Source organism: Pleurodeles waltl, chromosome 12 (genome assembly GCF_031143425.1).
Source record: "Pleurodeles waltl isolate 20211129_DDA chromosome 12, aPleWal1.hap1.20221129, whole genome shotgun sequence".
NCBI lineage: Eukaryota > Metazoa > Chordata > Amphibia > Caudata > Salamandridae > Pleurodeles > Pleurodeles waltl.
Window position 1 is genome coordinate 431,095,623 of NC_090451.1, and position 72,089 is coordinate 431,167,711.

The 72,089-nt window shown below is 44.7% G+C and overlaps 1 protein-coding gene across 1 annotated transcript; it reads left to right on the forward strand.

The window, feature by feature from the left end:
- Positions 1–24,160: 24,160 nt before the first annotated feature.
- Positions 24,161–33,982, forward strand: LOC138267738 (protein phosphatase 1 regulatory subunit 3E-like). The gene has a single exon (XM_069216918.1). The coding sequence runs from the start codon at positions 25,690–25,692 to the stop codon at positions 26,650–26,652; it is 963 nt and encodes a 320-aa protein (XP_069073019.1). The 5' UTR covers positions 24,161–25,689; the 3' UTR covers positions 26,653–33,982.
- The last annotated feature ends 38,107 nt before the right edge of the window (positions 33,983–72,089 follow it).

A 72,089-nucleotide genomic window follows, 5' to 3' on the forward strand; every position in this document is an offset into this window, starting at 1 on the left:
ACTGGAGGATTCCTAGCTATGAAAAAAAGCCTAAGTCTGAAGGTAAAATCTTGACCAGGCAAAGACACAAATACACATATAGTGCCCACTGACAAGAGGATTTCCCCAGTGCAAAATGTGGACTTACCTGCTTTCAGCATTTCCTGCCAATATCAACGGTATCACCTGCACCTCGTTCAATGCCGATCAAAATTGTGGTGCCCTCCTAAGATACAGCCTTCTGCCTTGCCCCAATGAAGGATTTTGACTTCCAGAAAGGAGACTAAGGGGCTCAATACGACATTGGCGGCCCCAGCATGGGACCATCATGCCCCGGGGAGGACGCTACCATCATGCCAGCAGCGCCCCCCAGTCGTATTTCAATGTTCCTGCCAGGCTGACCAGCCACCGGTCAGTGCTGCAGTATTAGCTTTGGCTCCTTTAAGGAAGCCGGAGCCAATACCGTAGCACACCAGCACCCTCAGAATGTGCCCATGTCTGCAGAGCCAGGGGTATGGCTGTCCCACCGCCAACGCAACTGTGGCGGTCTGAAGACTGCCACACTCGCAATGAGGCCCCAATTCTAAGGTAAAACCTCAGACCAGGTTGAACCTCATTGTGATCTATCGGGATCAGCCTGAAATTGTGTCTAGGTCATAGTCTACTGGGACCAAATGACCCAGATGGGTGCTTAGTGCTTTTTGGCCCTATCTTCATTGAAAACTTAAAAATTCTTATCTCTGGTTCTTTTTATTAGATTGTAGCCGTTTTGGTGTCATTTGTTTCTTAAATTATTTTCTAGGTTCATAAATTAAAGTGATTTCTATTTTCTTTGTTTTTGACTTTTTAACTGCTTTGGTACTTCTAAGTGCTTTACAAAGTTTCTTATTTTAGGCCTGTCTGTGTTGTGCTATAGTTACAAAGGGTTAAGCTCACATTTAAATTAGTGAAACCTAGAGGTGGGAGAGCCACTGAAACCTTGAGCCAAATGTCTGGCTCTGGCTGAGCTCTGGTTCCTCCTGATCTCTTGACCCCAAAACGAACCAACCTTTGATCTATCTGCTACTAAGGCTGTCACCTCATACACCAAGAATTAAAGACAAAGCTTTAATGTGAAACAGGACAAGAGAGAAACAGATACCCATCTAGTTGCCAACAGCAAAGAATTTAAAAAACAAATCCTGGCCCCCTTGTAAAAATTGCGTGACTCTAAACAAATAATTTATTTCACCAACACTCCATTTTCTTCATTATCACATTGTAGAGATCCTTCAAATGCTTGTGTTCAGGATGTGCACTGTACACAAACCTCTTGTTTTCTGTTTAATAGACTATAATTTTGCTCCACTTGCAGTAAAGATCTACACCTTATATATAGGGTACACATGACAGCTGACTTGACTTTTAATTCACTAAAGGCATTATCAGGAGAGCAGTGGGTGAGGGGCAGGAATGCTTTTAAGTTAATTTTTAAAACATAGCACTTTTAATAAATATTTCTAACTGCAATGATAGAATCTGCAGTACTGAAACACACCTGTATGTTAAAGAATACACTTTTTATGAATTTTGAAGGTACTTCGTCATATTTTAACATGATTTTTGTTGCATGACTTACATGTCAAATGTTTTTAAGGCTCGGCTCATGTCCGGGCTCTTAGAGCCAAGCCACACCCTTGGCTCTGCTCTCGCTGTTAATTTGTTGGCTCGTCCACCTCTACTGAAACCAATAACTGAACCTAACGAGACCGTAACCTTATTACTGGTTGATTAACATTCACCTCCAATAACAATTCACTTCCTCTCAGTCGGCAAAACCAGAACAAACACAATTTGAGCTCTAACGGGCCCTATATATAACCCCTTGTGCTTGCATTATCCTTACCATGGGTCTAAGGGCCAGATGTAGCATAGGGTTTTACCCATTCTGTGTCTATGGGAAAATGTGTTCGTACATATGGCCCTAAATGAGCACTTCGATCTGAGCTAACTGAACATATTTAGTCATTTGAATTTTAAACGTGAAAGGGTAGTCAAGAATATGAAGTATTTCTTTTAATCGTTTCATTGGAAATGTTTGATTGAGGTTTCTATGCGAAAGCTTAAAAGTCGTAGAAAGCCGGCGCATTATACTAAAAATACACGTTTTCCTTGGTCTCCTATCCTGCTGTGGAAAGAACTAGAGTGTATGCGGTCCGAGCAAACTTGACGCACCTTTTGACATAATGGAGGTCATTTCTCGGCCACGACATCCTCCCTTCTAATTGGTTAATTATGGGCTTTATATAATAAGTTTTGTCCAGTGCGAGTTCTGTTGAAGCCAAAATGGGTGCTTGCATCAATGACAAGGCAGCGTCAGAGGGGTTACAGTCTTTCGGGGACTTTGATCATATTTAGAAAACGTTTTCCATCTCGGTGGCGCGCAGCGCATCGCTCTCAGCAGGAAGCTGAGTACGTGTTGACAGCACCTGTACGAGTCCATGACCTCGGGGACTGCCTGTTATGACTCACGCAAGCCACAGTGCATCAGTCAGCACTGAAGGGCAGTGAAAAAGTAGGAAGCAGTTGCTTTACCGAGTGAAAACAAAGCCTAACAGTATTTTTTATGGCTAATATGTATATTTGTTTTCCTTAAACCACAAACAATAAGCATCACTAACCCATGCTGAAACACCTGTCAATGCCAGACAGCCTAGCTGATGTAACGTAAGCCATTGACTAACCTGTAAAGATGAAGGAACCACCCTAAGGTAAAAAACTAAAGACTGTCGAAACAAGACACAGGGGAGGTAACTGAGTAACAGCCATAGTAAAATGACCAAAAACATACAGTACTGACAAATACATCAGGGGGTACATATTGATGCCACCTAGAGGTAAATGGAGTCAGATAATGCATACTTCTGTCTTGTTCCTATGACACTTGTGGCTGTATACACCACTGTAAATGATTCGATCACTTACGGGTAATTAAATTACTCCACGTCCTTCCCTCTTTGATTCCTGACAATGCGAGACCCTTAGCGCCTCCCTCGACACCTTTTCCCAGCATAAAAAGCCCCTCACCTCTCCATACTTCCTATTTCACCAACAGGCCTCATAAACACAAGTGGCCTGGTCCCACAGGATCGGGAGGGAGGGAGGTAGGAATCAAAGGGAGAGAAGGACTTGGAGTTAGGCATTAACCGGTAACATTAGGTCCTCTTCCTTCTTACTTTGATTCCTTACAATGTAAAATGCACACAGGCACAATAAACCCAGGACAACTATGTATATGCAGAACACCGCACTTTATTATCATCAGGAAGACCAAAGTCAAGTCACACCAGACAAAACCTTAGACTCAAAAAGATCCTCCACTGTAGGACCCTGAGCGACTCTAGTGCTGAATAAAGTTAGATGGCATTATCCCGGTGGCCGCCCTACAAATATCAGCTAAGGAAACCCCCCTGCCCTCAGCCAGAGACATCCACAAATCTCAAGACGATCTTCCCCAAACTCCCAAAGGTGAAGGAACGCCAAACAGAGAATAAGCCGAAGGAATCAAATTATGAATCCACATTCCGCAGCTCAGTGTTTGCGTGGACAGTTTGCGACCCTTCTCGGCGGGCCCAAAAGTAACATACAAAGAAGGATCCTGATGAATCTCCTCTACTTTCTCTAGACAATCCAAAACAGCTCTCCAGATGTCCAGATAATGAAGACTAACCTCATCCGTAGGCATAGGCTCTGGACAAAAAACAGGCAAAATAACTTTCTGTTGTAGTTGAAAGAAAGAACTGATTTTGGGAACAAACCCAGGCTCTTGCTCCAAAACCACCCTCCTCTTAAAGATCCTTAAGAAAGGGGCCTTACAGAAAAGAACACCCAGTTCTCCCAATCTCCCAGGTGAAGTAATTACAAAAAACACTTTTAAAGTAAGAATTCTGAGATGAGATCAGTGGAATGAAGGTGCTCAAAAGGGGGGTAACGCAAAGCCTGTAACACCAAAGGTAGATTCCAAGAAGGTCAAACTGGAGAAATCTTTGGTTGAATATTGGAAAAATCCCTTAAACAACTTTTGGACCAGAACCTGTGGATTTTCTAAAGTACCCCAAGGACCCCGGAAAGCCTTGATTGCTGCCCACTCTAGCCATAAAGTACAAGGACTGAGCCCCAAAGAGAGCCCATCCTACAAAAACCGAGGGGCCTGAGGAAGAGAAGCAGGAATAGGTAGCATATGCTGCTTCCCACACTATTTCCCAAACGAAACCAAGTGCCAAGCATAAGAAGCCCTAGTGGATGGCCTTCTGGTGGCCTGAGTAGAAGAGGAAACAGAGTCAGGACCACCTTAAGATCTTAACCCTGCCCGTTCACTTTCCAAGCCTTCAATTTGAAACAAAAAAGACTTCTCCATTAGAACCAGGAAGCTCGGAGGAGAGAGATTCACACTACTCCTTGTTCCTCCTCATCCTCAGAGAAGAGGGATTAACACTCCTTGCACATCCTCACTAGAAGAGGAAACCAGGAGGAGCAAGCTCCATGCTGTAGCAACCAGTAACGCCTGAACCCTCTCCCTCTTCACTCTGATCAGAAACCTCTGGATCAAAGGGCAAGGAGGGAAAGAAAAGAGAAGACCCGGTGGCAAGGGACAATTCGGATCATCTATCTCCCAAGCTTCAGACTTTCTCATCTTGGAGCAATACTTGGGAAGCAGAGTGTTGCAAGAGGGCGCAAAAAGATCCACCCCTCCTGACAGACCAGACTGAAAAAATAGGGAGAGAGAAAGAAGTCTTGGGAGGAGGGAATCACCTTTTTCAACAAGTTTTCAGAACACCTTGAATGTAAATCGCTGTCACAGACACGAGATGAGCTTTGCCCCAAGAGAAGACGCGATTGGAAAAGAGGGACAGAGAAAATGCCTTCATTCCTCTCCCACAGTTGATGTAGGTTTTTGCAGTGGTATTGATTAGAACAGGACATTGCTCACCCCAAGGCGAGAAGGCCAGACCAACCAAATGGATCGCCTCATGACCCCTCTACTTGGCTGAGCGGATGCACTGAGAGACTGTCCACTGATCCTGGACATCTAGGCTCCCTAACCCTTTTTGCTTGAATTTGTAGTAATCACAGATGGAGGAAGACACAAAGGTATCCACTTTAAGTGATGCAGTGGATCCAACCAATAGGCTAGATCCCAGTTCATTTCCTCTGTCACTGAGAGATGGAAGGCCATATCCTGAGAGAGACATTCCCAGAATTGAAGCAGAAAGCCAACAATCTTGTTCAGGTAGTAGCGAACCCCCAAACCAAAAGTACTGTTGTTGCCTTATCCTCCTGAACCCTCATCAAATCCAACACTGTGGGAAAACGATCTTTCAAGAGATCTAGAATATGTGACTGATTGGGACCGGGTGTTGATCAGGAACACATGGGATGTCAGCATATGAACTACTTGTTTCACATGCTCTTTTGCTTGAAGAGCAGATCCGGTGGACACCAGTCAATCATCCAAATAGGGCTGGACGCAAATCCCCTTCTGGTGAAGCTGAGCCAACAAGTGGGCCAGAACCTTGGGGTGATTTTAACCCAAACGGAAGGACTCAGAACTGAAAGTGGGATCTGCCCCCTCCACCTCGAAATACAGAAACCTATGATGTGCTTGATGAATAGGCACATGCAAATAAACATCCTGCAAATTCATCATGGCCAGGAAGACCTGAGCAGAAATCAGAGGAAATGATGACCTGCAGCATTACCATGCAAAAATGAACAGTCATCATCCATTGATTCAGATTTTTTAAAGTTGACTACAGGACGAAGACCCCTTGAGACTTTCTGCACCAAAAAGAAGTTGGAATATATCCCCAACTCTGTTTATTCAGGGAAATGGGAAGAATTTCCTTTTTGAGCGGCAAAGTTGAAACTCCATTCCACAAGGCCCGCCTTTAGACAGGGTCTTTGGTAAAGGAGTAGGGATGACCCCTGAGTCTGGAGGCAGAGAGTCAACATCTATAAAGTCATGTGCAAGTAATGTAACAGAATCAGCAGAAGATTGCAGGAGACTGTGATTTTTCAAAGGGCCATGCACTCCTCTCTGCACTCCGCATCTCCTAAGTTGCCTTCTCATTTATAAGACTCTGAAATGTATTCGGTGTATTGCAAATCAACGAGCAGTTTATGTGGGAGATTCCGCCATGGGCCAAGTGACCCAAGCAAGAACTTGGCCTCCATCGGGCTAAATTCTGGTAGGTTATTGAGCCCTCATGATAACTCACTATTGAATGTTGGAGCTGTAGGTATTTGTGTAATTAGGTGTGCAACAATTTAAATTGAAGTTGCAAACAGTTTTAATGTGTGATTCATTTCAGACAGCACCCAAAGTAGTGGTCGCTATATAGTCCCAAATTCTTTTGGCTGGGTGGTATGACGCAGCCACTGGCCATTCCGTAAGGGGTCTTTTGTGTCAGTTTTTTGTCCCACTGTATAAATCTGTTTGCGGATCGCCAGGCTAAGATTACTGCCTTTGTAATTTAAGGGTATGGTTCAGAATGGGCTGGCCATATAAAAGGCTAATTACATTGTCTATCCCAGTAAAGCAAACTCCAACTGATATGCTGGATCGCTCTAGCCCCATTCAGCCAATCATTAATAACGGGGAGTGAGGATGCCCAGTAAAAGGTCCTACTATGAGTTGCTCTTAACCTGCCATCATAAACCAATTGACAGCACTTGTCTAGGGTAGTACGGGGGGGCTGGCCCTTCCACAAGGCAGAACTGTTTAAGGCCACAATACCTGTGAACCAAGTGTTGGAAAAGAAAATTGAGAAGTTCGCAGCATGTAAAGGAAGCCCAGCAGCACCATCATTTTGAAGAGGAGCACCCTTCCCATAATATTTAGTGGAAGCTTGGCCCATTTGTGGAGGTCTGGCTTGGTTTTATTCAGGAAAGGGGTGAGGTTAAGACTCGTAGTGAGTGCTGTCACTACATATATATGGACATTCAAGCAGTTAAAACTTAGTCGGCAGATCGGAATATTTGTTTCTCTGGTGATTATGTCGCTATCTCTCTTCAGTGGGACTCGGAGACTTGCTCCAATCTGAGAATTCCTCATAGACCTTTAGGATCTCCAAAATACAAGATCCCGATGCCTGCGGATTTGAGAAGAATAGGAGTATATTGTCAGCATGAAAGGCAATATTGTCCTCCAGTGACCCTCCCCAGTTCCATCCATGCACCTGAGAGTCATAACGGATTGATCCGGCCAAGGGGCTCAATGCTGAGGGCGAAAAGAAGAGAAGACACTGGCCAGCGCTGCCTGGTTCCACACCAGATCAGAAATGTATAAGAGAGAAACCCATTTATGAAGACTTGAGCTGAGGGCTCTTGATATAGGAGCTTGATACAAGTCCGGTATAGTAGACCAAAATCGATGCTCAGGAGGACCCAGTCTAAGTGGATCTAGTTGACTGTATTAAAGGCATTTTTGAAGCTCACACGTAGGAGGGCAGCAGGGATGGATAAGAGTTGGGCACAAGCTAGTGCAGTGTTGACTCATCTGATACAGTGATGGGTGCTACGGTTGGTCATAAAGCCACATTGGTCCGAATGTACTAGGTTGTCTAGAACTCTCTGTAATATGTTGGCCAGAACCTTGTTCAAAATTTTAACCTCAGTATTAATCAAGGAGATGGGGCAATAGGAAGCACAACTATCCAGTGGGTGGCCTGCCTTGTGGGGCACTACTTTAGTGGCTAGATCTAATTCAGAAGGGAAGAAATATTTCTGTGCCGCTTCCATGTACAGATTGAGCAGATGTACAGCAACAGTGTCCCTAACTTTACAGCAGTAATCAAGAGGGAAGACATCTTGGCTGGGAATCATGCCCGTGTTCATGTCTTTTATCATGTTGGCTGTTACATCCACTGTGAAGGGGAGCAATGTCTAGGTCCTCTCCTTGATGGTTGAAAAGTGTGAAATGGTTACCTCGGTGAGGAGAGGCATGGCCCATTTGTGGTCCAGTCAGGGGTGATAAATATATATTATGATAGTAGTCCGCATATGTATCTGGGTTCCACAAAGACCAATATATATGATGTCCTTACTGATCAATGATGCTTGGAATTAGTTTGATCCCATTTCCCTTATGGCCCACCAGTAGAGGAGTTTTCCACTTTCTATCCCATGTTCTTAAAAGTGCCTTGTGGATTTCCTCTAGCAGTGGCAGGCGTCATCTAAAGCAATTTGCCGCAACAAGGCTCTATCAAGTTGCCATTTGAGTGCTTCTGAAGTATCAGAGTCATTTTTCCTCCAACTCTAGGATTTGAGGTTCGAGTATGGTTACCTGGTGATGCTGATTGGTCTCGACTTGAGATAGGCTTTGGTTGCACCCCTAATACTGGCCTTTCTAGCTGCCCATAACGTGCCTGCTGTTGTTACTGATCTCTCATCTAACTAAAAATTAGATAGAAATTCCATGGATATGTGTTCTGTGAACTGGTCATCCACAAAGAACCAAGGCCCATATTTATACTTTTTTAGCGCCGCATTTGCGCCGCTTTTTGATGCAAAAACTGCGCAAACTTACAAAATACAATTGTATTTTGCAAGTTTGCGCCGCTTTTGCGTCAAAAAATGGCGCAAATGGGGCGCTAAAAAAGTATAAATATGGGCCCAAGTGTTGAGCTGCCAGATTGGCCTCTTGTGGTATGTGGGAATTTCCACATGGAGGGTAACTGATGAAAGATTTGATATTCCTCTGGGAAGGATACTCGCTGCCATCGTATGTAGCATATCGGTGGCTGGAAGGAGCAAAAGGTCCATACACAAGAGGGATTTAAAGGATACTGAGGTATGTGTTGCATATATACCCTTGCACAAGGGTGCTGGACCGTCCATACATCACAAAGCCGTAGGGAGTTCGTCCGCGACATGAGCAACTTACATTTCTGACATGGTGTTTGGTGGTGATGCCCTATGAGTCTACTTCAGGGTTAGGTGTAGTGTCAAAGTCCCCTCCCCGGACTCTGAAACCAGCTGACAATCTTGCAACAATACATATTAACTCATCCAGGGTTTGAGTAAGTTATTGGGGCAGTATGTGAATTCTAAGGATGTTGTATTGTTTCCTTTCTAGGAAGCACTTGAGAGCCACATAATGCCCTGCGGTTTATGAAGGATCCGATTGCCACCAATGAGAGGTGCCCATGGACTCTCTAGAGAAACCTACACGAAGACCCATTCGTAATTGAATCTATGTAGGAAGGGGCAGTTAGTACCTAGTAAGTGGATTTCTTGTAACAGTAATATGGCTATTGTGAGCCTTTTGGCAAAATGCAGGTCTGCAGTACATTTGATGCGATCCAAGAAGCAGCTGACGTCACAAGATTGTACTTGAAAGTCAGCTAGAAGGAACATGGATTGTTAAGTTTTGAGGGCACTCACCGGGAATGACCGTAAACCAGTGGAGTGTTGAAGAGGAGTACGCTGTGGAGCTGTTAATGCAACAAACTGGAACAAACACAAACCTTAAACTGATTGACTTTCCTCAGGAACCCCAGCCCACACTTTCACCCCAGAAGAATCTGTGGCACCTAACTCCAGAAACAATGTAAATAATACATAACACATTTCAAAGCATTTTAAGAGGCCCTCCTTCTAAGCAGGATCATATGCCAACCCTCATCAGAAATCTCCATTATGGGGTTTGCAGAGAGATAAGTCATTCCTTCATCACAATTGTTGTTTAGAGTCCCTAACAAGGAAGCAGCCGCAGGAGTCGTGTCACATCTCGGTGCTCTTCATCCAGGAGAGCCCCCTCCAAACTGGCCACCCAGGAGCCTTTCTGGTCAACTTGAAGCATCGGATGATGCTGTCAGTACTCCTCACTCTCTTAGGGGCTGTGTCACAGGATTCCAGAACTTTTGTGCTGTGTAACCCCCTACGAGACTTAGGCCTCCTTTGTGGTTTAGGCTGCAGGAGTTGGCTAAGTCCTGGACGTTGGAAGTCTCTGAGGCTTGGGGCTCGTGGCAGGGAAGTTCTCATTTTCAGTGGCTCATTCCCAGGCCTCCTCAGGAGTCTCAAAAAAGTATGAGCGGTAGATAAAGAGCACCCTCAGCTTCACTGGGAAAATTAGCATGTATTGAGGGACATCTCTCTGAACTTTAATTTAACTGCATCAAAAGAATTGTTTTGTTTCTGGATCATCTTATTGTAGTCAGGGAAAGTCATGATGAGATTTGATTGGAAGTGTAGAGTCCATAGCTTATGTGCTTCATGCAAAATACTACCTCAAACTCTAGCTTTAAATCCTGGCAATCATGTGATGCTGAGGCACCCCTGATGGGAGGAGAGGGGATCAATGGACTAGGGCTCTATCTAAAGTCTAAGATCTAATCCATGCATCCAAGAAAGTTTCTGGGGCCAGCAGTCTGAGATGTGTAGGAATCTGGCTCTCTACATGGTGTACTAAAAAGAAGCACACCGTGCAAGGGGTCCACTGGATCTCCAATTGGTTTGAAGAGGCAAAAGTAGATAGGACTAATGCTCTATTTTGTGGTAGTGTGGGTGAGCAGTTAGGCTTATCAGAGGGCAGTGCTAAGCATTTATTGTACTCACAGAGGCGATATATGAATATATATGAGAAACACACTCAATAAATCACACTTCTTTTCATCTATGCTTTGAACCCAAGAACTTTGTTATAAGGTAAGTATGTTTCAAAACATAAATTATTTTCGCTTGCACAAATCAACAATGCAATTTCAGAGTTCTCAATGTTCACCTAGGGAAAGAAAACATATTCAGCAAACAAGCACTTTAGGCAAACTCACTTGGCCATTCTTGGACACTTAAGGTGAATACTGGGCAAGGGTCAGGACCATACAAGCAGGTCGCTCTGGGTAGTACTGGGATGGCCGGGTGCAGAGGTGTAGTACTGCATCGGATGCCCAATGTATTTCAATGGGAATTGGTCCCTGTGGTTTTAGACTGTAGGCTCTGGCTGGGGGGCAAGTTGGGGGCAACCAAAAGGTAGGTCTCAAAAGTGGGTGGGGTGCTCAGAGATGTAGGTGCACCTTTGGTCCTCTTCACCAGGGTGCAGGGGCGACAGATATAGGGGTGTCCTTTTGGTGTTGAGTTTCCTTGTCCAGGAGCACCACCGGTAGGGGGTCCTGTGGTCTGAGGTTGCAGGTGTCATCGTGGAGTCCAGGAGGAGTGACAGAACAGTGGACTCGAGCTCAAGAGAGCTAGGGGGCATTGCCAACACTGGAGGTCCACTTCAACTTAGGCTGGTGGTGACAGGTGCAGTGGTTGCTCGAGGCGTCGGGTTTCTCTCACCACAGAAGCTGCAGGAGAGTGGCCTGCATGCAGAGGCTGCTGGCGACTTCAGGTATTCCAAAGATGTGAAACCACAATGGACATGGACTCTGGGAAGCTGGAAAACCTTGTTGGCACCGGAAGTCCACTTAAGTTGGTGACGGCTGGTGCATTGGTGTCTTCAGGCTTTTGCAGTTCCATGATTCTGCTGAGTCCTTTCTTCCAAGTTGGTTGGGGAGCAGGTCTGCTGCTCACAGGAGTCTTGAGTCTTTTTTTAATGCAGGCAGTCCTTCTTCTGGTGCAGAATTAGTCAAGGAATGCAGACAGGTCAGCGGGGTTGGTACCAGGTCAGCTGCTTCTTCTTCTCCTCTTCTGCAGGTGCAACTCTTCTTTGTCCTTAGGTAGTCACAATCTGAGTTCTGGGGTTCAGCGGGGCCACCTAAATATTCAATTTAGCAGCGTTGCAGGGAGTGCCAGGTTGCAGTCAATTGGTTGCCCACCTTTAGGGTGACTTCACCCTTTCTATGACCATCTCCATTCGGAAGTGGGCATAACCATGATCCTGGTGGCCTAATTCCTTCCAAAACAAGATGGAAGAATTTAAAAAGTGATGTCCACTTAGCTCGTCCACCTTAGGGCTGGGACAGGCATGAAGTGGGCACACCTCCCAATCTAATTTTCCCATCTATCTTTCCACTAAAAAAAGTGGTGTCAGGACGGGGGGTGTTGGTCATCTCCGCCATCTAGAGAGACCTGGGTCACATTACAAAGGTGGCTAGGCCTTTAAAGCTTCCCTCCCCGGAATGTTCATCCTGCCTGGAGGAGTTGTCACCACCCCTCCCAAGTGCAGGCTTTTGTCTCTGGCCCCGAGAGCGCTGGCTCTCACCTTAGGGGGTCAGAAACATGGCTAAGGTGGCTGAACTGGTCAGGACAAGACAGTTAACACACTATTAGCTTTAGACATTACAACCACAGCACTCTCTTTGTTCGAACATCTAGAAAATTGTACAATTCATAAGTGTTTCAGACAAATCAGTCCTGTGTTGCAAAATCTTCTTTTACTGTGAAATTTCAATTCAATTCATATTCCAGTACAGTTCTTCATTATAGTTGTTTATACTTGACAGCCAACACGTGTTTCGTCACAAAGTGACTTTATCAAGGCTGTGGGATATAGAAATGAACATATGTACATGAACCTAGTGTACATAGTAAGCTGAAATGATAAAGAGAAGAAAGTCATTATGTCCATCATTATTGTCCTGGTGCTCTTAGTTCCCGGTAGCATGTAGAAGAAAAATATCAGAGTCTCTCTATATTTTACTACCCAGTGTTCCGAAAGGTCCAAAAGGTCCTATGGTTGCATCTACAATTTCGCTCCACTGTTTATCAAAAACGTAAATGAGGGAAGTATATTCCAAAAAAAGGTTTTCAGTAGAGTAATCTGTATTAATGATTCTTGAAAGATCATGTCTTCAGAGTTGTATTTCAGAAATTATTTGGCATGGGCCATGATATGCCCAGTGATCTGTTGGTGAAAAGAATAAATACAGGATAAGCTAACAGTGAAGAGACCCTGGTGAGTAAGTTGTAGTTTGTTAAGTAGTGGCCATAGTACATGAACCGTGAATTTTGTAGTTTGCAAGCCTTTTTTGGTGATTAAGTGCCCAATCCCCCTCTGAGTTACATATCCAAGTTACTGGAAACAGAAACACACAGAAACTTTGTGGAGTGGTCATAACCAAAGAAAAAGTCGCTGTTGGATTATGTGTAAAAAAGTACTTTACGTTTAGCAAAATGTTTGAGAGTCCTTTGAGGCGCGTGGGACCATCACAGATCATGGACCCAGGTACGTATCTATTGTGCAGTAATCTGTATCTAAAACAAGAAAAGGGAGAACTCATACTGTGATCCATCTATGATGACAACCATAGCCTGTACAATGCGGGTTCAATTAATTTGATAGTACATGTAAACAATAAGTGAGTCCGCATTGCCCACCTATCTCTCTCTCAGTGCATAAGAATTACCGTGGTGACTGCAGCGAAGTCCACTCGTCGCGTGTAGGTTGATGACCATACAACATCAAAAACTGAACTTTCACACCACTATATGTAAGATAACTCATGTTTGTTACCTGTGCGTGACATGTTACGCACAAAATTCTCTAAACTGCTAAGGTGGTTACTGGTGCGAAAGGTACGTACAGGAGGGTGGTTACAGTGTCTCCTGCTGCCCAGCATTTTGACCGTGTGCTGTTGGGAATCCTACGTGAAATGCCTCCTAGAGTAGATTTAAATGGAAACCGATAAATTATGAAAGTAGGACCATCAACCCACTTCAGTAATGGCGGCCATCTTAGAATAGAGAAATACTATTCAAAACTAAATGGGAGCAAATATTCAAATGGTTCAAACATGATATAAAAGACAGAAATGCATATATATATATGGATAATACCAGTACCATAAAGGATAAGTAACACGAAATGTGCACATATTGCAATGGTTTCGGAAGTCAATTTGATTGGAGATAAAAATAGGACAAACAGACCACATAGTAGTGGCAACCACCTTAAAATAGGAAATTGCTATTTAAAAGTAAGTCAGGAGCAAATATTGAAATGTTTTGAATCTGATATGGAAGAAGGAAAAACATATGAATATGCATAGCGACAGTAACCTGGTGGAAAAGTAATACGTGATATATATATTTTGCAACGTTGGTCAGTCACGTAAAAGATAGTGTACTCAGTCCCATGTGTAATGTGCAGCAGGTGATACATGCAGGTGAGAGATAGGGGGAGGAGGCTGGGAGGGGAGAAGGGATACACTATTTGGAAACATTTTGGCAAAGTCCAGAAGGGAGGTGTAAGAGAGAATGTTACAAACACCATATAGGGTCATTTCAACATATTTGGAAATATTTTGACATAATCAAGAGGAGAGGTGTAAACGAGTAAGTTACCTGTACAGTATAGGGTCATTTCAACATATGGTCATGAAAACAATCCACTTCCTTAGAATTCCCAAACAAATAAATATGAATGGACGGTTATTGCAGTTGTCAATACTTATAACAGTTCTCGTCCTTTTAGGAAAAGGACATGGTCAATTAGTCCACAAATACATGTAGTTCCCTGTCTCCACTCAGTCCATGTTCCACAGCCCTTAGTCTAGTGATCCATCTGGCTTCCTGTTTTCTAAGTTTTTTATTTCAATCCCCAGCCCTTAGATGGCCAGGAACATGTGTGATGCCATGGAATCTGATGTTGAGGACTTGTTTATTGCAATGCGTCATGTTATAGTGAACAGCTATGGGATAGTTAGAATTATTGCTACGAATAGGTCTTATTCTTGAATCCACTCCTCGAGTGGATGGATAGTACTGCCCACGTATATGTTTCCACACATGCAGATGATACAATAGACAGTAAATCTCGTATTACAGCCGATGACCTCTTTTAGGTGATGTACCGCCTTGGTGTTGTAAGAGAATGTTACCGTTTTGTTCAGTGCAAACTGTCAAGAGATGCATACCCCACATTTATAGAAGCCCTTGGGTTTTGTAAGTAACCATGCCTCCAGTTTCTCTTGTGTATTTGTAACAGTATAACTGGGACATAGTTTTTCCCTCAGGGTGATACCCCTGCTATGTACCAATAAGGGTCCCTTGTTGATGATCTTCCCTACGGGGGCATCCATTTGTAACAGGTGCCAGTGTCGTTTGAGGATATGGTATACCAAAGTGCTAGCTGTATTATACCTAGTTATCATAGACAGCTTGATCTCTTCAGAAACGCTGTGCTTTTTGCGGATCAGTAGTGCCCTGCGCTTCTTGGACATAATGCAGTTTCTAGCTCTAGAAAGTACATTGTTAGGGTATCCTCTATTACGAAAACGTTGTTAAAAAAAAAGTCCAACTCCTGGTTGAAAACCTCGTCATCACTATAGTTACAGTAAACAAAAACAGATCACAGCACACAATGCGCAATAGTAAAACACATCTGAATTGTCTGTAACTATTTAATGCCGGTATTATTGTGCCACAGTCCAAAGCCATCAGCACATGAATTGTAGCTACAATTCATGGGCTGACGGCTTTGGACTGTTACGCGAATTTGACACATGGACTTACCATGGTCCTTTTGATTGGCTATCCCTTACTTAATCTGGACGCCTTTTTCCAGTGTGGCACGATAATACGGCATTAAATAGTTACAGACAATTCAGATGTTTGGACTGTACTACTAATCCTGAGATCTTTTAGACTTACTTTGTTACCAATACGCCAGATTAGCCTTGAAAAAGTCACCAGTGTGACGAAACACGTGTTGGCTGTGTTTGGAATGATGCTCTTTGCTTATTGAATACAACTTCACCCACAATAAAGGAACTCACTTCACAAGACAGGTCCGAATACCGATGTGCCTGGTTTCTTCATCTACTTTTACTTAACCTAACACTACGAAATGTTATGACTTTTCTGTTTTACTATTGCGCATTGTGTGCTGTGATCTGTTTTTGTTTACTATTACTTGTGTAAAGTTTTACACAGTGTCTGTGTCCATGGGTAGTAGGGCACTTTGATCACCTGCACCATACTCTGTTCCCCAAATATTCTACATTACTGTACATTCCCCTTTGAATGTGGCTAATGTTCACCCTTACTACCCGTTACATCACTACAGTTACGTCTGGTTCTGGACATTTCCCCATACAGGATTGTGTTGATTTGCGTGCTAGGGTGTGTTCTTTTGCGTGTAGAATAAAATTACATGCCGTGGGTTTTCGGTACATTTTTGACAATATTTTATTTCCCACAACGTATAAAGTCACATCATGAAATTCAATATTGTGTATACCGTCATGATGTGTGAAAAAGAGATTATAGGAATTCTTGTTTAAGTGTTTGTCAGGACGTCCAGATCTGAATCACTACCAGTTCAAATGACCAGTATAACGTGTATATATCTAGTAGCTGGTAGGTTTTCACGGGGCACCTCTAAGGTGTCCTCTGGGTGCATGTATTGGTAAATCCAACAGTGGCATCAGTGTGGGTTCACCAATATGAGAGATTCGATACCAAACATACCTTTCTTCAGTGAATCCATCGTGTAGCTGGGGAACGCATAGTAAACAGTGTCCAGCATATGTGTTTAAAAGGGTTTCCCTGGTCACTTACTGTGTCTGCGAATCGAAAAATGCATAGCAGGGGCATATTTGGTCCTGCAGATATGTCCTCACATGTAATATAATGCCTTAGGGGTGACTTAAATATAGTATATGCAGTGTTAGGGAACAAGGCACACCGGCTGTGTGCCATGTCATGTTTTCACTTTTATCTGCACCAAGACATGCAGCCTGCAATGGCAACCCTTCATGTGCTTGGTGAGGGATCCTTTAGGGTAGCACAATGTGTGCAGCAGCCCTTAGGGACCCCCTTTAGTGCCCAAGGCCTAGGTACTAAGGGTACCATTTATTAGGGAGCTTCAGAGGGTGCTAAAGGTTTTGCCAATAGGGGAAACACTTGTGCAGTTTTAGGGGAAGAGATCTGGCACTGTGGACCTTGTTAGCATGAATCAAGTGAACTTTCAGTCAAAAATTACATCAGATACCAGACTAAAAGTGTGGGGGGGATTTACCATGCCAAAAAGATTTAACAGGGGGTGAAATAGTGGGTTGAGAAATCTAACGTTAACACTAATGGGCAGGGTTGCTCTATTCAAAATGATGACTCTTCCATTCCTCCTCCACATACTTCAAAACACACCACTTAAAATCCCATGGGAGTCCTTCCGAAAAAAATCGACCACGAGATAGAAGCACTGTTGAATGGCACTAATTTGCAAATAGCGCTACACAAACTATAAAAGGGGAGTATACGACAGGGGGCTTGCAGTTCCAGATGTACTTCAATATCACTGGGCAACACAACTGGTGGTAATTAATGATTAGGTGTTTCCTGACTACAGCGAACTGGCCTATTCGGTGGACAGAAAGACTATGGGACATAGTGGTCCTCCAGTGGCTCTTTATCGACAGGCACAGAAGTGGGAATTACTGACACAAAGCGGTGGTAAGAACGTGGAGAGAAGTCACCAACTTCACAGGATGGGGTTGGGGGGGAGCAAACTCACTAATCAAACCCCACTATGGGACAGTGACCTCCTACAGAGTTGAGCAACTTGAAGGGTTTCTCTAAGTGGACCCTGATCTTTATAGAGCACCTTGGCGATATATACGGAGGGGCAAGAGCAAATCACATTTTAGGACTTGCATCAGGAGTAAAACATAGCTGAGACAGTGACGTAGACACCTACATCTTGGGCATGGGACATAGTACAAGGAGAGCAGCTGCCAGAGACTGCGCCACTTGAAGATTGCTTACTCGCGGACCCCATGACAGATAAGGCTGTCTCCACCGTTTATACAAACTTGTTACTATCTCCCACAACCCCACAGAGACATTGGAAGAGGCCTGTGAGGGAGACCAGGGAACACCGTATGATGATGATTTGTTCCTAGCCCAACAAAGCCTGCGGGAGATAATGATTTGTACATGCTTCAGATTGGTACAACTTAGAATCCTCCAAAGATCATACTACTCTTAATGTGATACTCCAGAAGATGTGGAGGGGAGACTCTACACTATGCCTCCAAGGATGCAGGCAAAACAGCATCTTCTTTTACGTACTGTGGGAGTGCCCGATGGTACAGCTTTACTTGGGGTGGGGGTAGGGGGAATGGTATGGAAAATGACTCCGGTACTAGGAATAGAGGTCCCCCCTAGCATGAAGTAGCTCCTACTGACTATAACAGGGGAAGCCTCTTGAACACGGTATCTGAAGCTCTGGCTAATGATTACAGCAGCAGTGGCTAAGCGTAATACTGCACAGGCCAGGGGTACAGCAAGTCTGGCACTCTTTTGAAGGACTCTAAATCAGGGGAGCAGCACTGGGAAGGGTTGCGAAAACACTTTTTTCAGGGTGCTACATGTTGGGGACTAAAGCTGATAATATCCATGAAGACTACATTCCAAATGCACAAAACTGTTATAAATCTGATCTTATTTGCTCTGATCAACTTGCATACCCACAAAATGCTGTAAATCCAACTCTATATCTACTGTATTAAAAAAAAAATGTTTCTGGGGCTTAGGCTTTGATTCCCCCCAGGAACTCTACAAAACACAAACTCTCGAGACTGGACCAGTTTTCAGGATTTTCTGCTTGAGCCTCCAGAGTGTGAGTGATAAAGGCTACTTTGGTCATCTTCGCCTTGAGGTCTGCCACTTCATCTTCTAAGGAGACCTTCCCCTCTGCTTCAGTGATCCTCCCTGCCACATTTCAGAGATCTGGAAGAAGGGTGACTTCTGCCCCCGCCTCCCTGATCTTTATTTCGACTGCCTTGCTGGAGGTTTGTATAACCTGTAAAATCCTTGCCACCACCTTGCATTCCAGCTGGCTCTGAATTGGGGAAGCCACAGCAGGTGGCTTTGATGGCTCCAAAGAGAAAGTGGTGTATTTATTTTTCACTGGGATTGCATTTGGAAGGTTCTGTCTTTCCTCATCGCAGGGTGGTTTGTGGGTAGCGCCAGTCCAACATGGAATAGAATTCAGTTTGTGCCTCTCCGTCTTCCCAACAGTTCTGCGCAGTCTCTTGGGTCAATGTAAGGCAGTACGAGCAGCCAAGGGCACCCTCCACAGTTGCATAACCTGTCTATTCCTCCCTTTATTTCAAAGGGCTTATCTATGGCAGCTGCAGGCCAGTCATGCTGCTCTCCCCTGTCACACTCCACTTCATCCAGCTGGTCCCCTAGGGGAGACTCATGGCTGAGTCTTCACCCCCCTCTCCCCCAGAGGTCAGCACAGCTCAAGAGAGAGGGCATGAACTGGGACATCACCACAGATCCTCCTCAGCCATGCTGCCTCTGCTGGAGGTGGATGGTGCAGGCCCCCCATGGTCAGGGCCCAAGGGCAGCTAAGTTCCAGTGACTTCACAACCTTGGGAAGGAATGGGAAGCCAGCCACCCCTCAACCCTCTTACCTCATGAATCAAGGTGAGGCAGCACAAGGAGCCGAACATCCTCTCTTCAGTCAAATGTCTGGTCCGCTCCCCTCATTTCAGGGAGTCACTACAGCAGTCTGCAGGCCAGCCAGGCTGCTGCACCTCCTGTGTGCCAACTGCTGTTGGTGAGATTTCCAGTGACCCCCGCCCCCATCCACAGTCTCATGAGCAAGGTGATGGGTTAGACACCACAGCGCTGCCACCGGTCTCCCCAATGGGCCTGCTCACCTTGGCACCATTGGAAGACTCAATCCTGCAGCAACCCATCTGCTCTACCAACCACTGAGTTCAGGTATGCATGTGGGGGCTGCATCCTCTCCTTGAGCCCAGCGCTGCAGCGACCGGCACAGCAGTGCCAAAGCCACACCAGTGAGGCCCCACTTGTTTCAGCAGGTTGTTGCCATTTTAGGTAGATCGCCGGGAGCAGCGTGGACCGTCTCCACCACACCTGCAGCTGCCTCTTCTCGACCCCTAATGCTGTGTACTGTCCCAGGGGTCCCAGGGTGCACACCAAGGAACCTCGAGGCAAACTGATGGGCACTGGGTGTAGATGGTGGAGGAGGTTCAGGAGAGACACTAGAACACGTCTGCAATCTTGGCCTCCCCCACCGAACCTGTATCTTATTGTGATGATGTTCAACACCACATTAAAGATAAGTGATAATTCGTGTGGCCTGTATAACAAAGGCCACACGAATTAAGCAATTCTACTGTTGTGGTGATTTCCTCATAATTATAGTCTTACCACACTTGCCAAATAATCCATTACCTAATGCATAATTTGTACATTCAACCAGAACGTGTTTCCAGCTCAAACAGATCAAATGTTACTAATAATAAAAAGAAAAAAGAAGTTAAATGTGGTGCCTTGGAGTTGCAGACTTTGCAAGGGTTCACTAGTCCCATTTCAATTACTATTGATGTGTTCACATGTTTACCCGATACCAATGAGACACTGTTACCCAGCCAGTACTAAAGTCTGGTAACATCACAAAATAATGAAATACTGCCACAGAATGTGATGCATTAGCCCCACGAATAATGTTGTTTTGCATCATTCAGTCTTTTTACCAAATAATTCCAGTAGCCAACACAACTGCAATTGCCAAAGGAATCATTCAAAAGTTGCAAGTCGCTTCCTTGCACAACTTTGAATATAGTGTCTCACAATTAGAAAACAGAGCTGCAGTTTTACAAACTACTCTGCATCTTTGCTGAATTCACCTAGGCTTAACTCTGGGTTGGCATCAAATTTACTAAATAAATGAAACCCTTCAAAATACTGCTGCACAGCTCTGTAGTACAAGGTCGGGTTTCAGTCTTGTGGCAAGAGGGCAATAAAGCTTCTTCTCAAAGACTTTGAGATTTAAACTGTAAAAAAAAGAAATTAGCCTGTAACCACTGTTTCACCACACCCCTTGGTACCACCACAGGAGTCACAGCCCTATAAGAAGGTACGTACAAAGTTAGGGATGTGTGCAGCAGTACCAAAGCGCTGACATCTACAAGCAATTCGCAATACTTGCCATAATGCTCGGTCTAGGTAGGCAACCATTCTGGAGTTCAGAAAGTGAATGAGCAATAAACAGGACTTTAAAATGTTGTTTTATTCTTATTTGCTGTGCCTTCAAAGATAGATGTCAGGGAAATTGGTGTTTACTTTTCTTTCTCTGGCTGCAAACTTAGAAGATTTGGTAATGTGAACTATGTTGGTCTACCTAACTGTGAAAGGTAAGGCAGTAGAATATCCATTTTTAACACAATAAAATGTAAATACCTTGTAATAAATTATGCAAACATTCTAAAATATATTAGTTAGGAAAGCACAAACGAAGCACATTTTTATTAATTCTGATGGATCCCGAGATTGTAATAGGGTCAAATCAAGACACTATACTTGTGCCTTGTTTAACTTATTTCCACATACTATTGTTTGAGCACTATATCTAGTTTTATCAATAAAATTCCCTGCCTATGAAAATTGAGTGCCCATTTCAATGGACAATGGCTTGTGTGTAAACAGCAGTGTGCTACCACTCCATGTTTTAGTAATAGATTTATGATAGTGTGCTCCAAAAGGCACCATTGTCTTCATATTGCACACATCATTAACCTGCTCATTTGCTACATCGATTGTATGATGGAACCACAAATGTGGCAACCACGCATGCCTGAACAACGTGGTCGGAACAACAACCGTGGTGTTTCCACACATGATTTTTCGTTGTAAAGGCCATGTGTGGAAACGGCATGCGTGGTTGTCGCATGCCACCCCCACCCTAAAAACAGAAGTACCCCGACCCCTCACTCTTAAAAACTACCCTGATACTCCCCACCCTGAGCTCTAAAACCTCCCCCACCTCCAAAAATAAAACCCAACCCCTAAAAACAAAATTTGCCCTAACCCCTGCCTGCCCTGAATACAAAATTACCCGACCCCCCCACCTGCCCTAAATACCGACCTTAAAAACATAATTACCCCACTCAATACAAAATTACCTTGACCCCACCTGCCCTAAATACAAAAACTACCCTGACCCTAAAAACCCAAACCCCCAAATACAGAACTACCCTGACCCCCAAACCCCGCTCCTAAAAACAAAATAACCCCAACCCCCACCCTAGAAACTAATGTACCGACCCCACCTCTTAAAATAAATAAAATAACCTAACCACCCCAACCCCTTCACCCCCCGCCCTCACCCCTAAAAACTACCCCCAACACTGCCCCAGCCCCACTTACCTGACTGCGTTGTTCAGCACATGCGTTGTTAAGGCAGAGAAAAAGGCCTGCGTTGTTCAGACAAGCGTTGTTTTGCTTGCGTGAACAACGCAGGCGTGGTTCAGGCAAGCGTTATTCCAGATCTTTCCCGCTACATCTGTTTATGTAATTCTTTATTTTTTTCACCATACCTATGACTTCAGTGAGAACATTAATGGCAGTACCCCCCCCCCCCCCCCCCCCTCTGAAAACTGTTCCAGTTGACTGCAGTATTTCCCACGGTCCTGCGAAACCGCCGACATCTTGTGACAAGGCCACAGATATATATCGGTGCTTTACACGGCACTTAAAAGAACACAACAGCAATAAGGTTTCTTTCGGTTTGAACTACACTGTTGACTTGTTATAAATACATGTTAGGAATATGCCGATTGTTACCTCCAGCTCCACATGGGATCCATAATTGTTCTTCCTCGATCACTTTACGTACAGCAAAGCTTTAGTTCAGAAGAGAGGGCTGAAGGCAGCTTGAGAGGGCGAACATAAGGAATGGGGGAGTAATAGAAATGGGGGCGCGAAAAGAATGTGTCACTTGTAAGAGGTGGGGGAATTAAGAAATGAGACAAACACGAGAAAGGAGTAAAAGGTTTGACCATTTTTATTAAATTTTCACAGACTTATATTATACAATAACAGCAGTGCTATTAATAAATAGGTCTTTCTGGTACGTGACCGAGGAAGTGGACAGAGACAGAGCGTCGCTGCAGAGTAAAGCCAATAGGTTCATTCACGTGGCATGTACTCACCTTGTTACCCTGTGCTTACTTTTCTTACGGAATTCTGCACCCAACTCTTTTTCTCCCAGAGCCTGCGATTTATTCTTATCTTCCGTTTGAATTACATCTGAATATCCAGGACGGATTCGCACAACAATCAAATCAGTAGTTGGGCTTACTCTAAACTTAGTTGTAGCTTTTTCGTGCATCTCTAGTAGCAAGAGAAGCTTACTTATAAAGGAAAAGCGTTTGTATCACGAAACTTTTTTCCGTGTGTACGCACGTTGAACTCCTGTAAATTCAGGAGTAAACCTCCGCTAAGTTTAAAGTCATCCAACTTTACTCACAAAATATACTTTGGGAATCAGGCCCTGAATTGTATGTGTGATTTACTTATATGAGCTGTGTACAACACAACAACTTGTAGAAAAACACTGAGACCTGCCCCCCTTTCTCCTCCTTGTCTCCGCAGCCTTATGAACTAAAAGAGCAAAGTTGTCAAGTAGGATTATCATTTGTTCGTTCTCCCTTACATAGTAGCAGCTGAATTTGCTCTTCGGGGGAAATTTCTATTTATTTGCTATTACAAAGTATGAAGGGAAACTAAGTGTGAACTACAAAAAAAGGAAGAAACGTTGCTGTACACTTCAGTACCGATTACCGAAGCCAGTCAACCACCGCCGACGATTGTTGAAAAGCGAATTCCCTAATGTTAATTAGTGCAGTAATTGGTTAAGAACCGAAGCCCTGGCTAAAAGTATTATCAGACGGTGACCACAACCACTTCACGTTTGCTGTTGCAGCTTTGACAACTGGGCGTGCCACACTTCAACATTGGGCTAAATTAAGGAAAACAATGTCACTGTATGTCGACTTCACAAAGTTCTACTGCAGGTTCATGCACTGGTGAAATAAAACAAGCAGGCGGGTAAATGTGTGTAGTGAGACAATATATCACGGCACAAACATGCATTAAAATGGGAGCACCAGATTGTAACGCTTCAAAAATACTTTGTTCCTTTTTAAGGCCGACACTGTGAAATGTATCACAAAAATAACACAGAGGATAGGCTGGCCGCTTCCGATTCCAGTCAGGGTGGATAATGAAGCTGTCCTGCTATAAAATGTCAAGGTCTGTGATGTCCCCTAGTGACGGGTATTAATGCACTTCCAGACTCAGTACTGTATGAATGAGCGCTGCTCTTCTGTGTTTGACACGCACACGATTCAATTTGGAGCATAGATTGGGAAACCTCGAACCTAGGAGGGGTTAACTGGAGGGGGCTCGGACTGTGAGGGGCGACGGGTGCCCTGTGTGATCATGAGGCAAAATGACAGGGTTCCTGAGGGCGCAGGAGTAGTGGTGGACGTGATTCCTGCTAAGTGCGTCAGCAGCCAGCAGAGGAGCAGAAGCGTCAGAGCCAAACACGGCAGCCTCCTCGCAGCCTGTTCGTCATCTCTGCACAGTCTGCCGCCGCGCCGACGGAAGCCACGGTCAGAGGGGACAAGCGATAAGGGGCCCGGTGTCCAGAACAGGGAGTCTCAAAACCTGGGCGATGACAGCGCCGGCTACAGAAGGAAAGAACTCTACAGCGTCAAGGAGCACTAGACTGACAAGTATCGAAGCTCTCTCGGCACCGGGAACAGCGGGCACGCATCCTGCTGCAGTGAACAAGAGTGGACATTGGACAGGAGAGGGTGGCCTGTAAACCAGGCTATTTACTCGTCTAAAGGGCGAGAACACTTCAGCACCAAGGAGAGAAGAAGGACTCGGTATGAGGGACGGGCGGCATGAAAGCAGGAAGTCAGCAGCTATGACCGAGAAGCAAGCACCCAACAGCAGCAGAGGCAGTAACCGAGTCAGATGAGGAGCAGAACAAGGAAGAGAGTGACTGGGGGCAGTCACCCGCAGCAGGAGAGCGTCCGGAAGTCTGGCATGCAGCAGCAATAGAGAGACGGGCACCCGCGGCAGGGAGTCTGGCATGCAGCAGCAATAGAGAGACGGGCACCCGCGGCAGGGAGTCTGGCATGCAGCAGCAATAGAGAGACGGGCACCCGCGGCTGTCAGTCTGGCATGCAGCACCTCTAGAGAGACAGGCACCCGCAACAGGAAAGTGACACTGAGCACACTCATGTGTGACAGCGAGGCAGACACCCGAGAGCAGCAAGGCGGGGAGCCCGACAGCAGCACTAGGAATTGTATGCTAGGACACAGCAGGGGAAAAGTGACAGCGATGTAGGCAGACAGTACCAGGGTAGACAAACACGTAGAAACGGGAGTGGGTGAGTTAGACACGCAGCCCTAGGGAGAGTGTAAATCGGAGACGAGCACGTAGCATCAAGAGAGTCAGGCATACAGCAGCACTAAAAAGTGCAAGCAGAAGAAAGGCACGAAGCCGCAAAAGACAGCGAGTTATGCATGCTGCAGCACCGTGGCGACAAATGTAAGGAAAGTCGCAGTGAGTCACATATACAGCATCTCTAGGAAAAGAGAGAGCGCGCCATGTCAGAGTAAGAACTAAGGCGATAGGGCGAGGGAGCAATCTTCTGGTAGTTCTAGGAACACTGGGAGAAGAAAGTCGACAAGCAAACATCAGGGATGGAAGGGCACGCCAGCTGACGCTGCCCTTGAAAGAGTGGAAGACGGAGAAACAGGCCGCATTAGGGGAATCCAGAAACTAGCATCGGGGTGCAGAAGATCCGCACAAGCAGCAGAGAGGGCACCTACTATCAGAAAGGGTGTAGTAGCAGTGCCTTGCATCACAGAGGAGAGCAAAACACAGCCTAGATAGAGCACTGAGGACATAGTGGGCACCGGTTGCAACCAGCCCCAGTGCCTCTCCCTTGCATGGAAAAGTCTGCAGCCATGCCGCCTCCGCCCAGACTCTACCTGCCTCGGAACTTCAGCTGCACCGCCTGCCTGTATGGAAGCCTGGGCGAGCCCTGCAAGGGTGCGGAGGAGCGGGACGATGAGCGCGGATGCAGGGTCCTGCCCCCGTCCCAGCCGGACGAGCCAGACCTGGAAGAAGAGCCCCCGCCGGAGACCAGCGCGGAGCCCGCCTCGGACAAGCCCAGCCGCGGCCGGGAGCCCACGCTGGCCCCGCAGAGCCCAGGCGCCCGACGCAGAGCCAAGTCGCTGCCCACGCCGGGCGAGCGGACGCCGCAGCTGGAGATCGCGGCGGCGCAGAGCCCGTCCCGCCGCAAGAAGGTGCGCTTCGCCGACTCGCTGGGCCTGGAGCTGACCGCCGTTCGCCACTTTTCCGACGCGGAGGCCCCGCGGGTGCCGGCGCACGTCCTGAGCGGCCTGCGGAAGACGCCGAGGCCGCCGGCGCTGGGGGAGCTGAGCGTCCTGCTGCAGGCCCCGGTGCAGTCGGTGCTGCTGGAGCCGCTCTTCCCGCCCACCCCCGGCGCCGACCCCGGCTTCCTGGAGCGCGTGCGGCAGCGGCACCTGTGCCTGGAGAGCCTGCGCACCGACCAGTTCAGCGTCAGCGGCCTGGTGCGCGTGCTCAACGAGTCCTACGAGAAGGCGGTGACCGTGCGCTACAGCCTGGACCGCTGGGCCTCCGCCTCCGAGTGCGCCGCCTCCTACATGCCCGGCTCCAGCGACCGCCAGACCGACCGCTTCAGCTTCAAGCTGGTGACGCCCACGCTGCTGGAGAAGGGCGGCATGCTCGAGTTCGCCATCCGCTACTGCGTGTGCGGGGCGGAGTACTGGGACAACAACGAAGGCCAGAACTACCGGGTGCGCAGCCACCGGCTGCGGGTGTCCCCGCCCCGGGACTGCGATAGCGCCTGGATACATTTCATATAGCACCGCCGAAGCTCTCAAAGGAGAGCGCCTGGAAACGCTTCGAGTGGCCTCTGCACCACTCCGAGGACATATGTGAGGCCGCTTGAAGGCTTCAGAGAAGAGCGCCACCTAGGGGTCGCCTTGTGGCAGCGTTACTTCAGGTAAGGCGCCACGAAGCCTTCAGTGAACTGCGTCTGAGTATAGTTTATATACGGCCGCCTCTGCACCACCCTCACTAAGGACACGTTGGACCTCACTTCATGTAGGCCTCGAGGCGCTTGGAGAGCAGCGCCTGGTTAACTTAATGTCTGTCGGGGGTTAGTCACTGTTGGATGCAGTTCCTAATAGCGCCAGCCGTATATGCATCAGAGAACCATACCTGGATATACTTCATGTGTGTCCATTCAGAGATCTCCAGGGAACAGTGCCTGGATGCGCTTCAGACACGTAATCCTCTGGGACTCCCAGACACTTGTCACATGGAAGTTGTTTGGCCTCGGAAGACAACAACTGGATGCACTGTACACACAAGATCCATCAAAGGCCACCAGAGATAAGGTCCTGCATAACCTTCATAAATAACCTGTTTGAGGCCTAGAGAACAGTGCCTAGATGTATTTAGGTAGTACCCGCCGAAGTACCAGGAGTTACCGCATTTGTACACTTCATAAGGTGCCCACCCAGGGTCCCACCATGGCTGCACCTAGATATGCTTCATACAGCACCTTTCTGAGATACTTCATGCAATATGCCCCCATTCCTACACAGGACAATATCTAGATATACTTCATATAATGCTCGTTCGTGTACCGATCAAAGCAGCACCTTCATATATCTCATAGAGCGATACAGGATATTAGTGTTAGTACCTGCTCCCTTTCCCTAGGCTACATATTATAGTCCTCACTTTTCGTTTAGCACTTTAATATAGTCGGTGAGTTGTAGTGTTGCTTCACACCATGGGATCTGATTGGACTAATGCACCCCGAAAATTGGAAAAAAAAGCTCAAACTGTGTGGTCCCCGATAATATAGAGCAATTTAAAAACGTTTGGCTCATTTACTCCAGACTTTCTGGTAGCCACAGCTAAAGATTAAGACTACTTAAAATAATGCTAAGTGATTGCTTTTCACCTTTGAATAAACGGCAACACTTCATAGATAATAGGCTTTGAATAATTGATGCTTCAGGACTGACTACTTCATGTAAAACCCCACTCAGGCTCAGCCCAAGGATGCAGTTGCTTTAATTCATACACTGGGTTTAGGGTGATGTTCTGTCACCTTAGCATACCTCGGTGTAACTAAATTATAAGAGTGCATCAGTTCTTGGGCCAGTGACCCAGGCTGATGCAAATGGCCACACATTCACTTCAGTTAATCCTGGCCTAAAAATAGGATTTACCAAGTAAAAGAGTTATTCTTAACTGATAATGGTCTAAAAACCACAAACCTCTCTGACTATGATGTCTACTCCCCATATCACAGTACTAGCCTGATGGTGTTGGTCCTCCCCATTTTATTCTATATGTACATCTCACCACAGGACCAATCCACACACCATGAGCCCATGCCACTTGATAGTCGAATCATTCCAGTTAAGAGAAGGAGCTGCAATTGATATTTCTTTTGCATTTTGTATTCGGAAAGCAACATTCTATTTTACAATGTCCTTGGATTTCATTAATGTCCCAGAGTTTCAACTGGAACTTCTTGAATATGACCGAGTCCATATTCTCTTTGGTAGGTCATGCAAAGGGGGGAGACCTAGAAAGGAAACCCAACATATTATGGTTTCTGGAGAACTGACTCATTCTTTATTGTCTTTTTTTTTTTTTACGAAAACGCAATGCAGTTTCCACAGTGATTTTGCTTTCTGTCTCTTTAAGGAATCAGAATTTTCCTTCACAGTGTTTTATTTCCACTGATCCCCCTTGAGGATTTCAAGTGCATCTTTTATTCATATTTCACAAACTCTCTACAGTAGCCCACTGGACGTTCAAAAGGACTCTTTTAAAAATAAATAATGCATTCTGAAAGCAATCATTTAGTTCCCGAAAAACAGTCTTCGATATATTGTCCCCTCAAAGAACACAAGCAATATCTTCTTAATACTTCAAAATGAAGTCTTAGTGGGTGGGGTAGTTACTCTAGAATCTCGAAATGCTGTTTGGATGTTTTGCCTTCTTGCTGCATTTTCCCTTTGCTCTCTCCCCAAGGATTCATCTCTTTCCATGGATGTTAATTGCACTCTTCTCAAAGATTCATCATTTGGAGTCCCGGTGGACAAGCATGATGCTTTCGTAAGCGTCAACGAGTATGGGACTGTGTTCTTCTGAAGAAAAGCAGTTTTTGTGAGAATACTGTAACAAAATTATGTAATTAATTGAAGGGCTGTTTTGAATGCAGTGGCTGCACTTTTTAAAGACAGCTTAACTGAAATGGTCAGGTTTTTAGGTGATATCGCTAGTGCTCCTGGCACAGCTTTGGGTTCAGCGGAGCCCAGCTCTCACGGGCCCTAACCTGCTGTAACTATAGTTCACTGATGCGCTCACCTTCCTAGCACCATTCCTGAGTAACTTTGCATCAATAAGGCTGTTCTTTGATACCTAGCTGCTAGTCCGCACACCTATTGGTGAATCAATAAGAACGTTGAGCATCGTTTCACTAGTTGCTATTTTTGTACCGAAAGTAGATTCTTTGTCTAAAAGGTTAATATATTTTTAAAACCTTATGTAACTTTCTGTTAGGAAAAGTGGCTATATAATACATGAAATTTAGCAAAATGCAGATACCAAATATCTTATTGTCATGGCTCCTGAACCCCAGGCTATAGGTATTTTGCCAGATATCGATATATTGTTTTCTGAAAATGTTGCTCACTTATGCCCAAGAGCATATACATTTTCAAGTTTGTGTTTTTATTTTTAGGTTAAGTAAGTTCTGTGAGTTCGATTATCTGAGCTAATTTGGTCCATGTGTAATGGCGAGGCCTCACTCAAATTGTAGATTAGTTCGAGATTTCACCCACACTTTAAGCCAATAAGATGCTAATTAATCGGGAAAGTGTTGTAGACCTTCAAAAAACAATATCAGACAAAAAGGCAGTGCAAAACCCCGGCTCTGTAGAAATGTGTCAGATTTGTGTACTGTAGTGGTATGTGTGTTCTTCTCTCGTCTTTCAGGGGCTCTGATCATTTGGGCTACAACACAGTGAAGGAGGTAGGTGTTGAGTGATGCCGTGCTTACCTGGTCCTTGTGAAAAAGGTGCTTGGACTGTTCCTTTCAGTGTGCTTCCTGTCATGTGTTTCACCGCTGCTGTAGAGGTTACACAGATCAACACAAATAGTCATCTTGGTGAAGTCTTAGTGGTGTTCCGAGCAAAAATAACAAGCCCTTTCTTGAATCTGCAATGTGCGATGCTGTTCTGTTTAAGGACCACCAAGTATGCGTGAAATTCACTGTCATATACATAGCCTTCATTTTCAAATAAAGTGTCTGTTTAGCCTATTTTAATGCAACCTTAACAAGCAATGCAGGCCTGAGATTGTTAACATTCCTATGATGCGGCCTCAAAGCTTCCGTGAAAATAAAGGTTGACTTCGTACCATTTTATTTTATACAATAGCATACTTGCGACATTATGGACCAACGCTTGTGCTGTACTAGACTGAGAAGCTGTTTTCCTGCATCTATGGTCGTGGATATCCCAGGGTTTCAGATCGATAAGCTCGTTACACTGGCGAGTGCACGCACTTTATTTCAAACCTGTATTTCCTGCACCATCTTCTGGCCTACTAAGACCCGGGAGCGAATACCACAACGAGTAGATAGCGGGACGAAACATGGAGCTCAGTCTTTGAAATGCGACTACAGGCGCATGTTATTCACATCTCATTCTGATAAACCACACGTGCACATCTCTACTCCTGTGCCATCTGCTGTTAAGACGGATCAGAACATTTGCTCTAGGTCATATTTCACTATTTTTACCTCGTTTCTAGAGGCAAATGAAACCTCTGCTGTATTGGTCTAAGAATCCTGTGTATATCACAGGTTGTAGGTTGCACTATTGCAAAATGCTTCTTTCATTTATCACTGGTTATTAATCCATCTGTACATGAAACACATGTCTACAGTTTATATTAAGCATATGAGATGATCTTCAGTCTTACCTTGTTTCTAAAATAGACCTTACACCTATTTTTTTTAAAATGTAAAGTCTCTTCAACCCACTCATTTTTTACCCAATCTTCCATGCCCAATGTGTTTGAGGCATACACCAATGAATGGCCAGAGATACATACAGGTCTAGAGCGCACTGCAGATTTTTGTTCGAGACACAGATCAGTGGTTCTGACACATTCCATGAACTTTTCATGATAACACTGACCACCACCTCATCACCCTGCATCAATCTGGATTATTTTTGTGTTTGTGATCGATTTCTACAAGAAAGTTTGCATAGCACCCAGGTGCATAAACAGTATTGCAGGAATGTTATTCGTATGTTCTGTTGTACATCCGTGTTGCATATTCAGTCTTATTTTCTTTCATACAGTTGATGAGTGAGCATTGGTTTTTTTCTGAATCAACCACAATGTATGTAGAGTTTTTAGCCAACACATGTTTCGTCCTAAAACATATGTGTGTAGACCACAACACACTCTCAAGGTACAGGCCGCTGCCCTGGTGTTTCCAGCCAATACCACTCACTTGGGCGAGTTGTAATATTTGTGGCCACTGTATAAAACAAGTGTAGTCAATGAAACACTACACCGGAGGAAGATGATTTTTGGGATTGCATGTAAATTATATGAAGAACGCATTAAGGTCATTATTGATAACAGCAGAGAGTACAATGAATTGACAAGTGATAGATTTAGAGGGTTAATAGTTTGAAGGCTTAGGACGAATTGCGTGTTGGTTAAAAATTGTACTAACACTGGGTAATTTTGCTAAAACCAATGCTCATCCATCAAGTGTGAAAGAAAATCAGAATCTTTATGGAGTTCCGATGGACGATGGAACATATGAATATAATTATTGAAGGACTTTAACTACTTATTCTGTTTGTGCTGTGCAACCTATTTTGTTAAGAATCTGTTTGTTTACCTGGTGAACTCATTGGCAACTTTTGGTAACAGATTCCCTTACCACAAGTATCACCCGTTTAATCGGAATTAAGTCTTGTTTTGCTTTTAATATACTTTGGGATGTGTGTTCATCTTTTACCTTTAGTTACCTTTTTGGAATAGTATCTAGAAATGTGACTGCTTTTAGCGTCTACATCAGTTGGTATGTGTACTCTACACTTTAGTGAGTGAGATGATAAGACCAATACATATCACTAGAAAAACATTTTACTTTTAAACGCAAGTGCAGCAGAGAGTTCACAAAGCAGATATTCTCTTCTTCTAGATAGTGCAAGGCAGTACAATGTTGCTCTTTCACTTTCTTGATAATTTGCACTTGCTATTAGGATTTTAGAACTCGATGGGAATGTGTACCCAAAGTTTCTCTCAGGGTAGATTATTTTCTTTAAGAACAATAGATAGTTTGTTAATCTTTCACACACGTTTTTCACACACATTCAAAAATGCTTATTTAGGTAAACTTTATAAGAAATTCTTGGTATGTGTTTTACTTAACTTTCACTAGTGGAACCGAATTGTCTCAATTTTTAAAATCTCCACTCTAAGCTAAGGAGAAGGGCTCCCAGATACTTATTGATGGTACTGGAGTAAGAATGCTAGATGCAAAACCATCAGCCCTATTCCACCCTTTGCAAAACCTGGGATCCCCCACCCCTTTGGATAATATTCTGATTGTAAATCAGGATTTTAAAATTTGTAATGCAGATTACAAAATGTTTTGTTACATGGTGGTTACCATGATACTGTATAGATGGAAATTTACTTGAGTCATTATTGTCAGTGTTTTTGGTGGTAAGGTGCCACCATTTTTTTCTCACAAAATGCAATGGAGTGAATTATGATTTTGGTGGTCACACTAAGGAGCATTTCAAAAAGGTGATGGCAGATCTAAGTGGCACTTTAAATCATTTATTGGCAATGCCACACTAATTTGACTAATTGTGAATGGTAAAGTGGTTTCACCATGTGAAAAATGTTGATCCATGGATGGATTTTCTTGAGTCATCTTTGAGACAAATTTGTTTTGTCTCATGGAAATTATGATTAGTAGTCCAGAAAGCTAAAATGAGAATACTTGTTCTGTAAATCCACAAATCTCTTCCTCATCCTTATGAGGAAAAAACTTGACAAGATGAGTAAATGTATACTAACAACAGTAGCTGCAGGCTGCCAATTGATTACCCCTAGCACTAACTGCAGCTTCACACAGATTTCTAATGAATAGCTAAAGTGCTAACATTCTAAATTCATGACAAACGTCACACTTGAACGCCATGTTGTTAAAATAGAATCTGTTGAATTGAAAGCATTTCCTCCAGCAAAAGATTCAGTAAATAAGTACAATGCGGTTGTTAAATGTACTGTGTAATGGTAATTCATAAATGAAAGCAGATATTTCCACAAATGTGAAGAGAATAGAGTTTTAGTTATTTATTGCATAATATATTTTTTAATTCCTTAAAGGCAGCTAATGGCAAAGAAGCTTCCCTACATTCTTTCCACATCTGTTTCCTAAAACTGTTCATTCTGTATGTTGCTTAATATCACCTTGATTTTAAAAATAGTAATATATTGGTAGACAAAGCAGGTTTTTTAGTCTTCCGTTTTAATACTCAAGAGTAGATTTTTAAAGGGACAGCAAGTACATGAAAGTGAACTGGTTTCTTATTTTTCCATGTTAAGTAAAAATGAAATGATAAAACATTTAAATATATGTATGTAATGTCGAGAAAAATGTGTCTGCTTACCTGTCTTATAAATGACCACATTCAAGGTTAATGTATTCTTAAAAAGCAATGTTCTTAATTGTAATAAGGTTATTTAACTTTATAGCAGAACAACTTGCTGCATGGTTGGCGAACTGACAAGATAGACACAACTTTGAATAGTGAGCATCCATCTCTAGCGCATACCAAAAATAACTCTATTGTGAACATTAAATTGCATTTTAGCTCATTCTGTGGTGCTGTTTTGCACTTCCAAGTACAGTGATGACTACCTATGTGGCTGTTTACACTTAAACATTCAATATTGTGCTGACTTTGATTGTTAACTACAGAAGATGCTTATGGTTTGAAAATATTGATTGCTAGTATGTAGTTATAAGTTTACACACTGCCACTTTCCTAATTTGAAGTGCCACTGGACAAGCAAGGAGCAGACTATTTAATAAAAAGAAGCAAATAATTTCTTACATCCACAGGCTTTTCTCTTATGTGCTTACAGGATCAATGAAACAACTATTTTAAAACAACGAATAGGAAGTAGTGTGAAAAACATTGGTGTTTTATAGACCAGACAATAGCTATGTCGCAAATCTAGAAAGCAGCTGGGCTACCACAAAAACATCATCCGTGGGGCCTACATTTCTCCCCTATCCCCAGGGACACCCTTGCCACCTGAGAAGGGTAACAATCAAAACCTTTTCCCCTCCACCAGTGCCTACCACAGGCAACTTGGCTCTCTCCCCAGCTGCAACAGGAGATACCATCAGTGCATGGCAGAAAGCAGTCTATAAAATAATTGGAGAGTCTTACAACCAAAAAGGTCCTTATGCCTTCAAACAGATAAAGAAGGCCTTTGGCATTAAAGAGGGAGAGAGTGTGAAACACCTCCATATTAGACACTAGATTGCACAGGCCTCTATCATTCTGTACGCTAGTACACCCATGTTGACATTTGAGAAGTGACATTTTGCAAATGATTGCTTTCGAACATTTGCATATTTCTCACACACAAGATGCAGTTAGGCAAATCCCCAGCACAGAGATGAAATGTGGAATTGGGTCACTCGCTTACAGAAACAGGATGGTCACTTATCTTTTATAGAATATGGGGGACAGCCACAAGTGCCGGGCAGAGAAGGTACGCTCTAAACCACACTATATTGGAACTATACACCTGTAGGGGTAAATACATGGAAGCCTCGAAGCCTTTGCAGTGCTGGAGGGGGTGCAAACGGGTTGTTACTTTGCAGTATTTACTTTGGGACAACAAAAAGGTAAAAGATACTGACAGGCTATGTAAACTGACCCCACAATTTCACTCATACAGAGTTTTGCACCCCCTTCTCCACCCCAACAAGCAAACATATCTATTGCATTTTCCCAGGGAGGAAGCAATTACAATTACTCTGTGTGCCTGTAGACATACTATCACAGCTCTGTGAGGCACTGAGAGAGTGCCTGAACCCCATAGCTGACTTTTTAAGATGTGAGAGTTGTTGAGCATGGAAAAACGTTCCTTAGCACTTGACCAAAGGGAGGAACAATTTGATGAAATATGGACATCCTGCGTAACATTTCTGGGAGAGAAATTTAAGGGACTGTCATGCATCAGATTCCTTAAAATACTATGGATCACAGTTAGACAGGGTGCGCTCAAGTATAGGGAACCTGATGGTAGTTCAACAAAAAGTGCAGGCAGAGGCAATTGAGACCCACGATGGACGGGAGTACAAAGGGAGTCTGAGACTGGTTAATCACGTGGAGCAAATCTCTACATAAATCGCTTTTGACAGGCAGGAAGTGAAGGGGTGAGCGATGGGGGCGTTTGTTGCAATTTGTTTCCCCACCAGCAACGATTAGTAGATGGGAGTATGTGTACTAAATTATCTACACTAAATAAAAAAATAGAACCATAAAACACAAAAAACGGACTTGAATTTAACAGCTAAAACCTTTTCACAGACTGATAACACTTCAAATATGTTTCCAGATATTTCTTTATTTCTAGATCTTGTAGAAGCAGAATTAACAATTTCTTATGCATATCCAGCCTCGTGCACATGAAAGTGTAGGATTCTAAAGCTGTATTGTCCAGCATTGTTTGTACATGTTTTTGAGGGGAAAAAAGTATACGGGGAAGCCGATTCTGCTGAACCTTTTCTCAAGCTTTTTGTGCCACAAAGAATGACTTTCGCTAGGCTAACAAAACTAACCTGGTGAATACCCATCCAGATTGGTTTTCCCCTGACCTCTCTACCTCTTATTGTTTTTCTTCTATTTTATTGTGGGAACTCTCTCACTTTCTCTTCCTTAAACCCCCTTTCTGTCTCCTCCTTGCCACACCCCATCTACTGAAAAGCAGTGTTGCCCATTTTCCTTCTTTCCCACATTATTTTCGTCGGAGCCCACTACTCATTACCTATTTACTTTTGCTGCTCTTCTCTTTTTTCCACACCATGGGCCTCTCCTTCTTTCTGTCTCGGCACGGTAAATATAGAGGAAAGAGAACTGCAGCCCCCGTTTTTCCACATACAGTTCCCGGTGTTTCGTGTCACTTGTAAGAGTATTCCTTATTTATTTAATACAGCAACAGAATACGAAGCATTTCGGCTAGCTCCTTGTTCACCATGAAACTGCGTGCCCCGCAAATAAATTTAAATACAGCTAATAATAGTGCAACAATGGCATAAAGAGGGGACTATCTAAATCCTAATTTTCACCACTGTAGACATAAAAGAAACATATCGCTCTTGCGCTTGATTCATAGTATGAAGAAACTACTGATAGGCAATAATATAGCTGGCACTTAGCTCAGTAAAATATAAGTGGATGAATTTCAGCATTCTTTTTTTGTTGTTAATCTTAGGTTTATACTATTGCAACATCTAACTATAACGTCATTTTAACCTTTGTTTATTTCGCTGAAAATGTTTATATATGTGTGTGGAATGTTTTGAAGTGATCCATCAAGTGGGGGCCAAGAAAAAAGAGGATCCAAAACACATTTTTGTTCAGCTAAATTTTTACCCAGAAATCACACTTTTTGTAATTTGGTGTTAATCTATTCAGACGTTTTAGAGAAATTAGGTTAAAAAAATAGCGACATCTAGCAGAACTGGAGTCCCGTGGGAATCCTGTAGTACACAACAGAAAGCATTCTGATTAACAGCACCTGCAGGGCTGAGCGCAGTGATTGGCTGGTTTTGTTGCAACATGAAGTGAAATGTTGTGGCCACAATTACAGGACTCAGTCCCTGAGTCCTAAAAAATAACATAAAAACAAACAAGGTGGCAGGGTATGGTTACTCTGAGCACCCAGCCCTTATGCCTGGGTCCTAGAGGGATCCTACTTGGGACAAAATAAAATTTAGGTTGCCATGGTCCAACATGAGCCAACATAGCCCCAGTATACTTCCACAGGAGTCCCATGGGACCGGCAAAAAAATCAGAAAATGGCTAATGAGAGTTAGGGATCTGTGGGGTGTTGCATGCCTATGGGGGGTTGGCCAGCTGAAGGGGCTTGGTCACAGGGCCTGGCTGCAGGCCCGGTCCAGAGGCCAACTCCATGCTATGAACGCTGGGGAATTGACCGCATGCCAGTGGTTGGCCTGCTGCTGTCTGATTTAGAGTGGATGGTATCAGACTTCTGAATCAAAATTCCAATTTGTTTCTGGTTATCACTAGTTAATTTAGAGCATTTCACTCTCTTTGGTTAGGAAGTTCTTATATAATTACAGCGGTTCATTGTTAAATGCTATCTCTCCTGTTATAATGCCATTATCTGTGTCTTGGATGTATAGCTCAAAAAGAGTGCATTTATCAAACAGTGTAGCCCTCTGCTGTTGGGTACAATGTGATACACTATGTGGCTGTTCAGGAAGTATAAATGCCCCATGTTTAATTTATTGACATTGACTGAAACTGTATGTGAAAGAATCCCCCATGGATAATTGCCTGAAACTGTATGTGAAAGAGGCCCCCATGGAGAACAATTAAAGTGGAATATTTGGGAAGCTACAGTTCTTCTCACACAGGAGAAACATAAAATGAGCAGCTTAAGATGGAAGTGGTGTGCAAGAAATATATGAAGAAGGACATGGGGAATTTTAACTTTTTAGTGGCAGAATAATTAAATATTGTTTTAAATATGTCAGTGCAGTCCTTCTGTCATTCACCTACGTGGTGTGTTATAACTGTATATGTTTTACTTTGAAATCTACAAATTTTAAGTGTTCCATGATACAGTGTTAGTCTTTTTTAGGTTTACCTGTCAGAAGTGAAGTGTTTGAATGCCACGGGTTGTGCCTGACCATGAAAACTGTTTAGGTCCACAGAGATGAACTTTGCGCAAGATGCCTATTTTAGATAGATATTGTTAAAGGTGGAAATTGCCAGTTTATCGCAATGATATGCTGTATATTTATGCCACTGATGTACAAAATAGATTTTCTTGAATTATATATCTTTGATATTTAATGTTAAATAGTATATAGTTGTACTCTGCACTTCAGTGGGTGCAAGTGAACATATTTTCCTGTACACTGTGTTACTATATATACCACTAAAAGTTATTTTCTAAAGTCTTTGGATTTATTGTCAGTATTGATTACTAACTAATGGAACTCTACAATGTTTTCATATTGTAAAAATCCTTGAAAGACTCCTTTCAAATCCTCACTCGTCCCCCAAATATGCCAGAGGACAGTGTTAATAAAGACAAATGTTTGGTGTCTAGGCACTCATTTTGTTCTTCAGATTGCCAACTTAAAAAAAAAGACAGTGTGGATCTGGAGGAAGCTTTGAAACGGTAGTAACTTTAACGCCACACATATTTTAGCATATCACTCGGGCTTTAAGCCAGCCTCAACTAAATGGTGCATTGTGTTATTTAGGCTTAGCAATTGCTGGGTCCGGTATGTTTCCATTCCAAACCTAACTGAAGTTATCATCCACAGATATTACAACAATGGCTCTAAAGACACCATTTCCTTTTAGGAGCAGGGAATGTGTCTCCTCTGAAAGGGGATGGGAGGCACAATTTAAACAACAGTCAGTCTGAATACAATATAAAACATTTGTGTAATCCAGATATTCTGATTTAAGCAATGTATAAGTTGATTGAATCTAAAGAAAATTGATTAACGCTCATTGGTGAGTTGAAGGAAACAGAAGTGGAACATCTGCAAACAAGGTCAAATCCAAAAAGTATAACAGAGATGCACAGTGACCTTCCTCTTGCCGACCCCTCCTTCAAAAAGGCTAAACAGAGATAGTAAAGACAAACATACCCAGGGATTTCAAAAGTCTGAGTTCATGGGAGTAGAAGTTATGGAATGATCCAGTGGCAAACAAGAGGGCCATGTTCGCTCAGAAGACATTGTCTTTTTCATTGTCTATTCAAACAGGTGTGAATTTACAGTCTTTGGAAATTAGTACTTTAATTCTTAATAGTTCCTAACAAAGGTATTAGCCTTAACCCAAACTTTGTTGCACAATTTATTTTCCCCTAGACCAGGCGTCTTCAAACAGGGGGGCCTTAAGTGATCCCGGGGGGGCTCCAGGCTCTGGCCAAAAGAAAGAATATGCAGATAATAGAGCTTTGTTTTAAGCAGAAAAATGTTTATTACATTTGTAAAAAGGTAACAGAACTTAACTGCAACGTTTAAATAAGTCCAGACATATTTAAACATTGCCAACTTAATAAAATGGTTATGAAAAATTCTGAGGGGGGCGATTATTTAATTTTTCGCATTGGGGGGTGCAGCATTAACAAGTTTGAATACCATTGCCCTAGACATAGACATTGTGTGTATCTTTTAGCAGCCGTGGCTCCACAGCATCAGCAATATGGCTGCAGGATCCTCTTTCAGAAGGAGCATAAAAACACATTGAAGCTGTGAAGGGTGGTTATGGGCTTTGATTCCATGAGGTAGCTGAAATAGCCTCTGTACTCATGTAGTGATAGCTTCAAAAAGGAATTAACTGGTAGCATTCCCAGCTCATCATGCCCTGACGAGTCCATGCCCTACATGCCTCCCTCAGCCTAAGGCCATAATATATGTAAGAGATTCTACGATCCTGGGGAGTTCCATTATTATTTCATCTTACATCTTTCTGGAGAACTGTAATACCTGATCTAAGCCACCAAGGCCTGTATGGAGGACACTGCTTGTGCACCTTGACATCTCATCTGTAGCTTCTCATGAACTGGCCTTCCTGGTAGGGGACATATGTAGCAGACTGGGACTCTTTCAGGTAAAAACGTTCCGTGCATTAAAAATTGAGCCCCAAGTAGGCAACGTGGTGGGTCTGAAAAGCAAAGGTGTCATGAATATGCGTTCCTCTGTTACAGTATTGGGGAGTTAGGGAGGTGTGGATTAGGAAAGAAAAAGTGAGCAACAGTAATTTTTCACTCCAGTCTTCCTACTTTTCTAGTGGTCCATCAGTATCATGACTAAGAAGAAGCTACTCAAAATAACCTCCTTAAGGTTTCCCACACGTGCACTCCCATAGAAGAGAGGTCAGCCTTGAGGGCGCTGTTTGTAACTTGTGGAGCTATTTCTCCTCATGTAATGTATTGTTTTCCCTCTCTCTGCTTCTCACTCCACTACATATGTCCCGCTCTTGATAGAGGACATCCTGGTTATTATAATTTACTAAGGTGGCCATTCTTCTATTTCATTCGCAAGCTTTAGCTTAAAGGGCTGATGGACTTACAAACACCCTTTCTTAAAGAGAGACACACACACACACACAGCACACCAGCCTGCCACTGTGGTAGAGTCAGATACCAATTACATTGTTACCAGCTCTGAATTGGAGCATGCTGTGTGCAGCAACATTGCCTATTCTGTAACAGCCATTTAGGTCTGCTATCGCTATCTTGGCTGCTGAGCTTTTTTGACTAGCACTGAACAATCAACAAACATAAGCCTGTATCCGATAAGTACCCACAGAATTAAGGGTTCCATGTTGTTAGTCACCTTTGTAGTCCGTTAACATGAGGAAACGCAGGTCATTAATGAATCTTCCATTTGCCTATACTTCCTGAAAGATAGACTGTTTCTCAATCTGTTTAACTCAGATGACATTCCAATATATACATGCTTGTCTCAAAAAGATTTAAAGCCATCATCACAGTAGCATGAATATAAACATAACTTAACACAGTTCCAAACTACATTACTTCTTGAGAGTAATAGCTATTTCCATAGTCTGCTTACCCAGATCTCCAGCTGTGGAGCTCTTATTTAAGAAAAGAAAGTTTGCTGAAGATTATTTTAATATACACAGTGCTTTGTGGTTTTAAACATATTTCTTTCACTAGATTTAATATTCTCGTCATAAAATGGTCTGCTTCAGGTCTGGGCTGACAGTGCAGCTGTCCGCGTAAATTATTACTTACAATATACATATAGTGTGCTTTGTGCCAGCCACCTTCTACTACAAATTTATTTGGATCAGTCTCTTTCATCCTTTGACATGAGGCTTTCTCTCATTGTCATGTTATTGGCTGTTTGGTGAATCATCCCATTTCCTATGTAGTGTTTTCACTGCAATGCACGAGGAATTATTTCACATCTTATAAGTACCCTTTGCCTTCATACTTTTGTCATATTGAATTTTTCATTTCACACGTACATTATACATAGAAGGTGCAAACGCGCCTGGTCCTTAATAAGTAAACTTACAAGGGAACGCGTATAGGCCGATGAACCTTTTGGATCGCATGGAGTATCCTAGTCACATAATGATCAGTGACATTAGTAATCAATGTAAACAATCAATAACCACTAAGAAAATCATTAGTCAATAGACAATTATATGCAACATGTCATGAATAAACACAACTTAATAAAGCGTTTAACAAATTTTATTTCCCTATTAATTACAATTCAAATGCATTTGATCAATTCAAACTTTATTCAGTCAGCTCAGAATTAGTTTATTAGCGACCACCAATAACACAGTCTAACCAGAACTTGAGAAAACATACAATCAAAAGCCTTAGCGTAAGCCAACAAAAATGAATATAATGACATTATTAGCAGAGTTCAGCAATCAATTTGTCAATCATTTGTCACTGTAAACGTCACCGAAAAATAAACCTACCTAACCCAGATTAGCATCAGCATGTGGGGTTTCATGCGAAAACAATTTAGAAAGAGAAAAAAATGTGAATTTGGAAAACTTCTAGCTAGAAGGGAAAACTATAAAACAACGCAGTTGGTACCTAGAAGAAAAGGCACAAAGTTAGTCAATCGCATTGTCATCGCTACCTATCCACAGAATGGATCAGCAACAAAATCAGTCTTCGTCTTCAGGTCATCAGTAGGTCAGCAGCGCATTAGGCTCTCAAGAGTATGAGCCCAATGAGAGAATCTAGAACCGCGTCTCCTGATGTCATCAGCATTCACCCCTCGCATCTGAAATTTTAGACCCTTGTCATGACTTTTTATTAGAGTTTTTCAGTCCGTCCCCCTAATTTCTAATCGGTGAGTCAATCGGCAGATATAACTCTAACCTATAAAATTAATTTTACAAATCTTTGAGTTCTAATATTTCTCCATCCCCAATCAGTTGTTTGGTTCGCTGTTTGATGCCCTCATCATCCTGCTCATCAGGTACGAAAATGTTGCATCATCTTCTTCAGTCAGTGCTTCTGTTGTTCGAGTCCTGGGAAAGTACATTGAGTCTGTTTTACATCAAACTTGTTACATTTCCTAGTCCCTCATCTCCTGTTCATCAGTGCATTGCAGAAAATTCTAGCTAAGCACACAGTTCATGGACAGTTCGCAGGCACCAGTAACTTCCGTACGTTTATTAATTCTGCTTCTGTATGAGGCCTGGCAAGTAAGCCACGACTTCAGCTAAGTTAGCTTCTATGATATAATGCAAAACATAGGTTATACATCTCAATATAACATATTACTACATTATTCTTACACATTTTTATTATTTCACACATTTTAGTTATTTTAGTACAACTTTCTTGTAAGTGGCTGCCATTCTCCATGGGCACATTTTCAAACGTGCACATTATTTTCTCTACAATTAATTTCTCAATGAGCTTTTGTTAATCAAAACACATAAACATTCACTAATAATTTCTAATTAGCATATCTGCATCAACAAAGGTATATAGAAAACAGACTTTTTATGACTGATGAAGGCATTGCTTGAATTTTAATGTCCTGACTTGAGTGCAAGCCTGACACAAAGACAGTCTTAATTGCTTTTGTCTATAACATCAGGGTGCATTTTTGGAGTCAGGCCGTCCCAGTGCGATATACAAACGCAATTAGGAAGTGTATGAGGTGTAAATGCTGCACTAATGATAGCTACATCTCTAACTCTTGCCAAAGATATTCCACTCCATCCCAGTCCCACATTTTCAAAAATAGTGAAATGTAAAATGTAATGTTTGCAAAAAACTGAATTATTACTAGAACAATGTAACCCCAGCATATCATCAGCATGCTGGCAAAACATAACTCCGCATCTGCCGTTAAGCAAAAAAGATTTTGGCAACAACAGATTGCATTAACGGACAGTGACGCTCCTTAAATGTCCTTTTTCTTGAGGTTACCTTTGAAAACAGAGCATTAGATCATTTTTAGTGACACAACACACATAAAGCCCCGGACATTGTGGCAGTTCTCCACAATCATCAATATCACCACTAGTGCAATGAATCCTTCCTCAAATACAACTACCAGTAATATCACAGCCACCAATTACACTCCCATTACTATCACCACCAATGACAACCAAAATACCAAAATCTTCACCACCAGCACCAAGTCACTTTTACCACCATGATCAATAGCGGGAACACCACCACAATACTGCTACCACACCACCACCATTAATACCTCAACCAATATCAAACCACCAATACTAACATTAATACCACCACCAATGCCACCACCACTGATAACACCCCAGTGATACTACGCTACTATCAACACCATCAATAACACTGCCACAATACCCATTTACCAATATCAAAACACCAGTGAAACCACAGCTACCCCCACCACCAATGCTGCATCACTACTACCACCATTACCAAGCACTGACAAAGCTAATAGGTCTGGATTTAAAGGGTTATCTCACTGAAACATAATTTATGCATGCCTTGTTTTACTTTGTCTTAGTGGCACTTTTGGACTGGAGAAAGGCTTTTTGAATGGCGTTTTTAAAAAAGTGGACCATATGGCAGGAAGTAGCTGTATCCATCATATATTCTTCCTTTACCAGTGGAGTGTTTTTATTGCTCCATTTAGTGTCATAGTGTCGTATCAGTCATATTCATGCAAATGCTGCCTTGCTGTCTTCCAATGGGAGTCATTTGTTGTTATTTCTCAACAGTCGTACCTGAAATATTTATATCAATATCTTTCATATGTCAAAAGATATGGTTAGACAAAAATGACACATCTAAGACGGTGCCTGAAGGCTAACAGTGAGCACCATTCAAGAACTTCAAAAACCTGGATGTCAACTGTGCATTGTCCCCACTGAAACACATTTGTATTGCTATTTCACACCACCTTATCCTTAAATAAAGAAATATTGGTTTTAGCCAAAAACACCGTAAGGCCTTTAAACAACTGCAGAGGCACATGATTCTTGCTTGCAGTCATGCAGTTAAAGGCACCAGACTCTTTTAGGTCTTTAATGGTATTATTCCTCACCTGACCTTATTAGACCGTTTTTACATTCAGTGCTGTCTGTGCGGATGGATAAAAGTTTGCACACAAGTCTGAATAGGCCTTCAGTTCAAAATGGTGCAGATCTTCAGCAAATGATTTTGCCTTTGTATTCTTCACAAGTATTTAGCACATAGTTTTGTAGGCAGGTTGAGAGCCCAGATTTCCTGGCAGTACAAGAATTCAATTGAGTTACTCATGTAGGCCTCCCATTGAAGCTTCTGCATGGAAAACCTCCCAGTGGGAGACGCAGGGCTCCCATTAGAGCTTCTGCATGGTCAGGGCTCTGGCAGCCCTGAGTGGATAGTGATCCACTCAGGGCTGCCACCAGCTTGTTATAAAAGCCTAGGAACATAGCTTTTGCCATGATGATTGATTTGAGAGGGTGAATTCGAGCTGGATTTGAGATGATGTTGTGGTGACAGGCAGACAAAATAATCTTCTATAGCAGTGACATTGGCTTTGTCCAATGAAGTGTCTAGGTGGTCCTTGAATACCATTGTGCTGTTCATCAATGTTGGCAAAAGCTTGGTGTGAAAGATACAGCAAATTGCTGTTAAATCCAGTCATGCCATATTTTGTAGCAATTTTTAGAAGAATATATTAAGGGATATTGACACACCTTTCAATGCTAAGAGCTGTACTTGATGATTAAAATGAATTTCCAGGTACATCATGCTTGACAGTTGCTCTAATTTCACCTGGTCTAAGTGAAATCTGGCCTTGTTGATGATGTTGTTTGTGCAAAGCATTATTTTAGATTTTGATGATTTCATCAAGATCTTTTTTTCATTCTACTATACAGTATGGCTAGCGTATCCAAATTTCATTGCATACAAACAGCCATTTGGTCGAATATGATCGAGTTGTCAGTATACTCTAGACCAGTGATACTTATAGGGCGCCCCTCCTGACCTTTACATTGGCTCCCTTGTCAACAGTAGAACTGGCATGCTGTTTTCTCCACTCTGCCCTAACATTGAGAAAGAAGTTATACAAACAGACAACTGATTAATTAAACGTTAATTGAAGTTAAAGAAAGTAAGTAACTCGGTTATCCTGCCCCACTTAACTTTAGCGACATCTTTATTTTTAAATACATCTTCCAGCAAAAGTGTGAAAACATGATAAGATCTTTTCAAAATTCATTGAGTATTTCATTAAAATGCAGAACCATGTCACCATAGTACACATTGTATCACTGCATTGATAAGTTTTTTTAAAGCAATAGTTTTCAAATAAGAATTTACAAACTTTTATTCTTGCCCCCCCCACCCTGACAACAATGTCAATAGCAAATTAAGATGTAAGTGAGTTTTTACGTGCATTCTGTGGCCTGGGTTCCTAATACACATGAACAACTCTATAATGTATTAAATCAAACACAGGTGAAAGCTTTGCACAATGCACATCATGAAGTCATGTATTTCGACATCCTTTTATATGTGATAATTAAGAAAAAGAGAGAAAGTTAAACAAATAATTGACTAGTATCACACATTTTTGTGAATTGGGGATCTGAATTTCATCCCAAGTTTTCTGGTTTCACATTGTGCAATTCAGCCACTAGATGTAGATGCTTCACTTCTCCTACACCCACCTTACTGGTGCCACTCCTAGAAGCCCCCCGTGGACCTCCATCCTTCTGCATCAAAGCTGCATTCGGTCACATCACAGGCACAACGTTTTGGCCCCTAGTAAAACATTTGTGAGTTTTCACCCTGTAGACACTGGAGATGGTCACCCCCATGCTTGGTATACCACCTCTCCAATATGTGAGCAGCGATCCTTGCCCCTCAGCCAGTCTTTATAATTGAGGCCTTGTTGAAGCCACATTAAAGCGTGAAATTCCAATTGGGCAGAAAAAAATGTGTTCACTCTTAGCATCATGCTGCAAATGACCCTTCTTATATGTCCATCATTCTAAGCAGGTCTAAGTTAGGGGACAGATCAACAGGGCACTTTATGACCGTAGTGGGAGTATTCTTAACCCATTCTCACTAGACTGCTCAAATCATGTCAAACTCCCATCTCAACCCTGTATTTCTGACAGGCGGGAGATGAATACTGAATATTTTCCACAGCTTCTCTGGGATATATAATATAGTTGTGTATAATTTTAAATTGGATCAGATGTAGATGAACAGGGACCTGGGAGTCGTGGTGTTACATCCTGGCCTTCCTTCATTCCTCCTCTTCCAGCTGTCCCAAGTCAAGTTTCCAATGAGACTTTACACCCTTAAGTAGACCTGGAGGATCTATTACCAATAATTGATTGGTTACTCAACAAGATACTCTGCGTATCCAAGGGCTCACCCGCTGTGTTAGCTTCTATGCAGCTGAACTGGGTAGAGCTATTAGTTTGGCATAGTACAACTCCAATGCATGAGAAAAAATTGAGGGTACCTAAATATTAGAATATTTGGAACTCATACTTTGAGGGCTTTCCAAACAATTTCATATGACTGAGGTCCCATACATCTTCCAGTATTGAGACTCCAGTGAGGCCCCATGCCGAGAAACACTCCAGACCGGCCTAATGTGGTTGCCATGCCACAGGGGATCTCTGGGTCAGTCTGGCATTCTAGTCTATACAGTGCAGTGCTCTTCAGCAACAGTTGAACACAACCCTAGTCCATGGGGGAAGGAAGACAGAATTGAGGTTCTATATGGAAATCCAAGCGGGGCAGAGCACTTAAACAGATCTAATTCCAAAGGCAGGATTATCTCTGTACCCAAAGAAGGAGTCCTTTATGAAGGTCAGTTGAGTGGACCATTAGTAAAGGTGTACATCAGCCATATTTTTCTGCAGTCATTCACTGACTAGACACACTAATCTAAGGTAAACCTGGTTTGTTTACCTGTCCCCAAAAATACAAGTCAGATAGAGCCCACAATGCCTTAAATATTTGCTTGGCAATCTCACAAGGATAATTTTGGGGTACATAGAAAAACTTTAGGAACGCGCCCATTGTGAACAAGTTAAACCTTCCTCTAATAGAATGAGGAAGGGCATTATGTCCCAAGAGGTTCCTACATAAACTAAGAGGAGCAACAATCTTAAGTTCCAAGCACAACGCCAGATCACTTGGGATGTAAAAGTTGCAAATTCAGGAGGTTGCCTATGTTATAGTATGACAGTTATGGTGGCCCACCTGAAAGTCAATTGGCAAATAAATTGTCCCAAGCTTCATTGAACATATGCAAAATGTGGGGAGTCAAGATGGTAGCTGTTTCTTAAAGAGCTCAGTGTGGATGCCACTGGGAACAGGTACCAGACTTTATACAGTAGTCATTTTGAGCCGAGATGGCAGTGAATCAACCAATAAAGGGGTTCCCTGCTTTAATTCTTGCTGGCCTTTTTGCAAAAGGCAATCGTAAATTAGTCAAAATAAACTTTTAACTTCTCTGCCCTTGAAACTCCCTACATTATGCTATAAACATTTCAGATATCTTAAGATACAGGCCTTTTCAGTCGAAGCCTAAACCTTATAAATTACCTCATGCATGTAGTTGTGTTTGGCAGAAGCAGGGACAAAGGGACCCAGAAACATTATCAGAGGTAGCACAGTGCACACATACGTAGACGGTTAATTTTTTGTGAACTGTACATGAGTTATAAAGGTTCTGAGTCTTTCATTGGTTGTTCTGGGAATAAACAAACATCAAAAGTCAGAGAAACATTGGTGTCAAATGTAATAAACAGCATTTGTAGTATGTCATTAAATACCCAACAAACAGCAAGGCTAGCAGATTTTTGGGCAAGAACTCCGTGAACCTGCTGCTTTCAGCACTAGGCATTCATTGTGCTTCTTTAGAGTAGTTACTGTTGGGTCCTCACACAAGAAATGTCTACAGTTTGGAATATAGTAAAACCTCTTTTAAACCTCTGATTTGCGGGCCTCTACTAATCTGCACAAGGAGTTGCAATCACAAATGTAAGTACTGGCGTGCACATATAAGCTACGAATTTACACAGTGGCTGTTGCCACTGTGTAGTTATAGGTAGGATCGATTTACCATAGGAGGAGCATTTTTATGGCTTGCTAATAAATTTGCTGCAGTTTGACAAATCTCCCAAAAACTTTCCCCCAAAAAGTTCCTTCTCCGCAGCCCCTTCCTGGGACGTTTCGGGGTGATCGCTCAAGTGAGGGCAGAGAAAAAGGGGGTCTCAAAATGCAATTTCCCCATGCAATTTTCATAAGGATTTTTGAACAGCGCTAAATTGGAATTACACAAAATTTACCAGAAAGCTAAATATTTACCAAAAAAGTGTGCTTTTGTGATTTGCTCTAAATTCAGTAGTTTTTGAGAAATTAAAGTTAAAAATGTAGGTATATCTGGATGGTTGGGTTTGCTAGACTCTCACAAGAGTCTTGCAGGCTCCCAGTGGGGTTCCTCTGGGTCCACCCCATGCAGCCTAGTGGAGTCAGGGTATCCCTACCCTGCCCCCTTATATAGTTTCTTTTCTATGTTGAGGACAGGAAACCAAGTCCCCAAGACCTGTAATGGCTGCCAGTTAAAATTTTCTCTTGTTCCTGACAGCCAATCAGAACACTCACAAGAGTCCGACTCCCACTGGAGCGAGATGGCCTGAGGGATATAAAGCTCCATGGGCCAGTCAGAATGCTTTATTTTTAAACTGGCTCTCTCTGCGAACCCAATGGTCCAGATGTACATTTATATTTGACCCTTAATTTCTTAAAAACTACTGAATGGATTTACACCAAACCACAAAAGGCACACTCTGCGGACAAAGCTCTACTTTTCTGCTGAATGTGATGTAATTCTATTCAGCAGTTTTTGCTGTAGCCTTGTCTAAAGAAGTCTATGGAAAATGCCCCCATTTTTTCTCGACCCCTGCTTGACAGATCACCCTGAAACTTTTCATGCACAAACTAGTAAATTGGTGATAGCCACTCTAATTATAGATAGGATTCCCAGAGATAGGAATTCCTCAGATTTTTGCTTTCTAATAACTTTGCCCTTGTTTGATGAATCTACATAAAACTTTCCAGACCTATAGCTTTTTATAGATTGGCTGAAGATTGAAAGTTTCATTCTGATTCATTAAGGGGGTGCAAAGATAAAAGCGAGGGTCCCAAAACAGTTTTTTCCACCAATGTATTTTCCATAGACTTTTGAATGGGATGTAGTGCAAAAAAAGCTGAACGGATTTAAATGAACTTAGCCAGGAATATACATAAGAGTGTCTAGATGATTCTTTATGGTATTTCAAGTGAATTGGTTTGGTGATTATTAAGTTATAAGGCACACAATCTTAGTGATATCTCTTGTCACAATAGTATCACAGTAGTACTGCAGTACTACAATGGTACATGGCAAAGAAAAAGTAAAATCTGATTAGCTAATGAAATAGCTCCAACAATGAAAAGGCATCCATGTTTTCAACACAGTTTTGCTTTGTTGTGAGTTGTAGTAACAAACACAAGTGTTTAAGCCTATTATGTAGTGTAGGAATGATTAAGGCACTTCACATAAATTAGTAGTTGAGAAAGATAATTGTAAACATTTATACCTTTTTAAAAAAATGTTTACAGAGTACCTCTAATTGTGCACTTTCTGTCACACATGAAGGATGTTGTTATGAAGTGTTATATAGAAGTGCAGTAAGAATAGAAAAAAAATTGTCAAGCAGCATACTATACCTACTGATAATTTACAGGAGAAAAAATGTTTTTAAAATCTTTTCATTGGGTTTATATAACAAGGTTAAGATAGTTACAACAGACTTTTGGCAAATAATGTACACACAAATATTAAAGTTAAGCATACAGTACAATTAAAAATTGCGTACATACAAAGTTTTGGTGCCTGAAATGAAAAACATAGGCCGTCATTACAACCCTGGCGGTCGGTGTTAAAGTGGCGGTAAGACCTCCAACAGGCCGGCGGTCAAAAAAATTGAATCACGACCATGGCGGAAACCGCCAACATAGACAGCCACTTTAACACTCTGACCGCCACGGCGGTAGAAACAAACACTGCAGCGGTCACCGGCAACAGACAGGCGGAAGACAATGTACCGCCCACACTATTATGAGGCCAATCCGCCACGTTTTCCAGGGCGGAACCAACGCGAACAAAAACTCAGCGGAAACAGGTCTTGGAAGGGAAAACACTCACCTCTCCACATTCCACGAAGAACCAGGACACCATGGAGCCAGAACTCCTAATACTCCCTGCGATGGTATTCCTGCTCCTCTACCAGGAGCATGAAAGACAGCAGAGATGACCACGGCGAGTACTGCACCTACAACACAGGGGAGAGGGGGAGGGAAAAGAGAGTGACACACGCAACATGCAACACCCCCCCACCCTCACCCACAACACCATACACACAAATACAAGCTGCAACATTACATTTACACCCCCCCACACCTCCTGGAAGAACGCAAGGACAAAAGGAAATGAGTTGAACGATTGTAATAAATAAAAATCCATTAGTCAAAACTTGAAATACAGTATAAACAATTATGTACACCAACTACACAAGTCCGGATAGTGTACCATTCACAGTCTGTGGACCACTGGGCCCAAAATGCATGGGCGAGGCCCACACTCGATACCAGACTCCAAACGGAGAGAACACTGCAGGGGCATCAGATCGAAATGAGACGGGCACCTCTGGGGTTAGGGAAGGGGGGGGCACCTCAGCCGGATGAGTGCACAACGCCAGCTCCACGGGGGACCCCCATGCCCACTGCTGTATCCTGGGGAGTGCAAAGCCACAGTCTCTCAAGTCTCTCAAGTCTCTCAAGTCTCTCAAGTGGGTGGGTTGCCCACTGCTCTATACTGGGGAGTGCAAAGCCACAGTCTCTCAAGTCTCTCAAGTGGGTGGGTTGCCCACTGCTTTATCCTGGGGAGTGCAAAGCCACAGTCTCTCAAGTGGGTTGGTTGCCCACTGCTCTATCATGGGGAGTGCAAAGCCACAGTCTCTCAAGTCTGTCAAGTGGGTGGGTTGCCCACTGCTTTACCCTGGGGAGTGCAAAGCCACAGTCTCTCAAGTCTTTCAAGTGGGTGGGTTGCCCACGTCTCCATCCTGAGGAGTGCAAAGCCACAGTCTCCAAGTGGATAACAGTCTCCACTGGTTCTGGAGGGGGCTTTGTGCCCAGAATGCTTCATCCTGCCAAGGAATGAGGTAGTGGAGGCCTTTCTCCACTGGTTCTGGAGGGGGCTTTGTGCCCAGAGTGCTTCACCCTGCCAAGGACTCAGGTAGTGGATGCCTTTCTCCACTGGTTCTGGAGGGGGCTTTGTGTCCAGAATGCTTAATCCTGCTAAGGACAGAGGTAGTGGATGCCTTTGTCCACTGGTTCTGGAGGGGGCTTTGTTCCCAGAGTGCTTCATCCTGCCAAGAACTGAGGTAGTGGAAGCCTTTCTCCACTGGTTCTGGAGGGGGCTTTGTGCCCAGAGTGCTTCATCCTGCCAAGGACTGCAGTAGTGGATGCCTTTCTCCACTGGTTCTGGAGGGGGCTTTGTGCCCAGAGTGCTTCATCCTGCCAAGGACTGAGGTAGTGGATGCCTTTCTCCACTGGTTCTGGAGGGGGCTTTGTGCCCAGAGTGCTTCATCCTGCCAAGGACAGAGGTAGTGGATGCCTTTCTCCACTGGTTCTGGAGGGGGCTTTGTGCCCAGAGTGCTTTATCCTGCCAAGGACAGAGGTAGTAGACGTGATACTCCACTGACGGTGGTGCAACATGCAAGCTGCCAAGGCTCCTGGAACTGACCACCAGCCTATTACGACTGACCACTGGGGATGGCAGCCATGTCTGCGGTGGTGCCACTGGCTCAGGATGTCGTGGGCCGCTGGCGGTGCTGGTGGCAATGTCAGTGGCATCGGTGCTTGCGGCGGACTCTGTGGCATCGGTGCTGGCGGCGGGCTCTGTGGCATCAGTGCTGGCGGCAGGCTCTTTGGCGGCGGTGCTGGCGGCGGTCTTTGTGGCGGCAGTGCTGGTGGCGGGCTCACTGACGGCGGTGCTGGTGGCTGGCTCAGTGACTGCGGTGCTGGTGGCGGGCTCAGTGACTGCGGTGCTGGTGGCGGCCTCAGTGACTGCGTTGCTGATGGCAGTGCAGGTGACGGTGCTGGTGGCGGTGCTGGTGGTGGTCTTGTCCGCCGTGCAGGTTGGCGTCGACGTGGACCTGCCCTTGATTTTCTGGCCCTTCCCCACCCTGGATGGTGGTGCAGCTGTCTTGCCACTACCCACTTTTGTTTTGCCTGAGGCCTTGGTGGCAGGTGTTTTTGCCTTCTCCCTCTGGGATGTGGGCAACCTTTTTACTTTTGGAGGTGGCTGAATGTCCTTGCCCTCGCTCCATGGAACACTGGCAGCCCTGTTGCTTGGCGCACTCCAAAAGCCCGCAGTTGCTGGCACCACTGTGCCCGGTGATGTGGTGGCTGAGGTGCTGGGTTGGGACCTGGAAAGGTGGGCCCTAGGGGACGGACGTGGGGGAGGTGTAGGGAAGAGGTCAATATTAGACAGGAAAAGCTTTTTAGACACTCTGGGACGAGTAGATGGATGGGGTTTGGGAGTGGAGGAAGAGGTAGTGGTTGTAGGAGGTGTACGATTGCTGACTTTGGGTGAAGGTGCTTGGGCTGGAGGCTGTTGTGAGGTGGATGGCTGTTGAGTGGGTGTGTGGCTGCGTTTGTGTAGTTTGGGAGGAGGGCTCACTGACACATTGGTAGAGGACACAGGGGATGTGTGAATGGTAGTGGGGGTGGTGAGTGCACGTGAGCGGTGTGTGGTGATGGGTGTCCTGGTGATGGCGGTAGTGGCTGAAGATGTAGTGCGTCCAGGTGTGAGTGGAGACGAGACAGGGAGGGAGGAGGGAGATGTGGAGAAGGGGGACCCAGTGGAGGCAGTGGATGTTGGTATGTGTGCATGGGTATGATGCTTGTGTGAGTGCCTGTGTGATGTGTGGTGCTTATGTTGCCAGAGCCCCTCTTGTGTGTTGATGTGTGTGCATGCTGGTCTGATGGTGTGCTTGGGATCGGCTGAGGTACAGGGGATTGGGTCTGGGTGGAGGAAGTTGGAGGCTGGACACAGGGACAATGGCTGCCATCGGTGCTGAGGCCAGAGCCTGAAATGCTCTCTGTTGGGCTGCCTGGCCAGAATGAATGCCCTCCAGGTATGCATTTGTTTGTTGCAACTGCCTCTCTACACCCTGGATGGCATTCAGAATAGTAGACTGCCCAACAGTGAGGGATCTCATGAGGTCAATAGACTCCTCACTGAGGGCAGCAGGGCTGACTGGGGCAGGGCCTGAGGTGCCTGTGGCGAAGGAGATGCTACCCTCCTGGGTGAGCGGCCACGGGACACACGCTGAGGGGCTGCTGGGAGGGCGGTGCTGGTAGGGGGGGTGGCGGCTGTACCTGTTGATGCGGGGGGCACAGAGGGGCCCACCACCGCAAGGGAGCTCCCATCAGAGGAAGAGTCACTGTCGCTGATGTCACCTCCTGTCCCCGCCGTGGAGCTCCCCTCGCCCTCCGTCCCACTGGTGGCTTCGGACTCTGGGCCTGATTCTAACTTTGGAGGACGGTGTTAAACCGTCCCAAAAGTGGCGGATATACCACCTACCGTATTACGAGTTCCATAGGATATAATGGACTCGTAATACGGTAGGTGGTATATCCGCCACTTTTGGGACGGTTTAACACCGTCCTCCAAAGTTAGAATCAGGCCCTCTGTTGCTTCACCCTCCAGGGCCATGTGGGATGCAGCTCCCTCCTGCTCCGGTGCCACTGCTCCTCCGCCTGATGATGCTAATGCACACAAGAACAGGGAGACCAGAAAAGGGGGGAGGTGGGGCAGAAGAAAGACATGTTCAGTGCATACAATACCACTACTGTTGATGGACACTACAGACACAGCAGCGCTCTGCACTACGCCATGCACTTAGAGTTCCCTAATTAATCACAGGGACATGGGGTACAAGGTCTATGCCCGATTGCTGCACACATGGAAGTCACAGGAGCCTTACTAGGTGTAGTTGGCTGTTACCACTGGTGGTGTTGGGGTGCCACATAGACTGCCTCACGACGGGACCTTTCCTACAAAACTCGCCCGGGCCTAGGGGAACCCACAGCCCACCTCCCCCACCCAGACACCTCGTAATGCGTGCTGAGTCAGATGGATGTGACTGTACTCACCCCCTTGGGGCTGCTGTGATGCCCTCAAGCGCCCATCCAACTTCAGATAGGCCACCGCCAGGATCTGTAACATCAGGGGAGGTCATGGTGCGACGGGCACCCCTCCCACGTTGGAAGGCCATCCCCAGATGGGCCTCCGCCGTCTTCTTGCTCCAGCGGCGAATGTCCTCCCATCTTTTCCGGCAGTGGGTGCTCCGTCTGTGGTGGACCTCCAGGGTCCGGATGTCCTTGGCGGTAGCACGCCAAATAGCCTTCTTCTGGTGGGCGCTGACCTAGAGGAATAGTACAGAGGAAAAGGAAAAACTTTAACCCTCCGGACCATCACAGTCATTGACCCACGTTCCCACCCTTGCCCTGACACACATACACTCACCGTCCGCTCATGCAGGCCTCAGTCCCCCCGTATCTTCCATCCACACCACTCCAAACAGGCATTGCCCATACAGCATGCTCACAGTGTACTCACCTGTTTGTCTGGAGGACCGTAGCGTAGCGTGTACTGGGGGAGGACCCCATCCACTAACTTCTCCAACTCCTCCGAAGTGAAGGCAGGGGCCCTTTCCCCAGACACTGTAGCCATCGTCGCTTCGGGAATGAGGTCACAGCAGCACTTGCAGTGTAGGTCCTCTCCTGTCGAAGGTCAGGTATCAAGTGAGTGAACAGACAGAAAATGGCGGTCATGTCCGCGGCGGTGCGGACCGTCACCGCCGGCGTACATCGTCATTGGCTCCTGGGACCCATAGGGTCCAATGTTAACCAATGCAGGATTGCGCCGCGGTCTTCGACTGCCTACCGCGACGGTGTAGAATGCCAGTGCAGTTACCTCATATCCCCTTGTCCCACCTTACAGGTCAGGCAGCCGCCATTTCAGGGGGCCACATGGCATTATTTTCAAATGCGTCACACATATCTAGGCTTTGCATACACACAGTGACAGGCACATTGCGAATTGACAAATGTGTGCAATAATACATTTTTTAATACCTCAGTGTTGGTTGACTCTCTGCTCGCTGTTCTCGTCCATAGGGCACGTCAGCTGGGGAAGGTGAGGAGATGGCGGCATCCTCCGGTGTACAGACCACCTGTGGATCTGTCGACAATGGAAGAGAGACATGTAATAGTCACCTACAGACTTTATTGTGCCCGAATCCATGAACTGTGTGCCCAGTTCGAGCCAGACCTGATATCAGCTATCCGCCATCCCACAGGAATCCCCCCTCTAGTGCAGGTCCTGTCAATACTCCATTTCATGGCAAGTGGGTCTTTTCAAACTACAGTGGCCATTGTATCAGGGATGTCCCAGCCTATGTTCTCAAACGTGTTTTCCAGAGTGTTGTCTGCCCTGCTGAAACACATGCACAGCTACATCGTTTTCCCTCAGGTGGAGGAGTGGCCCACAGTGAAAGGTGAATTCTATGCCCTGGGACATATCCCCAACATCATAGGTGCCATTGATGGGACACATGTGGCCTTGGTACCCCCCGCAGGAGTGAACAGGTGTACAGAAACAGGAAGAGCTACCATTCAATGAATGTGCAGATGGTGTGTTTGGCCAACCAGTACATCTCCCAATGTGAATGCCAAGTTTCCAGGCTCAGTGCATGACGCTTACATTTTGAGGAATAGCAGCATCCCTTATGTGATAAAGCAACTCCAGAGGCACCGTGTGTGGCTAATAGGTGAGGACAAGGACCCTATACCGTGTGAATAGTTGTCTGGGTTTGTCCCTAAGGGTTAGTGTGTGTCTAACAGTTGTCCCTCGACATCTGCAGGTGACTCTGGGTACCCCAACCTATCATGGCTACTGACCCCAGTGAGAAATCTCAGGACAAGGGCAGAAGAACGCTACAATGAGGCACATGGGTGAACTAGGAGAGTGATCGAAAGGACCTTCGGCCTCCTGAAGGCCAGGTTCCGGTGCCTCAATATGACAGGTGGTTCTCTCTATTACTCACCAAAGAAGGTGTGCCAGATCATCGTGACCTGCTGTATGCTGCACAACCTGGCTTTGCGACGACAGGTGCCTTTTCTGCAGGACGATGGTCCAGAAGGAGGTCTTGTGGCAGCTGTGGAGCCTGTGGACAGTGAAGAAGAGGAGGCAGAAGAAGAGGATATCGACAACAGAAATGACATTATCCAGCAATACTTCCAGTGAGACACAGGTAAGAAGATGTCACTGGCTCACACATCTCATACAATTGTTAGACCTATCATATGTCTGTCACTTTCACCCAGTGTATGGACCCTGACTTGTCACTTTGCCTTTCCATTTCACAGATGTGGGTCCCTCTGTGTGACCTCTGCTATATTACCTCATGGACTAGAGCTGTGTGATATAGGTATGTTGACAATACAATCGACATTGCTATTTTCCTTAGTTATTGCAAATACACATTTGTGAAAACACAGACTGACTCGAGATTGTTTTGTGATTAAAGGGTGTTTATTTCAGTGCAAATTAGTGGAGGGGGTTGTAAAATGGGCAGGGGTGATGGTGGAGGAATGTCCATGGCAGAGTCCAGTCTATTTGTTTCACAGGTGCATTGTCCAAAGGGGCATAGGAAGTGGAGCTAGGGCAGTTGATGGATGGACAGGGTGACGAAGTGGGACAGAAGGATGACACTCAGGGTGGTCTCATTTCCTGGCGGGGGTCTTGGCATTGTTCTCTGTCTTTGTCCTGGATCTCAGGGACCGTTTGGTTCTCCATCTGCAAGGGGTGGGGTGCTGGTGTCGTGGTCCTGTGGCGGTGCCTCCTGTCCACTAGCGCCAGCGGAGGTGGTGGGCTGTTCATCATCCAGGCTAGTGCCAGGGGCCCCTTGTTGTGCCACAGTGTCCCTCCTGGTGTTCACCAGGTCCTTCAGCACCCCTACAATGGTGACCAGGGTGGTGTTGATGGACTTGAGTTCCCCCCTGATCCCCAAGTACTGTTCCTCCTGCAGCCGCTGGGTCTCCTGAAATTTGGCCAGTACCGTTGCCATCGTCTCCTGGGAATGACGGTACGCTCCCATGATGTTGGAGAGGGCCTCATGGAGAGTGGATTCCCTGGGCCTGTCCTCCCCCTGTCGCACAGCAGTCCTCCCAGTTCCCCTGTTTTCCTGTTCCTCTGTCCCCTGAACCGTGTGTCCACTGCCACTGCCCCCAGGTCCCTGATTTTCTTGGGGTGGTGGGTTTGCCTGGGTTCCCTGTAGCGGTGGTTGACGTGTCCTGGGGACAGAGGGATGGGCCAGCTGGGTGGGTGCTGTGCTGGTGTTTCCTGAGGGGGGAGGCTCTGTGGTCGCATGTGCCAGTGTGAGGGAAACCGACTGTCCCGCGGTCCCAGATGGGCTGGGCTGGTCATCTTGATCCAGTTGGACAGAGCTGCTGTCATCACTGTGGGCCTCTTCTGTGGGGGGAGTGGACATGTCTGGAACCTCCTGTCCGGTGACGTTGGGTAGGGGTCCTGCAGGGGTGTAAAGGCATGATTATTGCATCTGTGTGTGCCATCGTGTGCAATGGGTGGGTGACCCTGTACTCCAGTGCTTGCATTCTTGTGTAGGACCTTGTGTGATAGTTGGTTTGGGGATCTGTGTGGGGATCTGTAGTGGACATGCTTTGGTGATGGGTGTCCATGCTTTGTTGTTGGTATTGGGATGTGTGGGTTGTGATAGTGGGGCATATGTGAGGTGTTGGAGTGATGGGGGTGAGGGTGAGGGTGGGGTATGTGATAGCATACAGGTAGGTTGGGGGATGTAATAGTTAAGATTTGACTTACTAGAGTCCATTCCTCCTGCTACTCCTGCGAGGCCCTCAGGATGCAGTATAGCCAAGACCTGCTCCTCCCATGTTGTTAGTTGTGGGGGAGGAGGTGTGGGTCCAATGCCAGTCCTCTGAACTGCAATCTGGTGTCTTGAGACCACGGAACGCACCTTCCCCTGTAGGTCGTTACACCTCTTTCTGATGTCATCCTGTGTTCTTGGATGCTGTCTCACTGCGTTGACCCTGTCTACGATTCTGCGCCATAGCTCTATCTTCCTAGCTATGGAGGTGTGCTGCACCTGTGATCCGAATAGCTGTGGCTCTACCCGGACGATTTCCTCCACCATGACCCTGAGCTCCTCCTCAGAGAACCTGGGGTGTCTTTTTGGTGCCATGGTGTGGTGTGGGTGATGTGTGGGGGGGTGTGTGTTGTGATGTGTGAGGGGATGTGTTTGTGTGTGTTGTCTGAGGTGCGTGGATGTTGTGTGAGTGATGTTGTTGTGTGCCTGTGGATGCTAATATTGTTGATGGTGGTGTCTCTCTCTGTGCTTCTTTCTCAATTTTTGTCATAGGGGTTTGTGGGTGTGTGTTTTTATATTGTATTGAGTGTGTGGGAGTGGTGTGTGTATGTGTATCAGGTGTGTGTATTTCGTATTGTCCAATGTGGTTGTGTTTTGTATATGTGTGTGTATTTTGAGCGCGGCGGTGTGTACCGCCAATCGAATACCGCGGTTGAAAGACCGCTGCGTGGATTCGTGGGTCGTGATAGTGTGAGCGTATTCCTGTTGGCGTGGCGGTGGATGTTTTGTTATCGCCAGTTTATCACCGACGTTTGGTGTGGCGGACTTGTGTGGGTGTCTGGATTCTGGCGGATTCCGGCCTGTGGGTCGTAATAGCTGTAGCGGAATTCCGCTGCCGCAGCGGTGTGTTGGCAGTATTCTACACGGCGTTAAGCGGGATTCACCGCCAATGTTGTAATGAGGGCCATAATTACTTGTGCGTCCTGCCTGCTCAGGGTGAAACAGAAGAGGCACATCTAGGCCACTGGATATCTTGTTGGATGAAGTAGGTTAGGGAACAGAGGAGGAAACTGTAAATAGAACTGGGTATAGGGGCTGCTGTGATAGTGTGGAAACTGTAGTGATTGCACAGGTAGCCAGGAGTGCCATAAGCGAGGAATGTACTATACATGATCCCCCAAGGTTAGGCCTGTTTTGTGTCAGGGGCCTTTAGTTTGCTTCGTGAATTGCAATAGGAGTGTGGCCCACTGCAGGGAGATGAGCCGTTTACTGAGGCTTTGTATTTTCTCATAGCAAAGGAAGTCTTCCTCTGCAGCTCCCCACTACTCAACCGCTCCATGCCAGGTATGTACTGTGGGGGGTGACAGGGAGCACCAATGCATAGTGAGTGTGTGTTTAGCAAGGAGGAGTGCAAGTGAGGTGAACCAAGTATGTGTCTGTGTTGCTGGTGATGTTTCAAGATACCCAGTGAGCAAGAGTCTTGCATGTGTATATCAGTGAGTTCTGTGACGTGTCATAGCATATCATGAACCGTCTGCCAATAAGAGTGGTGAGCGCTGGGCGAGACCATAGCATGTGTTGGAAATCTGCACTTGGGAGTCGGCAGCGGAGATATTGCACTCCCGCAAGAGGGACAATGCGGTTAATCCGGGCTGGAGTGAGGTACGGTCGGTGCAGCATGTAGAATTGAAGGTTTTTGAAGCGGGAATTGCATGACACCTGCTGTGGAAATTGTAGGGCAATGAACCACCCTTTATCATGTAACCGGCACCCAAATTCCTCCTTCCAGGTATATCGGAGCGGGTCTAAGGATGGTGCTGCTAGTGTGCGAATGGCTTTATAAAGCCAGGTTGAAAGGTGGTAGCAAGGGCCCATTGTTAGGATTGTCTGAAGCACGGTTTGAGGCGTGGGCTCCAATGTAGCCAGGGTCCAGAGAGTGTGGAACTTGCAAATGAGTTGTCGGTGGGTGAGGAACTATCTTGGGGGAGCCATAAATGGTTGTTAGCTTGGTAAAGGAGAGGAGTTGATAGTTTTGGGAAAGGTCACTAGCTGTAGTGATCTGATGGATTTCTCAGCCCCTCCATCTCTGTCCCTTTTCTTTCCCTGTGTTCCTTTGTACCCAGTAACAGCCTCAAGCCTGTACCGGACTAAGCCACGTCCCTTCTGGACAACCTACCTTTAAGCTGTGCTGAGTACATATCAGACAAATTATATCAATTTCTGCTTGAATCACATGCTAATATTGCAGATATTAACTGAAAAGCAACAGCTGAATTATGTTCTTTTGAGTCTGCTAATGTTTGCAGATATTTCGGCCACAAATTTCAAACTATGCTTCAATATTTAACCAACAAAAAGAAATCTCCTGTTGGTGGGGTACTTGATTTCTTTTGGAGAAATGAGCATAGGGGTGCACCACACACACATATGGTTTTACGTTTGGATATGACTCTGATGAATCCTTTTTATATTACACTATGCCACTCGCAACATCTCAAATATAGAGCAAAACAAGAACCTATTTAAACAAGTTTTACACTTTAAGGGCCAGATGTAGGTAGCCTTTTGCGCCTCGCAAACGGTGAAAAACGCCATTTGCGAGGCGCAAAAGGCCTCATGCGATGCAGAAACACATTTTGCGAGTCGGAACCGACTCGCAAAATGTGTTTCCGACTCGCAAATAGGAAGGGGTGTGCCCTTCCTATTTGCGACCGCATCGCAATGTAGAGTTGATTTGTGACCGCGAAAGCGGTGGCAAATCAACTCGCAGTTACCATCCACTTGAAGTGGATGGTAACTCATTCGCAAACGGGAAGGGGTCCCCATGGGACCCCTTCCCCTTTGTGAATGCAAACAAAAATATTTTTTCAGAGCAGGCAGTGGTCCTATGGACCACTGCCTACTCTGAAAAAAACCGAAACAAAAAGGTTTCGGTATTTTTTCTCTTTGCAGCTCGTTTTCCTTTAAGGAAAACGAGCTGCAAAGAGAAAAAAAAAAACTGCTTTATTGAAAAGCAGTCACGGACATGGTGGTCGGCTGTCTCCAGCAGGCCACCATCCCTGTGAGTGCCTAGACTCGCTATGGGGTCGCAAAATGCGACCCACCTCATAAATATTTATGAGGTGGGTCTTTGCGACCCCATAGCGAGTCGCAGAAGGTGTCTGAGACACCTTTCTGCATTCCCTTTTGCGAGTTGCAAATTGCGAGTCGCTGGGACTCACAATTTGCAACTCGCAAAAGGGAACCTTCCTACATCTGGCCCTTAGTCACATACGTCTGGTAAATACTGCTTAGGAAAATATTGGAACAAATCCAAACATTACTCTAAATGTTGTTTCCAAAACCAATTTTATAAAAAGAAAAAGTAAACAATTTAATGTCATCTGTAAGACATGCAGTTACTGGCAAATCACAAAAACATACTTACAATCTTAGAAGACCACAAGCATCAGAACAGATCAACGAGTACAAACCTTTAATTCTACATATGTCGGATACTAACATTGATATACAATTTGTTGCAGACAACTCTACAGTGGTTGCATGATAAGTTACTTCAAATATTACAAAGGCTGAAAAAACTGCTATCTAGGAAGTATGAGAAGAAATATCTGCTGAGCAATCTTTAAATTTATTCTGATTGAGCCTTTAAATGCTATCTCAGTGAGCGGTCAGTAGCTATGAAGCATGTGACGAGCTTATACAGTAATTACTGGGCAGTCCTGGAGCTAAGTGTAGAACTGTCATGTGAGAAGTCTGCCTGAAATTGAATACCTTGCACATTTTGATCCAACCAACAAAGACATCTTGGAAACTTACAAGTTGGACACATATTACCCAAACTGAAGTCCATTTTTCAGAAATCCTATCACTCTATGAAGTTGCTCAGTTCTTCAAATAGCAAAATAATGTAGCAAAAGATCTCAACGCTGGAAAATTTTAAGTTCAATGGACCAATGATGTTTAATATGTCATTCCACACATACTCTTATAATCATAGTAAAATGAGTTGTGACACTGGTGAAAAAAGTAATTCCACTATTTAGCACCTAATAACTATTTAAGTTGGCAGAAAGAAGAACAGATTATAGAACCCTTCCAGCCCAATGAAAATGCATTTAGTGTAAATAAAAATGAGATTGCAGTACCTTAATTTCAGGCACATTTACAGATTTTGAAGCAAGAACTAGCCAGAGAGAATAACATTCATTCTGAATACAATACAATACTGCAACAACTACTAAAAGTTCCACTTCCAGGCCTGCTGACCCACCTGGACAACCAGTAATTGATAAGAAGCTGTGGTTCCAAGGCACAAAGTTATACATGCTATGGATGAAATTAACGAGGATGTGTAGATTTTGGAATCCTTAGTATCGTTATTACATTCTGAACAACTACATATATAGAAAGACACTTAGGTCAATAGCTCATGGCCTTCAATATGAAAATGGATTATGTGACAGAAGTTGTTTTCAACCTACTTTACAATATGTCAGCGGCCAAGCTAGAACTGGAAAAAGCTTTCTTATCAAATAATGACCTCTTATGTCCATAAAACTACAACTTCAAACTTATTTTGTGTAGTTAATGCTTCTACAGGATTATCTGCACATAGCATAAAAGGAATAACATTACATCATTTATATTTACTGCTTGTGGAGCATGATAGCAAATTGTAATACCTGAAATTAAATACTGATACATGTCAAGAACTTGGGAGAGTTCTAAATAAGTGTAGTTTTCATCATAGATGAAGTCAGCATGGTTTCTAACTTAATGTTGCCATTGAGGGTGTAGCCTAAATGCCGATAACGAATGCAGTCTGCCACTATCCTATGTCCTACTTTGGCCCCCGTGGACTGCCGATCCTCCAGCTGACTTCTGGGTACCTGCTGGGGCGGTTTTGGGATTGAGGGTGACTCCGCAGCCTGATGTGGTCCCCGAGGCCCCGCAGCGACAGGGGCTGCGGGCTAGTCTGGGGTCAGGGCCATGTCTTGGTCAGTGGGTTGCTCTGGTACTGCTGATGTTTCCCATTGCCGGGGGTGATTGCTGCCCAGGGACATTGACATCTTCGCCTGCCCACGCTCCTGAGTCGGTGCGGACGTGGACCATTTGGCCAGCACCATCGGGCCTCGCGCCAGCCAGGAGGCCTCAGTGCAGCTCAGGGTGGGCTGCGGTGTAACCCCACAGCCCTACATAACTCACTGGCACTGTCGTGTGGCATGCATGAACCTCTTAAATGAGATATTTGCCTCCTGCACCCTGGATGTGAGGCCGGCTGCTTCCCGTGGCACGTGACTGGCTATTGCGTGCACTACTGAGGCTGAACCTGGTTGCAATCTTCCTTTGCCATCACATTTCTTATACTTCCCCAGTCATTGTTGTTCTTTGTTGCACATTCTCTCTTTACTGCCTGACACATGATGGGGCACGGTGACCCTAAATAGCGTCAAATCTCCTTTGACTCAGCCAGGATCCCCAAGCACCAGGGGGCAGAATTGAAAGGGAGTTTCAAGGCCATAGATACGTGATTTGACACCCTTACAATGAGGCTAGATTGATGCATGAGCTCCTGGATGAGCACTCCACCAGACTAGGTGCTTCTGAACAGCGGATATTGGACAGTAAAGATGGCGCTACAGCCCTGACCAAGCGCGTGGAGAGAGAAGACTGTGGCAGTGAAAAATGATGATCTGGAGGCTTGCTTTTGGCGCAATAATATCCGGATCACAGGAGTGGCTGAATCCACCAATACTGGACCCATGAGTACTTTTGTTGAGCATCTCCTAACAGAGCTGTTTTGCAGGGATTCTTTCACTTCCTCCTTTGTGGTGGAGAGAGCGCACCAGTCCCTCGCCCCCCCATCCCCGGGGGCTCCTCCCCACTCGATCATTGCTCGGCTATTGAAATAGCAGGACCGTTATGCTACTCTCTGCTAAGCCCGAGATGAGGCCCTGCTGCAATATCAGGGAATAACTCTTTCTTTCTTTCCAGAGTTCAGTCCAGTGGTCCAGCAGGCTAGATGTAAATGACTTAAAGAACTTACAGCAAAAAGTCGGTATCTGCTACTGAATGCTTTATCCCACACGTTTGCTCATCGAACTGAACGGCAAACATCATGTTTTCAACACCCCGGCAGATGCAGCACTTTTCTGCAGGCAGCAGAAGCATGATCAGCCTGTGGTTTGTCGCGTCCCTTAGGGCAATCTCTGCGCCACATGCCTGCGGCGTCTTGTGGCACCTTATTGGAGTGAGACACATTGCCATAGACGTTGATGGTTTCTACCTGCTGACATGACCGCTCCCCGGACTGCTGCAGCACTATGCCATAGAGTTATGACTGATCCTCTCCTAACTGCTCCTCGCTAATCTCTTATCACCACAGGCAGACTCACACTGACTATTGTTACTTACTGTCCTTGCACATGGTGACTCGAGTGTCCCCTTGAAGGAGCATTGCTATATCCCCGAGGTGTAGTCCGCCTTATTGTTTGTTGTGTTATTGTTGAGTTTGGTTACATCAGCTGGGAAAAATGTTTATCCGGTGTGGGTGGGTGTTGATTATGTGACTTCTGATATTTTTCTTGTTCCTCTTTTTGTTTTTTGCATAAATGAAGCACAGCACAAGCATTGCTCTACTCTCTTTGATACATTACCACTTTCATGATACACCGTCCCATGGGCGACTCTGCTCTTGACACCTCATGCACTCTGTGGAACAGCAAGGGGCTGAACAATCCCAAGAATGGTAAACAGGTCCCTACATATTTAAATAGACATGGTATCAAACTTGCCTTCCTACAAGAAACTCCTATGGCGCCATCTGCGACCTGCACTTTTTCTTTGCAGTGGGGAGGGAATTGCTATTTTGCCAATTATTGTTCCTATTTCAGAGGGGTGCGCATACTAGTCCATAAGGGCCTAACTTTTGTATGCCACGACTCATTGTCTGACCCAGAGGGGCGATATATGATGGTACGTGGTTCCCTTGTTGGCGTACCTCTTCTTCTGGTGAACGTCTACACGGCCAATACCGACTCTCCCAAAGTTTTTCAGGAATTGATAGCGCAGGTGGAATGATTCCAGTCTGAACATATTTTATTAGGTGGGGACTTTAACCTCGCTTGCCTCCCACAACTCGATACCGCTGGCGCTACTGGGGTTACTAAACCTCATTCCTTTCAGGTACTGATTACATTACTGGACACTTTTCAGCGTACTGATTTGTGGCGTGCTCGCAACACTTCTGCTGCAGCTTATTCTTTCTATTCCAACCTCCATTACGTATGGTCCCGAACTGATCACTGGTATGTGACCCCGGCAGTATCCCTCTGGCTTGTTGGCATCTCGCATCTACCCTGCACATTATTGGACCATTCCCCAGTGATAGCCATCCTGTGCATTCTGACCCAGACTCCCCCGCTGCATGCATGGGGCTTTCCCACAAATGCATTACAGGACGAAGTGTTCCATTCTAAGGTCTACGACGATATATTGGAGTATTTTGCTCTCAATGCGGGCACCGTTCAAAAATATGCAACACTTTGGTATACCTTTAAGGCCTACATCAGAGGGATGTGCATCACCAAGCACAGTGGGGTACTCCGCTCTATCAGGGGAGACCTTGCTTGAATTGAGAGCAAACTACAAGCGCTGGACCAGCAAGCGATATTGGCCTCAACATCCTCAATTCCCCTATTGAACGCCGCCTTGGTGCAGGACTTTCGCGAGGCTGCTGATCGTGAGGTGATATATCTCTGCTAATACGCCCCAGCAAGGTGTTGCGGGGTCAGTGGCCAACCCGGTCACACATTTGCACACCTGCTGTGACCATCGTATCAGTCTTCATATGTCACCACCCTCCAGATGGAGATTAGGAAGATGGCTACAGGCACCCCTGACATTCTGTCCACTTTCATAACATATTATCAATCTTTATACAGGACACACATATCCACAACTGCAGCTGAACTTACTGATTACTTGGCTGACATCCCTATTGCAGCAATTCCTGGCCTTGCCTATTAGTGCAGAGGAGGTGTTGCAAGCCGTTGACTCTCTTGGCAGTACTAAGGCCCCAGGGTCTGATGGCTTTATGGGGGCCTTTTATAAGGCATATAAAGAGGTTCTTGCACCACACCTCTTAGATGTCTATGCTGAGTGCCTCGATCAGAGTACGCTCCCCCATCCATGTGTGAGGCGGTTATTGTACTTTGTCCTCAAACCCGGTAAGCCCCCGAGCACTGTATCTCATAGCATCCGTTGTCATTGCTCAACCACGACAATAAGATCCTAGCCAAAGTCCTTGTCACGCATCTGTCCTTACTAATGGAAAGCGTAATTGCCCCAACCGATCCCCTTAAACTAATTTTGCCATCCTTTATGAAATTGCTCTGGAACTTCTTGCAGCCGCGGTGCTGCTTGGGGCAGAAAAGGCATTTTACTTTGCTGAGTGGCCTCTTCTTTATGCCGCCCTGTACAAATTGGGTATACCATGAGGCTCCTGTGACCTCATTGCTCTGCTTTATACGTCCCCCTCAGCTCGGATTCGCGTCCACAGGACATTATCCGACCCATTTCCATTATCCTGTGGCACCCGCTGAGGACGCCCATTTTCCCCTCTTATTTATCATCTGCATGGATCCCTTGGTGTGCTATTGTCAGGAAATGCACCTGCATAGGGGACTCTGTTTCCGCCATGGCCCCCTCATCGCTTCTCTACATGCAGATGATATTTTTTGTCCGGGACCCAACCATTTACCTCGTCCTAATGATAGAGGAGGTTGTCTGCTTTAGTGCTTTCTCTGGCTTATCCAATAATTGGAATAAGTATGAAATATTCCAGCTTAATGATGGCACTTCGCCCTGCTGCCACTCTTACCCTTTGACTAGAGGTAAGACTCTACCAAATACCTCGGTGTATATACCTTCACAGGTGTAGCACCGAAGTCGTTTGATTGCCCAGTGGTTGAGCGCTGGATAATCCTGCCCCTGTCCCTTGCTGGGAGAGTTGCCAATATAAAGATGGTGGTTGTTTCTCATTTTCTTCATTTATTCTTTAATATTCCCGCAGCTTTGACCAGGCATTTCTTTGACTCACTGCACGGCCTCCTCATGTGATTGGTTTGGGCAGGTATGCATCCCCGCATGCGCTGGTCCACTCTGACGCTCCTGTTTGAACGTGGGGGCTTTGGTGTTCTGGACTTCTATCTTTATTACCTAATTGCCCGAGCACATTTTACCCACTACTGATACCATCCTGATAGCAGGGTCCAATTCCTCAGACCAGAGCGATCACAAACCCCCTCTCCATCTCTTTCCAGGCAGCTGCCTAAAGGCCTATCGGGAAATCCAGTGGAAATACAGACTCTCCGAACAACCTGCAGGGCATGGACAAAACTACTCTGCTATCTAGGCTTTGACACCCTTTATTCACCACACAACCACAATGCTAACAACCCGTGGCCTCTCACTCACATGCAAGTGGCTGACTCAGTGCACTCTTGCTTCCCTCCACTTATACACGGTCGCCGACCTGTTTGCAGACTCCAAGCTCCACTCGGCCACGGATGTGACCGAGGGGCATCAATCCTCTGCACTTGACAAATTTATTCTACACATGCTATACAGTACCTTACACACTGTATTGCCCACATATTCTTTGGAACTGAGAGAATTCCCTCCACTGTCCCTTACCGTTACAGCTTCTGACAATGTGCAATTCATTTCACAACTGTATCACTCGTCCCTGCAACTTAAACACAGCGGGCCGGAAAAGCCAAGGGTTGCCTGGGAAAGGGATCTGGGATGCTCCTTGCCGGACAAAATTTGGTATTATTGCTGCACACAGGTCAAATTAGTATCCAACAGCTATCGCCACAAACTACCACATTTTAAATGTATACACCATGCATACACTACCCCACTTGCTCTCGCTAGACTTGATCCTACATGGTCCCACCAATGTCTAAAGTAGAGGGCCGATCATGCTGATTTCTTACATCTGTCCTGGTCCTGTCCTGCTGTCTCAGCATACTGGGGCGACATCTACTCTGCTCTGTCCTTTATGGCCAGTCACGATCTTGCCCGTGAACCCCTCCAGGCTCTCCCGGGCTATGTGAAAGTGCTGCCGAAGTCTACTCGGTGATTTTCTGCTTTGGTGCTACTGCTCACCAAGCGCCAGATCTCCTTGCACTGGAGCAGTGCTGCCCGTCCCATGGAGGCTGCAGAGGCTTAGGGACCTTATCTATCTACCTCCAGGTTCCCGCCCCAAGGTAGTGTCAACCTCTAAGGACATATCTACAAACCCTAGCATCCGACCCTTTCATGGTGGATAATGGACATTCCCTTCTCTCAGACGTCACTCTCCCCCGCCCACTGATGGCCTTCAGTACCCTACGTTGCCCATCTGTACTGGAACTCACCCTGTTTTATTTATGTACCAGCATTAATCTGGTCTACTGTAACTGATTGAATTGTTGTGCTTCTGCTTGCAATGTTTGCATTTGATGATTGATGCGCTGCATTTGTTCATGAATTCTAAAAATCTAAAAAAAAAATGGTAAACAAAATGTTGCCATTTGCTCGTTTGTGGATGTACGAAGTATTCCGAACATCTTAGGAAATCCTATTTGGAGGCAAACCTGTGATAGTTTTTGGAGACTATTACAACTTACACCTATAAAAGTTGCATCCATTTAAAAAAAAAAACTTTTGCAGGACCAAAGTCGGAATATATTGGGAAGTATAGGCAATGTGAACTTTTGGTTGAATTTTATATACAGAAAACTAACACATAATATGAAGCAAGCTAATGATGAAAAATATGCAAAAATATTATATGACATTTGCGTGAGCATCCTCACAAAAGAAGCAAAATGTATCCTAAAGGAGGATAGTTTAACTGCATTGTTTCCTAACCTTCATTCACCAGGTCAAATAATGCATTTTCTTCTTTTGCAATCACAACCAATGGTTTATTTAATGCCAGGTCTTCAAGAATGAACTGGAATAAATACTGTAATGCTACATCTGGAAAGAAACATGAAATTGTACATCTCCCTTGTAAAGATAAAGTAGAATGTCATAGACTAAATCTACATGTTAGCAAACGTTTAGCCACAAAATTACAAAATAGGGAAAAAGCAATATCTAGTACAGCAAGATTGGAGAAAGATTTACATCTGTGTAAAAATTGTTGTGTAATTTTATTTCATAATTCATTTGTAGAAGAAGGATTTGTAAATGGACCAGTAGGATTTGTAGTGGACTTTCTGCTGCCTGCAAATAATGAAGGCATTAATTTGTGGTGCAATCTGACCATATTCAAATACTCAGTAAACACATAACTATAATTATAACACACCACTGTACCATCAAACATTTTCTTCTCACAAATGATGTGCTTTTAGATGTTATAAATATTCTTTGAATTGCTATGTTTTATAATAGTATAAGTGATGTAATATGACCGGGTAGAATTAGTGTATAGCAAAGGCACAAGCTACAGCTGTAGTTATGTGATACCTGAGTAAAAAAAGAGTGTCTATGGATTGTGTTAGTTATAATAATGTGAAGAAGTTGTATCAATTGTAAAAGTGTGGTAGTTTAATAACTAAGACATTTCTAATGTTTGTGTAGTTAATTTTTTTTTTTCATTGTATAAAAGTGAAGAAGTAATGTGTGGTTCCGTTACCTTGAGTAGAGTGAATGTTCCTACTTGGACGGGGTGCAAGCCACTGCCAACTAGAGACCCCATTTCTAACAACACTCTTTTCAACTCACTAAACAGGCAACACTATATGTAACTCATCACTCTACCATGTGCTGTGTTGTCACAAATAATGTCATTTGAGAAGTTATAAGTGTTGTTATGAATGCTGTTGGAAAATGGCCTTCTCTGAAGGGTCACCCCAAACTTCCTCCTCCTTTTTTTCTGATCTCGTTTTTGTTGGCTTCAGGACTCTAAACACTTTACATCTGCTAACCAGCACTAAACCTCATGTGCTCTCTCCTCTAAACATGGTAACTTTGGCTCCTACCTAATTGGCATATTTAATTTATTTATAAGTCCCTAGTAAAGAGCACTACATGTGCTCAGGGCCTGTGAATTAAATGCTACTAGTAGGACAGCAGCACTGCCTGTACCACCCACTCAAGTAGCACTTAAACATGTCTTGGGCCTGCCGTTATATTGCCTGTGTGTGTAGGTTACAATGTCAGGTCGACTTGGCATTTAAAATCTCTTAACAAGCCTAAACTCCCCTTTTATTACATATAATCAACCCTAAGGTATGCCTGAGGTAGCCCATAGGGCAGGGTGCTATGTATTTAAAAGGTAGGACATGTACGTTTAATCTTTTCATGTCCTGATAGTGAAAAACTGCCAAATTAATTTTTCACTACTGTGAGGCCTACCCCTCTTAGAGGTTAACATTGGGATTTTAAAGTACATTTAATACGCTTTAATTCCTAATTAGGTTGGAGCAGACATGTCATGTTTAGTACCTATCGAACTGTAATATTTTATAAAGTTGCCACTTTCCTGCTCTTAGCCCAGTGTGCCTGCAGCCTGTCTCCAATATACGTCTAGGCTGGGGTGACAGCTGGGAATGTGCATTCCCTCTAGACAGCCACACACAAAGGACTCTTAAGTGTGACTCATGGGCCATCAGCATCATGATGGGCTGTCCTGGGCAGGATGAGGAGGAGCTAACATTTACACCTTTATGGGCAGTGTCCTGCTCCAAGAAAAAGGGTTGCATCCCCCCTGTAGTTAGTCTGGAGTCAAGACAGGAAGAAAGGACCTCTGGGCACGTCAAAGACCCTTCTTTAAGGTCACCACCACTTCAAATGCACAACTGGGTACAAGTACTGGACCTCTGACCCTACCAACTCAGTACACTGCTGGACCGGTGAAGAACTCTGCCAGGAAGAAGGACTCCTGTGCTGCTATAGGGACTGACACTCTGGACTTCTGCTCTGGAAGAACTGCTTTTCTACTGTGCGGACCTGCTGCCTGCTACCCTCTGCCCTGATGAGGAAAGACTGGACCCACCTCAACTGAACCCAGAGTGACTCCAAGGGCTTGCTGGCTTGCCTCCTTTTCTTTTGAAGTCTCGGGGACACAAAAGATGTCGACCTGTCACTCTACAACAGCACCTGGACTTTGCTTGCTACAAGTCTTGCCTGACAAGTGGTGCCAAACTAGTCCTGGGCCCATGGACGTGGGTATAAAGTGCTGTTTCAACCAGAACCCATGCATCTTCATCGCTACCGGTGCATTTTCACCTTTGCATGGAACCAGAGGTCCATCGTGGTCAACCTTAACTGTTGACTTTGTCCTAGTCTAGCACGACCAGATGTCAGCGGTTGGCACTTTCCTTTTATTAGCACTATTTTGAACCTTAAATTTAAAAAAAATCTTAACTTCTATTCTACTAATTTGATTTTGATGGATTTGGTGTAAAATAATTTAATACAATGTTCTGTATTTGTCTCATTGGTTTGGAATATTTTATTGTCCTGTGTTTTCACTTTGTTAATGTTTGTGTACTGCATCTTAACACATTACATTTAAGTTTAGCCTGACTGCTTTTTGTGCCAAGCTACCAAGGGTTAAGCACAGTGACTTTTTGTGGTTCATCCTGCATGGAAATGTGGTTGTCACACCCTAGTCAACCAACAACCCAATTTCTCACAGAAGCAATAAGCACCGATGGGTTTATCTGGTTGCACTGGACTGGGACAAAGTAAAAAATTCAGGCCGACTGCAATGGAGCAAGGGCTGGATACAGGGACCACCACCCAAGGCCTGCTGAACAAATGTACCTTAATCCTGGTCGCAAAATCGAGATGCGCAGTTTGGATACACAAAGTAGATTAGACCCAGTCAGTGCTTACCTTCTGACTTAGACATTGTTTCAAGAAAATGTCTCTGA

Bases quoted from the DNA above. Each gene is read 5' to 3' on its own strand.
- LOC138267738 (XM_069216918.1), top strand. From the start codon at position 25,690: ATGGAAAAGTCTGCAGCCATGCCGCCTCCGCCCAGACTCTACCTGCCT.